Raw genomic sequence first — 72,089 nt, forward strand, 5'->3', positions numbered from 1 at the left:
CATGGCACAGACAGTAACTCACTACTGATCAAATAAAGACACTAGACTAGACACACTGACATACAATTTGTGTTGTTGTTTTTTTCTGCTGTAAAACTCTTTGGTGGACATGACCACATGTAAGTGTGTTCTTCTAAATGCATTATTATGCCCACTACAAAAACATGAATGATAACTAAAAATTGTACAGATATATTTGTTATTACTTTCTTAAGGAAGTGCTAGACCATAATGGTGAACTTGATTTCACTTAGAGATCAACATCTTTGTTGATTCTGGAACAACATTCCAATCGACCAATCAAATTTGAGAGACAAGTTAACAGTTTATATCATGTTTTTCTCCAACGGACCTCAATGCATGGGAACCAGACGGTTCAAGGTCCAAAAGACAGTTTCAGTGCAAACTGTTCAAAGGGTTTTAAATGATTTCAGACGATGAATAAGGGTCTTATCTAGCGAAACGATCGCTCATTTAAAAAAACAAAACAACGTTTAAGTTTTATAAGCTCAAATGCTAGCCTTGCTCTGTTCTGTGATGCAAGTTTGTGACTCCTGTTCGAACACGTTCATCAAAATGAACGGATCTTTTTTCATGTCATTTGGTTCATTCAACGAACAAAATGAACGAGTTGAGTCGGGAAAAGATTCGTTCATTTTGATGAACGAGTTCGAATAGAAGAGTCACGAACCCGCATCACACCCTAACAGTTTAGCAACAGCAACCATCTCTCAACACCCTGGTAACCACCCAAAATACCTTCGCATAATTGCAACGATTTTTGCACTGACAAGCACCAGTCACATTTTCATTAGACAACATAAGCACTTCTTGCCACTCCAAAAGTGCAAAAGAGCCTGTTTAAATGTCATTTTTTTATAAATGAGAATTTGTGCATTGCAGAGTTAATGAGTTTGGTTTGTGCAGTCATATTTTGAATAAGCAGACCCTCCCGGCATCTGAACCCAAAGCGGCATCATTCTTGAAAGAACTTGATAATCCACCAGCACCGGGTGGTGCTGTGACTGACCCACCAAAGGCCACCCTCAGTATCCCACTCCCTCTGCTATCAGCTGTTGTTATTTATGCATCTAATAAAGCTGCACTGCTGGACAAAGAGAGACAGGGAGAGCAGAGACATCTGTATCGGCAAATGTTACAGAACAGCTGTAGCAATAATTTCCTGAGTCCACTTCCCTGCATATTCAAGAAGCACATCATCAAAACACAGTGTTAAAAGTCTAAGAATGAAAAGAGCCCATTCATCAACATAAACTGGTGAATGCACCCATTTTCAAGTGTTGATATTTTGTACAATACTTATCAGAACAATAGCATCCCCCTAGCAACTACCCATATCATGATATGAAGAAAAAAAACCATATATCAACACTTTAAAAACATGTCAGAACAACCTAGCAACCCCTATTAAACGATTAATAACGTTAAAGCAAAAACACAAACGCGTTTTAAGAAGAAAACTCTCCATTGTATAGCAACAAGATAAAAATAACTCTAGCAACCACCTACAAATACAATCAAACCACATCTAACACAGTAAAAACCTCTCAGAACAACCTAGCAACCCCCTAGTAACAATCCATAACGACAAAGCAACAACATGACGATGTCTTAAAAATAACACTCTCAATTGTATAGCAACAGGACAAAAATCACTCAGAAACCCCTAGCAGCCACCTAGAAACATTGTCAACCATATTGCAAAACGTTAAGCTCCTGACAGAACAACCTAGCAACCCCTTAGTAACGATCCACAACAGAAAAACAACAACATGACAATGTCTTAAAAAGAACACTCAATTGTATAGCAACAAAATAAAAATCACTCTAGCAACATCACAGCAACCACCTACAAATACAATCAAACCACATCTAACACTGTAAAAACCTTTTACAACAACCTAGCAACCCCCTAGTAACAATCCATAATGGCAAAACAACATGATGGCGTTTTAAAAATAACACTTTCAATTATTTAGCAACAGGACAAAAATCACTCAGAAACCCCTAGCAGCCACCTAGAAACATTGCCAACCATATAGCAACACTTTAAATACCTGTCAGAAAAACCTAGCAACCCCCTAGTAACAATCCACAACAGAAAAGCAACAACATGACAATGTCTTAAAAAGAACACTCAATTGTATAGTAACAAGATTAAAATCACTCTAGCAACATCACAGCAACCACCTACAAATACAATCAAACCACATCTAACACTGTAAAAACCTTTTAGAACAACCTAGCAACCCCCTAGTAACAATCCATAATGGCAAAGCAACAACATAATGGCATCTTAAAAAGAACACTCTCAATTGTATAGCAACAGGACAAAAATAATCCAGAGACCTCTAGCAGCCACCTAGAAACATTGTCAACCATATTGCAAAACGTTAAGATCCTGTCAGAACAACCTAGCAACCCCTTAGCAACGATCCACAACAGAAAACAACATGACAATGTCTTAAAAAGAACACTCAATTGTATAGCAACAAGATAAAAATCACTCTAGCAACATCACAGCAACCACCTACAAATAGAATCAAACCACATCTAACACTGTAAAAACCTTTTAGAACAACCTAGCAACCCCCTAGTAACAATCCATAATGGCAATTAAAGCAACAACATGATGGCGTCTTAAAAAGAACACACTCAGTTGTATGGTAAAAAGCTAAAAATCACTCAGACCCCCCTTGCAGCCACCCAGAAACATTGTGTCAATATAACAGCACTTTAAAACCTGTCAGAACAATCTAGCAACGCCTTAGCAACTACCCATAACATGCTAAAACCACTCAGACCCCTCTCACAAATGTATAGAAATATGCGAAAACCTCCAAGCAACCATTCTATCAAACACATAGAAACGTCTTAGCAATCTATATAAGAATCCTCAGCAGCAGCATGATAAACATACATTTCCAGAGGTCCAAGAAGTGATTAAAAACATCTGAATGGCTACACACACGGGCTCATCCGATTTCAATTGATCATTATAATGAAATCCATATGATATTTATGGTATTTGCATTATAAATTCATGGTATGTACAAAAAAAAAAATAGACAGCTCCTGAAAATCCTCAAATCAAAATTTGCTTTCAGAATTTACCTCAGTGCAGTCTCATCTAGACTTGTTCTTATCAATCCAACCAATCACATGATATCTAACAGCAGGGAATCTTAAGTATAAAACTGCCTGGGAGGCTGTGCATCTGTCCAGTGCTGCTCGGAGAGAGTGCGTAAAGGTGCTGTCCATTTCCAAATGTGTAAACGTCTACAAAGATACATCAGAAGATATGTTTCTCCTTCTTTATCTGAGCTTTTGGAGTGTGCTGGGTTCACATAGTCAGAGCCTGAGTGCAACAACAACAACAACAACATCGCAAGCATTTGTGACAGCTGGAGACGACAACGGCCAGTGCACGACCTGTCAGTTTAGGCAGCAGAGTAAACTCATGCGCTTGCACTCCATCAAGTCTCAGATTTTGAGCATCCTGCGTCTAGAACAAGCTCCGAACATCAGTAGAGACACGGTCAAGCTACTCTTACCCAAAGCACCTCCACTGCAGGAGCTCCTCGACCAGTATGACCAAAATGGAGGCATTGGTGAGAATGAGGAACAAGGCAGCAGTGAGACCATTATTACCATGGCCACAGAACGTAAGTACCACAGTGTACTGCAATATATAGTGACCCCAAAGATATTCAGACAATGTTAAATGCATGTTACGTTAGTTCTGAGAAAGGGCTAGCATCATTTGCAGATGCTACTTGGTTTGTTTTTTTCTTGTAATTCAATGAAACTCACACTTGGGGCCATTGTACTGTCTGAAAGAGTTGACTATGAACCGACTATGGTTCATTCATTCAGCTGTTGTTGGAAGATGGCCAAAGGCAACAGACCTTACAGAGCGGAGCAAAAGAAACAACATGCAAAGCACATTTGGCCTGTAAAAATAACTCTTACAAAGATGTACAATGGAAACCTTAGTTTCTGCCAAAATACAGCAGTTACCCCATTGATGTTACAATAAAACTGGCAACTGGTATTTTACCACCATCAGAAAAAGTAAGATTAATTAAAGGTTTAAAAATGTTTAGGGTAACTCTGCCCCTGGATTTTAGTTCGACCATAATCAAAAACACTGGTAAGACTTCAATTAGACTGGACAAGTGAGTTTTATTAGTGTTGAAACTAAAATTGCTAGGAAAGTGGTGCCAGGAGCAAAGTTCCCCATCCCTAAACTATAGTTTACCATGGTAAATGTTTTTACACGGTTAGAAAAATGTGCTTTAAAGAGACAATTTATGTACCCTTAAAATTAGAACTTTACAGTAGTAATGTGTATCCTTAAAATGACTACTACCATTTGGTAGTAAGTTTGTAATACGGTACAAAAGTTGTCCCTTTAAAGGTATTGCCTGAGTAACAAGCTGTTGTACCCCTAAAGCTATTTTTTTTATTTTTTTCTGAGAGTGTAAGGTGAAAAGGTGTTCATGGTCTTAGTAAACTTAATACCTTGCAGCGCAAGCCATCGCCCATCTTGAGGGAATGCCGAAGTGTTGCATTTTCTCACTGAGCCCAAAGATTATGCCCGACAGCATCCTGAAGGCCTTGCTCTGGATCTATCTCCGACCAGCTGAAGAGCCAACCACAGTCTTCATCCAGATATCTCACCTGCGGTCATCTTCTGAAGGGAACAGCCACTCAAGAATACGCGCACAAAAAGTTGACGTGAATGCCCGGACAAACTCCTGGCAGCACATTGACATGAAGAAGCTGTTGCAGTTGTGGCTCAAACAGCCCCAGAGTAACTTTGGGATCGAAATCAAGGCCTTTGACACAAATGGAAATGATATGGCTGTGACCTCGCCAGAATCTGGAGAGGAAGGACTGGTAAGTCGGTGCATGGATTGGTACTTGTTTAGAATAGAACAAACTACAATGGGCTTTATGCCCAGCTGCACTACTTCCTGAACTTCAGCCAGCTCCTTGTTTCCTGTCTGCAATTATTGGCCAAATTGATTAATCCAGGTGTGCCTGACCTCAGTTGTCATGGCAACAATAATCAGACACACCTGAATTAATCAATTTGGCCAATAATTGCAGACAGGAAACAAGAAGCTGGCTGAAGTTCAGGAAGTAGTGCAGCTGGGAATAAAGCCAATTGTCAAAGGCTGGATTTTGATTAACAAATCTCCAAAAGCTTTAAGGAAGTGTGGCCCTTTTCCACTACACACACTCTTAGAAGAAAAGGTTCTATATAGAACCTTAAAAGGTTCTATCAGCGCTACATATTTGGAACCCCTAAAAGGTTCTATACACTCTTAAAAAAGGGGTTCCTCTGAGTTCTATATAGAACCCTGGGGTTCCATAGTTGGCCAATAGAACCTTTCACCAAAAAAAATGGTTCTATATAGAACCATTTTGGAGTTCCATTTATGAAGTGGGGGATGGAACCATTACTGGTTCTAAATAGAACCATTTCTTCTAAGAGTGCAGTACCAGCTCGACTCGACTCGGCTTGCCTTTGTTTGGTTTTCCACTGTGTAAAAGTTGTACCAGTTCCTGCTTTCGGATACTTTTTTTAGTACCACCTCCGGCGAGGTTCTGAGTGAGCTAAGGCGATACTAAAATGTGACGTGTAAACAATGCCGACTGCTGATTGGTCAGAGAGAATCGTCACCATTCATTGCGTCATCATTACACGTGCCAGATGGATTATCCAGAATAACATCGCTATTTTGAAATAGTTTGGCCAGAGGTAGTTACTAAATTAACTATTATGGCAACTCAGAAGAATACACCGTGGTCAAGAGATGCAGACTTTCCTTTGTTTGGTGGCCGAAGAGAGGATCCTGCGAAAGATTGACAGGGCAACGAGGAACAAAAGGCTATTCGGGTACTTGTCTGCAATGGAAAATGGAGTGAAAAGCGAGCTGAGTCGAGTCCAGACAAGCCGAGTCGAGCTGGTACTGGTTATGGAAAAGCGCCATTACAGTAGTCTAGTGGATAAAGGGATACTTGACCGAAAATGATTATCATCCAAATCTGGTCGTTATTCATCATCTTCCTCTCAAATGTGCACCTTGTGGAGTTTAGGCGTACCTTTAAGAACCTTGCCCTCTACCATGGCGGTCAAATCTTATTCAAACTTGGCACATCCTGGCAAGTCTGAATGAGATTTAAAAGCAATGGTGGAGGGACACAGTTTGTTTGAACTCAACAAGGGGCTGTAATTCTACTCCTTCACCTTTCACCCTTTTAGGGGTATATTGTAGTAGGCCAGGGGTGCCCAATCATGCTCCTAGCGATCGACTGTCCTGCACAGTTCATCTCCAACCCTAATCAAACACACCTGAATATAATTTTCAAGTGATCCTAAAGACCTTAATTGGTTGCTTCAGGTGTGTTTGATTGGGGTTTGAGATGAACTGTGCAGGACAGTCTATCGGCAGGAGCAGGATTTGGCACCCCTGCTGTAGGCCATCAACCAGAGCTCGCCTCGTATCTCAAGGGCCATTATACCATTGAACAAAGCCATTATACGTTCTCAAACTCGGTCCTGGAGGGCCACTGTCCTGCAGAGTTTAGCTCCAAACCTGATCAAACACACCTATCTGTGAGTTTCTAGTGATCCTGAAGTCCTTGATTAGCTTGCTCAGGTGTGTTTGATCAGGGTTGGAGCTAAACTCTGCAGGACCGAGTTTGAGAACCCCTGGTTTAGTTGGATCAGCTTTGGACAAGTGCATTGCAATTCATGTCAAGTATGTGCTTAATTGCACCTTTGCATACCTAGTATGAATGACCATGACTTGTTCTTATGTCCGCCCTTCCAGCAACCCTTCTTAGAGGTGAAAATATCAGACGCTGGCAAGCGGTCCAGAAGGGACACTGGCCTTGATTGCGATGAGCATTCCACCGAGTCTCGTTGCTGCCGGTATCCACTCACCGTCGACTTTGATGACTTCGGGTGGGACTGGATAATTGCGCCCAAGCGCTACAAGGCCAATTACTGCTCCGGTGAATGCGTGCAGAAGTACCCTCACAGTCACATCGTTAACAAGGCCAACCCTCGGGGCAGCGCAGGTCCCTGCTGCACACCAACCAAGATGTCACCCATAAACATGCTGTATTTCAATGACCGCGAGCAGATCATCTACGGAAAAATCCCTTCAATGGTCGTAGACCTTTGCGGCTGCTCTTGAGCCCAAGGGCTTTCCTAGTCACTACGACAGCAAGCCCTAACTGCTTTGGACCAGAGGGAAGTGAAAACAACCTTTACCTTGTCCCTTACGAAATAGTTCCTGTTAAAACAATTGACCACACCGGGTCCCAACAAGCCAACTTAGCCAAATCTTTTTGTTTGTTCTCATCAACTGTTGTACTCAACGACAGTGGTAAAAGGTGACAAGGGTTTCTTTTTTGAAGGTATAACAAGGCTTCCTCTTTGAAATCATTTAAGCATAGAGATGACCTGATGGGCTTTACCAGTGTGATTTCAGAATGTACAAATTGCAAAAAGTAAATTAATTGTAATTTTTAAGGGGGTTGTAAAGTTTATTATTTATATAAAGCTGCTTATCCCCCAGTGACCCAAAAAGAGGAACACTGACCCAGAAACTTACTCAACATGACGTCCAAACAAAAGACTTTCTGCAGTTGGTTCATAGCATGTGGGTGGTTGACAAATGACATGGATAGGAAACTTTTTAGTGCTGTAACTACGCTGTAAAAAAAATATTTTCAAGATTTGTTATCACAACATTTTTTTCTTTTGTCAAATCAACTTAAATAATTTATTTAGTTGAGATAACTTATTGTTTAGAGTTTCTGATGATTAAATTAATGTATTAACTCACTTTTTCCAGTTCAATCAACTTAAAATTTTAAGGCAACCAGGTTACTTCCTTTTTTAAGTTAAATCAACAATATTTTTTTTACAGTGTAGTCACAATTTCAATGCTTTTTAAATAGTTTTAAACATTGCTGGAACATGTCAACCATCGAAAAGCATGCTTCTTATATGTCAAAAAAAACTGCCAATTAAATAGTTATCCTACAAAATGTCTTAGGTTAGAGATGGTCATACTCATAGTGATCTTTTAAAACATGGAATTGTTTGTATAGATTGTGGTTTCAAAATCATTCTGTAGTTTTGATCTGTTGTACCAAGTAAAATGCCTGTTACTGATGTTTTTGAGGAGTTTTTTTTCACATGTCCTTAAGGGACCTCTTCAATGTTGTCCCTTCGTAACCCTTAACAGAGTGACACCATTGACACCTATCCAAGCATGTGGAGCACATTATGGCGCTCAAAAGCAACAACCCCATATTCCAAGGAAGCTAAAGCCTCTCCTGTGTTATTTTGTTATTTTGAGGACTCCCCAGGGTGATGGAGGCCCTGTGAGGCAACAATAGTAGAAGTCTGTCCACAGGACATTGAGTGCACTTCAAAATGTCCCCATTTGCGTTTAAAAAAAGATTTTGCACACTTTACTGCATGATTCAATAGTTGCACACTTTGAGTAGGCTGAAGTTATCTAGAATTACATATATAATACAGACTGAAAATAAGATATTCCCGAAGTGGGTGTGCTTTTTTACCCCCTGAATCAAACATTGAGCTATCAGAAGGATCAAATTTACATTTATTCATTTAGCTGACGCTTTTATCCAAAGCGACTTACAATTGCTATACATGTTAGAGGTCGCACGTCTCTGGAGCAACTTGGGGTTAAGTGTCTTGCTCAGGGACACATTGGTGTTTCACAGTTGTTCGAACCCAGGTTGCTCACCTGATATCAATACAGATCTTTTAAAGTTTGTACATATTGTTTCATGTTGAAATTGATCTACAGTGACAGTGCTGGTGACCTCATGCAAATGGAGAAACAAAATTCTCTTCTTTTGTAAATGAAGACACAGAAGATGCATCCTGGTTTTGGAACAACCTAACAAGTCAGGAGGATGAAAAGAGGGCAAATTATAGGCTATAAATATATAAATTATATATATATAATGCCATGCATATATAGGCTATGTAGGCCGTGCATATATATATATATATATATATATATATATATATATATATATATATATATATATATATATATATAATCAAGTTTTAAAAGTGAGAAAACACACTAGTCCTGGTTTCTTCTATTTAGAACAAGATTGTACTGCAATTCAGCAAATCCGATGCGAACTTCACCTTTTTTGACCCCACATCCATGTATAGTCCTAAAACACGTTCCTTATAAAACACTCCTTATAAAAAGCATATCCTCCTACAGTTTTTACGTAGGGATGAAGCATCTTTCTCTAGTGTGCAACACTACGCAGTTTCAGTTTCTTATAAATCACGTGGGCTGCCCTACAACGGTGGTCCAAAATTCCAGTTGCGTCAGAGAGGACAGCAGAACACGATGATAGGCTAGTGCATGTGGGACAAACGACACCCTGGCCGCTGATTGGTTGATCTAGCTTTCACTCAAACACACACACGCGTGGTACTCGTGCAGAAAAAGATCTACTGTACAGGCTAAATTCAATAACAAATCGACAATAACAGGGAACTCGCATGTTCTTCCGTATTATTCTGCCTCGATAGAAGACACATCAAACATATATCTGCTGATTCTCTATTTAACCGTATTTGGAGAACATTTGGGGGTGAGTAACAAAACAATAACTAATTTCCGCATTCATATTTTTTTTGCTTGACAAATTAACTTACAGGAAGTTTGATCTCACGTTTGATTACTTCGTGGTATTCCTGTATATGTCTGTAATTCTAAGATTGTAATGTTATTTGAAGATTTTACCTTTAGGAAAGCAATGGAAAAGCACATAATACCTTTATACACTGTACACACAAGACCTTATATAAACGGAGCTATTTATAAAATGTCGTCCGAATGCAGGCAAAACAATATGCTATTATGTGTTCACGCGGTTCTGTTATGCTAAATTTATGATAATATCTTTCAATATAACTATATTATTACTACTATTATTATGGATTGATTCCGATTTATGCCGAAGGATAACATTTTGCTGAGCTGAACACACACACACCCCCTTCATACTTGCACCCACCCACGTTTACCCAAAGCTAGCTTAAAAAAAATAATAAAAAATAATATATTTAAAATTAATATTTTAAATCGTAAATGCAGTCTTTTGCAAAAACAACACTGTTCAGTAAAGACAAGAAAAAACATTCATATCAAACTAATGTTGGCCTGTTGTCATTGTACGCTTTTTAAATTATACCTACTATAGACTAAAACTTTGAAAATATTTTAATAATAATAATAATAATAAATCTTTTCCCATGTTTTTCTGTATTAAAGCTCTACAAACACACAATTACTACATACTAAACCTCATTTTTGGTCTACAAGAAAACATTTAGCAATTTTTACAATAATAATAAGAAATATTATTTACTTAATTTTTACATATCTTTCTTGCAAAATGTTTTGGCAAATATGTTAGTAGCTACTAGGCTAGAAACACACAGCACAAAAACCTCAAAATGACCTGTGCTTAAATTGAAATCTCATCTTGCAAAGAAATGCTTTGTGCAGTTTGCATATCTGCTGTCTTCCGTTTTCTGCAAGTAAAACTTGATAATGCAGTAAGCTATTCACTGTGGCCCATTGTTTACCAAACTCTTATCTTCATTTATTTTTACCTCTCAGCCCACAGAGTCGCAGAAATGAGTCAGTGGTTGGAGCTTCAACAACTTGATTCAAAGTTTTTGGAACAGGTCGACCAACTGTATGATGACAACTTTCCAATGGCCATCCGGCAGTACCTCAGCAGCTGGATAGAAAGCCTCGACTGGTGTGGATGAAAGATTCGATACCTTCATTAGCTTTATCACCATTTCAAACACAAACCTCCTGCAAATATAATAATGCTAAACTAGAGTAGGCATTGACAACCTGATATTTGATTTTATTGTTTTTATTGCGGGAATACATAGACATTTTACAAAATACACATTATCAACGATAATTGATTGAGGACAAAGTCTTCATATTAGCTTGCACTTAAAATAAAATAAAAAATTATTATTTATTAAATATTAATATTAAAATGTGAAATATTTTGTAAATGTGCATACACATTTGTAATTGTAATTAGAAAACTATTAATAAAATTAATTAAAAAAATATTTAAACATGTAACAATGAATTAATACTTTTAAAAGTGCGTATATATATTTTTTAAAAGGTCATTCATTTTATTATTAATTAAAATATCAACATTAAAAAAAGAAAATAAATTAATAAATATATTATAGGTAATTAAAATATGACTATAAATTAGAATACAATAATAAAATATTAAAACTTGAATTCATACTTTTTAATAAATATTTAAAGGTGATACAAATATTCTTAATAAAATATTCATCATATTAATATTTTGAAAGATACATCAAATATTTTTAAATGTATTTTTTGTACACCTCAAATCGATTCCAATTCTGCTTATTGATTCCCAGTTTTGATTCCAATATGGTTCAAATAAAAAATAAAAAAATCAAACATTTAGATATTAAACATTTATTCTGTCATTTTCTGAACACCACGACCAAAAATCAGCAACCTAACCTCACTGAAACGCAACTTAAGTTCAGAAATGTAAAATAATCCTTACTTAAAATTACAAAGGTTATTCAGTCAAGATAGTGAGCGATTTTCTTTCTCTTTTGTTCCTAGATTTACAGTAATGACAGACGGCAGCAGGTTTATTGGGCTGCTGTCACTTTAAGACCTCATTCGAAATGTTAATTTTGACAAGTAACCGATTCCTTACCTTAAAGGTGCAGTAAGCGATTTGAAATCACCAAAACAAACACACCCTTACCCAAAAGGATCACACTCATATCTAAATAGCCCCACCCCCAAATTATCAAAACAGGCACCTCCCCTTTATGAGTGTATACACCCCTTACTGCTGATTGGCTACAAGTGTGTTTTGGTGGTCTTATCCACTTTCAGCAGTGTTTCTTAGAAATGCACCTTTAACCATCCGATTAGAAGTAGAACACATTTTCATTTCCCAACCCTACCGATCAATCTGCGGTAACTTTATATAAAGGAATCATGGGTCTTCCAGAGTTGTAAATGTTGCCGTATCAGTTGTTTAAGAAGACAAATAAGAGTCAGCACAACATTTATAATTACTTACTACAGTTATTATTGCTAAAAAAAGTGTTGCAGTGATAACTACTAACTACTGTATTTTATATGTCCTTCTTATTATACTTGTCATCCCAATAAGAGGGATTATATACCAGAAACCAGTCTCAACTTTAGTTGACGTAAATCCTTTGTTTTTTGTTCCCCAAAGGGAGCATGTCGCTAATGTGGAGAACGAGTCACTGGCTACCGTGAGGTTTCATGATCTTTTGACCCAGTTAGATCACCAACACAGCCGCTTCGCAATGGAGAAAGACTTCCTGAACCAGCACAACATCCGCAAGATCAAGAGGAACTTGCAGGTGACTGACTGCAACTGGCTGCGTGACTATTTCCTTTTAGTGTGGTGTCACCTTTAGTTCATTTGAACCTTGTTTTCCAGAACCTCTTCCAAGACGATCCTGTTTCCATGGCTATGATCATCAGTAGGAACCTTAGCGAAGAAAGGAAGATTCTATCCGCTGCCCAAATGTCAGAGGTCAGTAATTAATAAATGACAGCCACTGATCTCCACCACCTAAACCTTAGATTTAAATATGTTTTAAAGGGATACTCCATTTTTTTTTTTTTTTTGGAAATTGGCTCATTTTAGTTGGGTTTTATCATTTTCAAATCCATTCAGCCGAATTTCTGATATTTAGAAACCAGACAGTAACCAGACAGTTTCTGGTCTCATTGACTTCCATAGTAAAAAAAAAAATATATACTATAGAAGTCAATGAGACCAGAAACGGTCTGGTTGCTGATATTATTCTAAATATCAGAAAATTGGCTGAATGGATTTGAAAACGGCAACTGTTTAACTCTGGGGGAGTGGTAAAATGAATTTCCAAAAAAAAAAAAAAAAAGGAGTATCCCTTTAAGTAAATATGACGTTTAGATCTCTTTTGTAGTTGTGAAGTTACATTAATAGAGGAATAGTTTACCCAAAAACAAAAAATTCATTTACTCACCAAACCTGCATAACTTTTTTTCGTCTGTAAAACAAAAATGGAAGGAAGTTTGTAATTAGTATTCCGTTGCAGAATCGAACCGAGAGCACCCAAAACGACATGATCGTGGAGAAACATCGAGAAATGGACGGAAGGGTGAAAGACATAAAGAACAAAGTACAGGTGATGTATACACACAAAAGAACTTGTCACAACTACAAGATATTTTAGGTGCATTTTATTTCGATGGTCCACTTAACTACAAGTAACCAACTACGTCTTAGAGCCCGACCGATAAAGGATTTTGAAGGCTGATACCGATACAAATATTTGTTGGTTTTAAAATCCGATATTCCGATATATCGGCCGATATTTTTTTTTTCAGAAACTCGCTACAAAACATTAACAGATTTCCCTAACACTAGTTATTTGTAGTTATTTATGAGTTTTAACTAAAATAATATGATAAGTATTTTAAAAAGAAACCTGTTTATTTTATTTTCACAACAGAACGGACTGATGATAGTGGGATTAGCTAGTTTTGTGGTTAGCTAGTCTATGATGAGCCATAATTTAGCAATGGATTACGTCATACTGCGAATTGCAAAACATACATTTTCAATATAACAGGCCAAGGAGAGATGATGCGTCTCATTGCTACAACTGTCACGCGCTATTAAATAAATACTTCAGTCACATTGTCAAAAGTTAAAAGGACAGTCAGTCAACTACACTGAAACAACGTAACGTAACTATTACTAGCTAATTCCGCTTCACTCTCGGCTTATTTAACAGCAGCAAAACTGGACATGATAGTCACGAATTTTGTCATGCTTATTTGAGTTAAGAGAACTGATGGAGATGTTCTTTTAATTGTTATTCAAGCAATGTATGTCTCGTGACCAACTCAACGAGTGTTGCCAACAGGGACGGTGTAGACTGCCCTCTGGTGGACAAACTATACAACTCCAACACTCATGACATGGTTTAAGCGCGTTTTGTCCGTTTTTAATTTTATTTTTGAAATATTAATTTATTGGCCATTATAACTGCCGATACCGATAGTTTGGAAAATGCCTAATATCGGCCTGCCGATAAATCGGTCTGGCTCTACGTCTACATTCAACTAAATTCATTAGAGTGTTTGTAGACTATTAGGGTTTGGGTTAGTGGAATAAGTTGACGTAGTTGCAGAGTTAATTATGGTTAGAAGAATGTCTAAAGTGGACCATCGAATAAAATGTTATACGTGTAATTCTCATTGTCAAGTCGTATGAGAAATCTTTTTTTTTCTTTTTCCGATTAGGACACCGAGCAGATCATCAAAAACCTGGAAGATCTGCAAGACGAATATGACTTCAAGAGCAAAACTCTTCAAAGCAGAGGTAACGGGATTAAAAAATTATTCTTTGTAGTCGAAACGAGCTTGGATTAAACATGTGATTTAAAAAGAAAAAAAGAAGGACAGCAAGACAGCATGTCTCCTCTTTCCATTGTAGAAAAATTAAAGCCAAAATAATTTGAGGTCTTTGCCGATTACATTAAGCTGCGGTATTAAGGTCCCGCCCACAAACTCATTCGCAAGCAAAGGTGTCAATAATGACGTTATACTCCATTTTTATCAGAATAATAACTAAAACCAAACTTATTTGGAAAATGAACATTGCACATACATCTGCGTGATAAGAACTACCTAGAACATGGGTCACCAAACTAAGGCCCGCGGGCCGAATCAGGCCCGCCACACCCCTTTGACTGGCCCCCCAACCCCTCTGCCCCCCACTACTTGAACCGGCAATCCCCAAAAGTCGTCATGGCCTATTTTTTTAAATTGCTTTTTGGAAAATAATAACATGTCTGCATTTGGTATTTTGTTGTTTATTGAGCATGCTCACCTGGATAGGCATAAGAGCTGACTAGTTCTATTACTCATGTTGTTGTTATAATTTCAATGTTTATTTATTTATTTTATAGGCCTATTTATTTGACCTTTATTAAGTGCTGTACACAATTATTATAAATAGTAACAGGCCTACCTATAATTTATAATTTTTCATTCATCCTTACCAGTGCCACTCACCTCAACTAGGCAGATGTTTCTTACCTTGACAGGTTTGATGTTATTTGTATTCGAAAATAAATAAATGGAAAATCTGTGGTATTTCAAATTAAAACAAAGTGTGAAGACTCGATTACTACTTTTGCAAACAACTATTAATGATAAACAAATATGGCTGTGCCAGGCTAGTAATCTCTACTATGAGGCCTGCTGGTGGTCAGTTTGGTCTTGGTCACACAATTCTATTTTATATAGCCCCGGCCCCCCATCACAGTCAGGAACGATAATGTGGCCCCCAGAGAAAAAAGTTTGGTGACCCCTGACCTAGAATAACAGAAACCATCTTTGGGACCATCTTGTGTCATCAAATTTTTTTAGTTTGGCTCGTATCCCATCCGATTACATGGAGAAGGCGGGGTTTAAGACCTATACTGCAGCGTTACATGGAGAGGGCGGGGTTTCAGACCTATACTGCAGCGTTACATAGAGAGGGCGGGGTTTAAGACCTATACTGCAGCGTTACATGGAGAGGGCGGGGTTTAAGACCTATACTGCAGCGTTACATGGAGAGGGCGGGGTTTAAGACCTATAATGCAGCGTTACATGGAGAGGGCGGGGTTTAAGACCTATACTGCAGCGTTACATGGAGAGGGCGGGGTTTAAGACCTATACTGCAGCGTTACATGGAGAGGGCGGGGTTTAAGACCTATACTGCAGCATTACATGGAGAGGGCGGGGTTTAAGACCTATACTGCAGCATTACATGGAGAGGGCGGGGTTTCAGACCTATACTGCAGCGTTACATAGAGAGGGCGGGGTTTAAGACCTATACTGCAGCGTTACATGGAGAGGGCGGGGTTTAAGACCTATACTGCAGCGTTACATGGAGAGGGCGGGGTTTAAGACCTATAATGCAGCGTTACATGGAGAGGGCGGGGTTTAAGACCTATACTGCAGCGTTACATGGAGAGGGCGGGGTTTAAGACCTATACTGCAGCGTTACATGGAGAGGGCGGGGTTTAAGACCTATACTGCAGCATTACATGGAGAGGGCGGGGTTTAAGACCTATACTGCAGCATTACATGGAGAGGGCGGGGTTTAAGACCTATACTGCAGCATTACATGGAGAGGGCGGGGTTTAAGACCTATACTGCAGCATTACATGGAGAGGGCGGGGTTTAAGACCTATACTGCAGCGTTACATGGAGAGGGCGGGGTTTAAGACCTATACTGCAGCATTACATGGAGAGGGCGGGGTTTAAGACCTACACTGCAGCATTACATGGAGAGGGCGGGGTTTAAGACCTATACTGCAGCATTACATGGAGAGGGCGGGGTTTAAGACCTATACTGCAGCATTACATGGAGAGGGCGGGGTTTAAGACCTATAATGCAGCGTTACATGGAGAGGGCGGGGTTTAAGACCTATACTGCAGCATTACATGGAGAGGGCGGGGTTTAAGACCTATACTGCAGCATTACATGGAGAGGGCGGGGTTTAAGACCTATACTGCAGCATTACATGGAGAGGGCGGGGTTTCAGACCTATACTGCAGCATTACATGGAGAGGGCGGGGTTTAAGACCTATACTGCAGCATTACATGGAGAGGGCGGGGTTTAAGACCTATACTGCAGCGTTACATGGAGAGGGCGGGGTTTAAGACCTATAATGCAGCGTTACATGGAGAGGGCGGGGTTTAAGACCTATACTGCAGCATTACATGGAGAGGGCGGGGTTTAAGACCTATACTGCAGCATTACATGGAGAGGGCGGGGTTTAAGACCTATACTGCAGCATTACATGGAGAGGGCGGGGTTTAAGACCTATACTGCAGCGTTACATGGAGAGGGCGGGGTTTAAGACCTATACTGCAGCATTACATGGAGAGGGCGGGGTTTAAGACCTATACTGCAGCGTTACATGGAGAGGGCGGGGTTTAAGACCTATAATGCAGCCAGTCATCGAAAAAAATGCTTTTGAAAAATTTTACAAGCAAAAATTTGTCTATTGTCTATCGTCAGTAATGAAGCGATGTATATTCACAAAAGAAGTTACTTTGAAAGCAAGTTGCTTTCTGTTGGTCAGTGCAGCGAATTCGCTTGACCAAACTTATCAGCCTTTCCGTTTTATGCAAATTTCCCAATCGTTTGGATTTCGCTGAACAAATGGAAATGTGACCACGCCTTAAACCATGAACTAGCTATTTTTTCACGATAGAAAGTATAGAAACTTGCAAAAATTCAACAAACAATAAATGGCATTTTAAGTCAGAACTAGCTGATTTTCCACAAGTACAGACACTCAGTATTGCTTGTACATCTGTTTAACAGAGGAACTCAACGGGACCATTTCGACGGAAGACCTCAATCGGGAGAGACTGACCATCCGCGCCATGTTTATGAAACTCCACAACACAAGAGAGGTGAGAACATTGGAGAGCCATCGGCCTTCACTTTGGTCAGTGAAAAGAAGCCGTTGCGTTCAACTCTGTGTGTGTTTGTGTCCATGTAGAATGTGATTGGTCAGATGTCAGAGGTGTCGAACCTTATGGATCCGCTGATCTTCGAGCTGATCTCAACAGAACTGGCCGAATGGAGGCGCCGACAACAGATGGCTTGCATCGGTGGGCTGAGCAATGTCTGCTTGGACCAGCTGCAAAACTGGTAACAAATGCAAACCACAAATGAATTCATATTTTCTAGGGATATGGTTAAAGGAGTAGTTCACTTTTAAAAAACTTTTGCTGATAATTTACTCAGCCCCGTGTCATCCAAGATGTCCACGTCTTTCTTTCTTCAGTCGAAAAGAAATTAAGGTTTTTGATGAAAACATTCCAGGATTTTCTCCATATAATGGACTTCAATGGGAACCAAACGGTTCAAGGTCCAAAAGACAGTTTCAGTGCAGCTTTAAACGACACCAGACGATGAATAAGGGTCTTATCAAGGGTCATGACTCGATAAAAGATCTGTTAATTTTGATGAACGAGTTTCAATAGGAGAGTCACGAACGTGCATCACAGAACAGAGCAAGGTGATCATTTGAGCTTATAAAACTTTATTTATTTATTAAATGACCGATAGTTTCGCTTGATAAGACACTTATTCATCGTTTGGAATCGTTTAAAGCCCTTTGAACAGTTTGGACTGAAAGTGTCTTTTGGACCTTGAACCGTTTGGTTCCCAATGAAGTCCATTATATGGAGAAAAATCCTGGAATGTTTTCATCAAAAACCTTCATTTCTTTTCGACTGAGGAAAGAAAGACACAGACATCTTGGATGACATGGGGGTGAGTAAATTATCAGCAAAAGTTTTTTTTTTTTAAAGTGAACTACTCCTTTAATTACGAATAGCAATAGCGGTGCGGTTACCTTTACTGTGGACCGCACACAGACACAATCCTAGAATTTCAATAGGATTCTTGCAAATGGGAAATTTGCCTGATATGAAGGCGAAAGATTTCCAGACAGATTTCTTACAAAATCATGGCTTGCACTTTAAGTCATATGTCATTGAGTTGTGTTTGTTTCACCCCCCTCAGGTTTACCTCTATCGGAGAATCTCTGCTTCAGCTCAGGCAGCAGCATAAGAAACTTCTGGAGCTGGAGCAGAAGTTCACATACGAAAACGATCCCATCACCTTCAGCAAAAGCACCCTGAATGACAGGATCACGTCAAACCTCAAAACTTTAATCACAAAGTAAGTTTAATCACTTGGCTTTTTAGGCCCCGATATACTCACGGCGAAGTTCTTTTTCGTTCTTTGCTTAGGGGTGAAGTTCGAAACACCTTAAAGGTCGCCGGACATGGGGTTATTTTATTATTTAATAATGTTTCCTGGCTTGCCCTTATAATGTTACTATGTTTTTTAGATCAAAAAAAGGCATTTTTCCTGGCCCGATTTTAGCCTCTGATTTGAACGCTCTACTACGGGATTCAGTGTCACCGCCCACTGCTGTGATTGGCTGACATGCTTGCATATGATATTATATAGCTAGATATTACATGTGAAACTCTCTCGAATACTTTTCCTACATCTATTATACGTTTTTACTATTACAGATATCGAGATTACCGATTTAAATGGGAATTAGTCTTGAAATGTGCTAAACTACGAATATTACACTTTTTCTATTTAGCTTGAAGTATATCAGGGACCTTTACGCCACTGCTGAAAGTGTGTCACTGACAATGAATCATTTTGGTTTGCGTGTTTTCAGCTCCTTGGTAGTCGAGAGGCAGCCATGCATGCCGACCCAACTGCAAAGACCTTTGGTGCTGAAGACGGGCGTTCTGTTCACTCTCAAATTACGGTAACTTTAAACAAATGCCAGATGATTCACACTTCTCTGGAAGCAGAAGCCAGATAATGATATGTAATTTTTATGTGCCCCAGGCTGCTCATTAAACTTGCAGAATTTAACCACACTGTTCGAGTGAAAGTCCAGTTTGATAAGTAAGTATTTGGCAAACTTTATTAAACTTTAAGTCATAGCTACTTTCTCTTGCCTGTAGATTACTTAATTGATTCGTACATTCATAAAAGACAACATGTTCTTGTGTTAACACATGCCTCGTTTTGTCTTCCAGGGATATCGTTGAGAAACGGAAAGGGTGCGTCTTTCGTAATTTCCTTTGCATACCATATTAAAGGGAGAGTCACACTAAAAATGAAAATCTGACATCATTTACTCACCCTCATGTCATTTCTGTGTGTGTGTGTGTATTTTTTTTTTTTTTTTGTGGAACATGTTATGCAGGTCTTATGCATCTGATGCTCAGAATCTGACTAAAACTCTTATTTTTTTGCTGAGTTGTTCCTTAAATTCAGTTCTTTTTAAATTTGTTGAATCCCACTTAAATTAAAGGGATAGTTCACCCAAAATTCTTCAACATTTGCTCACCTTATGTTGAGTGATTTTCGTCTGCTGAACATAAAAAAAGAGATTTTAAAGAAAGTTGGTTATCAAAAAGTAGACGGTACTATGGAAGTCTGTCATCTGTTTGATTACCAACTTCAGCAGAAGAAAGAAACTCATACAGATTTGGTGAACTATCCCTTTAATATTGTTCTGCTTACTTAGCTATGTTCCTGTTTTAGGTTTCGGATGTTCAACATCTTGGGAACAGCCATGAAGGTCATGAATATGGAGGAATCCAATGGGATGGCTGCAGAATTTCGTCATCTGGTAAAGTGAAAAGAAAAACGAATTATAATGTAGATTCAGTTTAAAAAGTATTTCATTAAACAAGCAATAGTAACAATATTCATTTTACTTCACAGCAACTGAAAGAGAAGAAGGTTACCGGAAACAGAACCAGCGAGGTGAGGGTTAAAAAGCTTGAGCTCGATAAGATTTTTAGTATCTCATGCTCACAAAGGCTGCATTTATTTGATCAAAAATTACTTACTCATTCTGCATGTTCAAAGTTTAACACAAATTTTTGGCTAACCTGTTTTTTAAACATTCGTCAGGGTCCTCTGATCGTCACGGAAGAACTTCACTCCATCACCTTTGAGGCTGAGCTTTGCTGGTCTGGAATGGTCTTGAACTTTGAGGTCAGAAGATCCTTCAGAAGAACAAAGTTCGAAACATAAACGTCACCAAATCATGATCATCATCAACTTTCTTCTCTCTCATCCATCTTCAGGCTACATCTCTGCCCATAGTCGTGATCTCCAACGTCAGTCAGCTACCCAGTGGATGGGCCTCCATCATGTGGTACAACATGCTGACCTCTGAACCAAAGGTTAGTCCTCCTCAACAGTAATGTTATGTACATAACAGATTTAGGACAAACTGAAAATATGAATATGACAAAAAACTGAAACTGGACAAAATGTATCGAAAATTTGCCTTGACAAATAACTGAAAAATGTTTAAGTTGAAGAAATTGAAAAATTGAAATAAATTAAACCTATTAAGAATATTTTTAAAAAGAACAAAAACTAATACAAATGGCAAAAGCACATAACAAAATTATTAAAACTTAAACTAAAATGAAAACTGAAAATATAAATATTAGATGTAAAACCTTTTAAACGAAAAAATTGGAAACGCTGTCTTGGCAAATAATTGAAATAAGTTCAAGTTGAAGCACTAAAATTAGAGTAGTTCACTATTAAAAAAAAAAACTTTTGCTGATAATTTACTCACCCCCATGTCATCCAAGATATCCATGTCTTTCATCAGTCGAAAAGAAAAAACATTCCAGGATTTCTCCATATTATGGACTTCAATGGGAACCAAACGGTTCAAGGTCCAAAAGACAGTTTCAGTGCAAACTGTTGTAAGGGCTTTAAACGATTCCAGACAATGAATAAGGGTTTTATCAGGCAAAACGATCACTCATTTAATAAATAATTGAAAAAGTTTACGTTTTATAAGCTCAAATGCTCGCCTTGCTCTGTTCTGTGATGTGCGTTCGTGACTCTCCTTTTCGAACTCGTTCATCAAAATGAACAAATCTTTTTTCGTGTCATTTGGTTCATTCAACGAACGAAATGAACGGGTTGACTTGGGAAAAGATTCGAAACAGTCTTTTGGACCTTGAACCGTTTGGTTCCCATTGAAGTCCAATACATTGAGAAAAATCCTGGAATGTTTTCATCAAAAACCTTAATTTCTTTTCGACTGAAGAAAGAAAGACACGGACATCTTGGATGACATGGGGGCGAGTAAACTATCAGCAAAAGTTTTTTTTAAAGTAAACTACTCGTTTAATAAAACTGGAAATAAATTAATAAATACTCCTAGGTGGCTTCCATCATTTAGTACAAAATGTAAAACAAGTCTTCACTTATCTCCGCCTTTTATTAACAATACATGAACATGAATACATGGGTGACAGGCAGCGGTAACAAAAATATATAATTAGCAATGACCAATGAGTCACGTTATTGCTTGGATTTGAATCGGTACGTTTTACATACAATAAAAGCAAGAATGTTAACAAAAAAAATATCACTCAATATTCTGGCAAATTAGTAATATTTTCACAGTTATGGTCTTGAAAAAACTAGAGCCCGACCGATAAAGGATTTTGAAGGCCGATACAAATATTTGTTGGTTTTAAAATCCGATATATCGGCCGATATTATTATTATTTTTTTTATTTCAGAAACGCGCAACAAAATATTAACAGATTTCCCTAACATTAGTTATTTGTAGTTAATTATGAGTTTTAACAAAATTAATATGATAATGCATAACTGGTTCTCTCTGCCCGACTCTGGCTGGATCAGCAGGTTGCAGGATGTGTGGCGCGTTATTCACGAGTGTTTCCAACAGGAACGCTGTAGAGTGCCCTCTGGTGGCAGCGTGATTCGTCCGATTTTATTTTATTTTTGAAATATTCATTTATCGGCCATTATAACTGCCGATACCGATATTTTAGAAAATGCCTAATTTTGACCGATATATCGGTCTGGCTCTAGAAAAAACATCCGAAGTCCTCAATGTCCAAGACCGAGACCAAATGCGTCGAGTCCGAGACCATCAAAAAGTGGTCTCGAGACCGCTCTCGAGTACTACAACACTAAGTGGGAGGAGCCAAAAGAGAGCAGGAGACACAAAAGAAAGCAAACCCATACTACAGTACCACACAGTTCTCACAGAAATATGTCTTTGGACGTAACAAAATCTAAAAATAAAAGCAAATTCAAAGATAAGTCCTCTCTTGAAATGAGCTCTACTTACGTGTCAACGCGAAACAGATTGCAGGACGTGTTCGCACAGGTTCTGACTTGCCGTTTCTTCTCCAGAACCTTTCGTTCTTCGTCACTCCGCCTTCAGCCAGTTGGGGTCATCTAGCGGAGGTGCTGAGCTGGCAGTTCTCCTCCATCACCAAAAGAGGTCTTAATCAAGAACAGCTGAGCATGCTGGGAACTAAACTGCTGGGTGAGTCTGATTGCCATTGAGAGGCTGATTCTGTTGGAACAGATGAACTAAATGCACAAGCTTTTGAACTTCGGCCCACAGGTCCTAAAGCGGTGACGGATCCTGAAGCTCAGATTCCTTGGAATAGATTCTGTAAGGTTGGTCTCTATGCTTATTCGTTTAGTCATTAGGTCGAATCTTCTGAATTGAGCACACTAGTTTCGTTACCCATGATTGTTAAAAGTGATTCGAGTCTTGTGTATGATGTAGTCTGGCAGTGAGAAGAACTTCACCTTCTGGTTGTGGATTGAAGCCGTTTTGGATCTTATAAAGAGACACCTGCTGAGTCTGTGGGATGATGGGTAAGATGATTGGATTATAAAAATTATGCTAGAATCACATGATCACACCTTGATCACATGCTGTTGGGGTTAAAGGTTTAGTTCACTTTTGAAAAAACTTTTGCTGATAATTTACTCACCCCCATGTCATCCAAGATGTCCATGTCTTTCTTTCTTCAGTCGAAAAGAAATTAAGGTTTTTGATGAAAACATTCCAGGATTTTTCTCCATATAATGGACTTCAATGGGAACCAAACAATCCAAGGTCCAAAAGACAGTTAATAACAGTTTCAGATGCAGCTTCAAATGTCTTTAAACGACACCAGACGATGAATAAGGGTCTTTTCATGCGAAACGATCGGTTATTTCAAAACTTATTTCAAAAATGTAACTTTTCTAAGGACAAATGCTAGCCTTGTTCTATTCTGTGAGGCGCGTTTGTAACGTCACGTAATACGTAATTACGTTCAAAAGGTCAAGGCGACGTAGCAGGAAGTACAGAGTCAGTGTTTACAAGTTGAACGCATAGGTTGAACGTGCAAACTAACTCAAACGCCGTTTACAAAAAAAGGAATTAAAAGGTAAAACAACGATGTCGGACGATTTTGATTCTGTACTTCCGGCTACGTCGCCCGTGACCTTTTGAACGCAATTACGTAATACGTGACGTTACAAACGCGACTCACAGAATAGAGCAAGGCTAGCTTTTGTCCTTAAAAAAGTTACATTTTTGGAATAAGTTTTGAAATAACCGATCGTTTCGCATGATAAGACCCTTATTCATCGTCTGGTGTCGTTTAAAGACATTTGAAGCTGCATCTGAAACTGTTATTAACTCTCATTTGGACCTTTTTGGTCTGGTTCCCATTGAAGTCCATTATATGGAGAAAAATCCTGGAATGTTTTCATCAAAAACCTTCATTTCTTTTCGACTGAGGAAAGAAAGACATGGACATCTTGGATGACATGGGGGCGAGTAAATTATCAGCAAAAGTTTTTTCAAAAGTAACCTAATCCTTTAAGATAGACAACCAGGTAGACAAACCAACTTACCTGACCATTTTTGGACATCTACGGTACCATATTTCACATACCAAGGCTATTATCGTTAACCGGAACTAAATCTATTCACTTAAAAAAAGCAAATTAAAATAAAGCTGAATTTCAGTTAATGGCAGGGAGCGAGTTAATAAATTCTGGCACATTGGGAGTCTATTAGTCAAGCGGTAACATTGCTTTAACACTGTCCATCTCTCACAGGTGTATAATGGGGTTTGTGACCAAGGACCGTACTAAAGCTCTGCTGTATGACAAAGCTCCCGGGACGTTTCTGTTGCGCTTCAGTGAGAGCAACCGCGACGGAGCAATCACGTTCAGCTGGATCCAACATGACTTAAACGGTGAGACGTTCCTCCTTTCTGACATGTAAACGATTAAATGAAGGCAAATAAAATGAAGGATTTTTGCTTTGGTCTTGATATCAAAACGTCAACATTTAGATTTTGTCTTTTAATCACATTGTTTTTAGTAAATGTATTTTTATTGTTTTTACTTTGTGTTGGTTTAGAAGAGCCGCAGATTCGCTCTGTGGAGCCCTACACGAAGAGGGAACTCTCTGCCGTCTCACTTCCCGACATTATTCGAAACTATCGCGTGATGGCCGCCGACAACGTCCCAGAAAACCCCCTGCGCTTCCTTTATCCCAATTTACCCAAAGACGACGCCTTCAAAAAATACTATTCCAAACCTACCGAGAGTAAGAAACGTAGTTGTGAACTATTTAAAAAAAAAACAATAATTAAATTTATAAAAAAAAAACGTATAAATGAAATTCTTGTTGTTTCTCCAGAGCAAGAACCAATGGATGTCGACAAGAAGTCGGATGAGGGATACATCAGCACCACTCTCATCTCCATCTCTGAAATGTGAGTCAGTGTTAAAGGGACAGTTCACCCAAAAATGAAAATTAGCCCATGTGTATTCAGATGGAAACAATCTGAGTTATATAAAAAAAACGTTTTGGCTCTTCCACTCTTCGAATAAAATAACTAACCTCCGACAGACGGCAGTACGCATCGATTTACGCCAAACTTGACGGATAACGTAATGACGGCAATTGACGCCTCTCGCGGTTCTCAAATACAGAGCCGGGAAACGTCATTACGTTGTGCGTCAAGTTCAAGTGTTACTCTTTTGCTAAAGTCTGCTAAAGTTTTACATATGGATATTTTTCTTACACAAACGCATCACTTCACTTCAGAAGGCCTTTATTAACCCCCGCAGATTTGTGTCGAGCACTTTAATCATGAATAGATGCGCTTTAATGTACTCCTAAAATCAAACAGCCATGCAATTACATTATAAAGTTAGGAAGAGCCAGAAGATTTTTACGCGAGTAAATCATGGGCTAATTGTCATTTTTTCAAGCTTGTTTCCACCACCACAAAAAATAAAAATGAACGCGATTTTACTGTGTATCTTACAGTTCAGTCTACATCTTGCATTTTCAAATTTATAACTCGTAATTCAGACTTTTTTTTTCAAAATTGCAAGTTTATTCCTTGAAAAAATTTTTGAACTCAATTTATTGTAATTATAAATCGCAATTTTGACTTTTTTCTCTGAACTGCATGTTTATCTCACAACTCAGACTTTATAACTCGCAATTCTGAATTTTTTCTTGCGATTGCAAATGTTTAATTCACAAATCTTTATAACTCACAATTTCGAGTTTATCTCGCAATTCAGACTTTATTTCTCGCAACTCAGACTTTAACTCGCAATTCTGATGTTTTTCATTGTTTATATTTCGTAATTCAGATTTTTCTTTCAATTTCGGGTTTATTTCTCGCAATTCAGACTTTACTTCTCGCAACACAGACTTTAACTCGCAATTCTGATGTTTTTCGTTGTTTATATTTCGTAATACAGATTTTTCTTGCAATTTCGGGTTTATTTCTCGCAATTCAGACTTTATTTCTCGCAACTCAGACTTTAACTCGCAATTCTGATGTTTTTCGTTGTTTATATTTCGTAATTCAGATTTTTCTTTCAATTTCGGGTTTATTTCTCGCAATTCAGACTTTATTTCTCGCAACTCAGACTTTAACTCGCAATTCTGATGTTTTTCGTTGTTTATATTTCGTAATTCAGATTTTTCTTTCAATTTCGGGTTTATTTCTCGCAATTCAGACTTTACTTCTCGCAACACAGACTTTAACTCGCAATTCTGATGTTTTTCGTTGTTTATATTTCATAATACAGATTTTTCTTGCAATTTCGAATTTGTAACTTGCAATTCTTAATTTTAACTCACAATTGCGAGTTTACTATACATTTCCCAATTCCGACTTTTTATATCGCACTTCTGACATTCTAACTCCTCAATTCTGACTTTTTACTCACAATTGTGGGTTTATATCTTGCAGTTCTGACTCTATAACTCAAAATTCTGACTTTTTAATTGCAATTGCAAGTTTACATTTTGCGATTCGGACTTCATAATTTGAAATTCTGATATTTTACTTGCAGCTTTGAGTTTTTAACTCGCAATTCTGACTTTTTCTTGCCATTTCGAGTTTGTAATCCACAATTCTTATTTTTTTAATTCAGACTTTGTAATCAGAAAGTTTATTTCACGCAATTGAAGACTTAATAACTTGCGATTTCTGACTAAAACGTAGAAAAACGCAAGTGCGACTTTTTATCTCACAATTCTGAGGAAAAAGTCTGCCTTTTTCTACGTTTTATTCTGAGCTACCAAACAGGATTGCAAAAATAATGACTTATTTTTTAGTGTATTTTTTTTTGTGTGATCTTAAATATGTTCGAATTTTAGGAAACCGCAAGAATATAATGACACGCTCATGCCAATGTCGCCTGAGGTATTCGACCAGCTGAAGCTGGAAGTGGTATGTAAAATGATAATCTAGATAATTACAAAATCTTTTAAAGCAATAGTTCAATATCAACTGCAGTTATTCTCTCCATTTTTCTTTATTATAGAACCGATACGATATCCAACTGGAGGTAAAGTACTACGACTCCTTTTTATAATCTATAAAATGCATATCATCGATTTGACTTAATCATCAATTTCTTTGCATAGAGTTAGATGCTGATCTTGTTTTTTTGTGTGTGTGTTTTATAGCCGTCAGACTTCAGCCTTTCTTAAGTCACCTGAAAGATGACAGATGACTCAGGAAAAAGTAAAAATGTTTCCATTATTCTGTTTGAAATGGAAGCAATTCATGTAGCCATTGGGTTTGGTATTCCTCTCTCTTTCATTCTAACATTGAGGAAATTATTCAAAAAACACTGTATATCCTGTCGACTATCGGAAAAAGTGGAAAATGGAGCGAATTGAACCCCATAGTAATGCTACTGTTACCTCAGCACTTAATCTAAAAACTAAAGCAACTTTTAAGGCAGGGAAGTTGTGTACTAATAGCTCTTCACTTAGTGTAGCACCAAGTAGTAAACGAGAAAGTAAATGCCGAGTGAACGAGAAAGCTAGACGGATGAATTTCACAAAAAAATGTTTAATATATATTTTCCATGAAGAAAATTAAACCTATTTAAAGGACTACTAAGATTTGTTTTAACAGTTAAGCACATTTTAATCCACAATTTTCTTTATAAGAATGCAAACAAATCATTTATTCAATTGCTCTGATGTGAAAAACATTTACATATCAGGGTTGCCCTGCCTTTAATTATTAAGTTTAAGTTTTTACTGTAATACTGAATACTAGTGCATCACAGTAATAAATCCATTATGAGAATAACGTAAATGGGTGGGGAAATGTGCTGAACTGTCCATAATGCAATAAATAATATAAGAATGCAACAAATTGTCCTAAAATAGGCTTCCTTTTCTTTAAAAAGTTTATTCTGTTAGATTTTGGGTTTAAATTCACCCAGAAAGAACTAAGAAATGCAGGGATTCGGGTTTCCTTAACACTGTTTCTATATATGTGAAATTCCTGAACTTGCAGGTGCTTTATTTGCATCATGTCCACTTTATGTACTTTATGTTGTTGTTTCTACTTTTTACACTTTTGTGTTTAATTGCAGAGCAATATTTGTCTGTCTAATTTGTTTCGGGCTTCATAGAAAATTTTGTTGGAAATCCCTTTAGTTTTGAATGCCTTAAAAATGTGCACATAGAAACTGCTAGTACAGACCAACAATATGGGAAAACACCCACATATATTGGCGTGAGCATACCTGGAAAACGTACAGATGTCTGAAAATCAAAATATATCATCTTCCGAATAAAACCGCCAGAAACGTTGAGTAAATAACAAACATTTATAATCTGTGTTCAATGTCTTTATTCTTTTGTGTGAAATATAGCTATCAGCTTCTACGTTAAATTCGAACAAATCTAAAACATCTACAGCATTTTATTTTTAATTAAATATTAAAGTAACACAATGGAATACATTCACAACAGTAAGTAACAAAACATAAGAAATTACACAAAGCAACTAAAGTGCGACACATTGAAATACGATCAATGACCTAATTTTGTTTGTACTGTTGTTTTGGTCGTATTGCTTTTTTTTTTATACAATAAATAACATTTCCCAGTTAAGCATGTACACACACACACACACATACACGCTACAAAACACATTTACAATACTTCTATAATAGTGTCCCACTAGAAAATATTCACATATTGAGACAGACTGAGCTTTGGAGGACCCAAGTATACGCACGTCTCTTCGCCGTCCGAAAATGTACATTAAAACAATCGGTGTGCTTATGTGACCTACTGTTTTTAAATAGATTCTCAAAGTTACACAACATGTTTAGACTGCATTTTGTAAAATTGCAGTTAGTGTTAATACCAGTGCAATTTTTGTTTATTTTCAACTTTCAACCTTGCTTGTCATTTCACCATGTACTAATAAAACCGAAAATATCAAAATTTTGCTTGGTTCTTTTATTCCTACGATAGCTAAACAACATCACATGAGAACGACTTATTAAACGTGTAAATTGCTGATTGCGGAGATGAAATCCATTTGGAGGATTTAAAACATTGCAAGTCATTTGTAAAATCTTTCCAAATAATGATCCATTAGGCAACTGTCGTAATATTTACAGTACACATAAGTATTGAAATTTTTGTTGTTGATGATGTAGTTTTAAAACATACAGGTGAACAAACGGGTCCTCTAGCGCTTTAAAGTAATTTTGGTAACATTTTACAAGTTTTCATTTGTTAGCATTAGTTATATATTACACTCACCTAAAGGATTATTAGGATATACTAATACTGTGTTTGACCCCCTTTTGCCTTCAGAACTGCTTTAATTCTATGTGGCATTGATTCAACAAGGTGCTGAAAGCATTCTTTAGAAATGTTGGCCCATATTGATAGGATGGCACCTGGCACCAACAACCATGCCACGCTCAAATTTGCTTAAATCACCTTTCTTTCCCATTCTGACATTCAGTTTGGAGTTCAGGAGATTGTCTTGACCAGGACCACACCCCTAAATGCATTGAAGCAACTGCCATGTGATTGGTTGAATAGATAATTGCATTAATGAGAAATTGTACAGGTGTTCCTAATAATCCTTTAGTTACAGCATTTATTAATCCTGGTTATTGTCAATTTACTACATTTATTAAAACATGTTAAATTATATAACAAATAAATACATTTTTATGATGCCTAATGTTAACAAATTGTAAAACTGATAAAACGTACTTGGAAAGAGAGAGAAAAAAACGTACCTTTAGTGTTACTATAATTGCATTTGTAAAAATATTTGAAAAGACAAATAAATAATAAATATAATAAAAAATTAATTAAAAAAGTGCAATTATTTTTGACATTCAAAGAACAGTGTCATATTTGGAACATGTTCACAAGATGATACACAATCAAAAAGGCATAAATAACTACTACTGTTGATTTATAACCAAGTTAAGACTAAAGTAGAGGATAAAGAAAAAATAAAAATATAAAAATAAATCCAAATGACATCACACCCAATGCTTCCCTCTGCCGTTTCTGACATCATCTATCAAGATTCTCAAACTGTAAATGAATGTTCACATACACTTTTTATATATGCTTGTTTTGAGTATATGAAATTATATTGTTTGTTTACATGGATATACATCTAAATAAGACCTTTATGACGCTACATTCCTACATTTACCGTACGAGTGTACGATAAAACAAAATTACCATGGTAACAGAGGTTACACACACACACACACACACACCACAAAACAGAGTAAAGGGACTCTTTTTCCCCCCTCATTTGTAAGTTTTCTTCTTAAATAAATGCATATAAATGCGTACCTCAGACAGGCAGACTCAATGGGAAAAATAAGTGTTTTAACTCTACAGCATGCCATCCAGGTTCTTCTCGGCGGTCTCTTTTTCGCTGTCGGCGGTGCTCTCCTTGGGGCTGTAGGTGGTGTGATAGTCCTTTAGGATTGTCACGACATCATGATGGCCAAAATGAATGGCCTCGTCCATGGGAGTGTTGCCCCACCTGTACAGAGATCAAACCCCAAGTTTGGTTACCGTCAAGTCATTTTCATTGAAACAAAACCGCCAATATGGAAGTCGAACGGGCGAATGTACAGCACACACATTAAAAATTAAAGCTGCAAGCAGCGATGGGCGGGCCCTCGCACTTGTAGCGCGTCGGGTGTGAGGCGGCCGCGTTGCATATTCTGCAGCTCAGCCGGTGCGGCTGTGAATTTGCTATGCTGCTTCGTTAAAGGTCACTTCCTGTTGACAGCAGGTGGCGCTATGACTGTGGGTGAATGTCGGCATGTAGATTTGTTCAGGGCGGGACTCTTGTCAAATGTGTAAAATTTCGTGCAGATCTGGGCATTTACAGCCAAGTTACTACAACTTCCTGTTTCATGGCGAATCATCGAAGCCAAGGACACGCCCATTGACGAAAACGCGCAGATAGCACAACTTCGTCAATGCCTTTAGAAGGCATAGCAGAAATTTGAAGTCGATCCGACTAAATACCTAGGAGTTTGTTAAAGTACGGAGTGTGTAAATCGTCCCAAAACGGCCGCCAAATTCAAAATGGCGGACTTCCTGTCGAAATTAGGGTATGGGTTCTTGAGGCTTTTTTGTGCGTCTTGATATGATACACGTCACCACTAAATTTCGTGCATGTAGGTTGAACGTTGACGAGGGGCTAATTTTTTTCCAATTTTCTAGGTGGCGCTAGCGAGCCATTTTGCCACGCCCGTCCGTGAAACCCACAAAATACGAAACTTTTCACCAGTCCTGACATACGTGCCAAATTTGGTGAGTTTTTGAGCATGTTGCGGCCGCGAAAATGCCGCTTAAAAAAAGAAAAAAAAAAATAATCGTAACAGTTTCAATAAGGTCCTCGCACCGTTAGTGCACAGGCCCTAATAAACAGTTCATGACATTAAATTAAACTTCATAGATCAACAAATAAAACATTTTACCAGATTTATGTCATTTAAAAACAAGATTTCATATAATAGTAAATTAGTGGTTAGTTGTTAAGCATAATAAACTGACTTATAAATGCATTGAAATACAACCTTGAGAGCATACTATTAAATTACGTTGAATTTGTTTTGCAACCTTTTGTGACATATCTTTCACATTTTGGCGGTTTAAGTGGTAACGTTAAAGTTACGTAGGTTATGTAAAAAAACTTTAAGATCTACGCTAGTAGTTTTTGAAATTCTTTCGTACCTGTCCTTGGGCTCCGGGTTCACCTTACAGGCTTCTAGAAGAAAACGCACAACCTCAGCGTGACCTGAAAGCCACAGATTACACATTAGCATGATTTCCACACAGCGCGGAGAGAAAATAAGGTCAGGTACAGGAAACAGACAGCAAAAACATGACATCAATACATTCAATAGATGAGTTGACTCTACCTTCAGCGGCAGCTACATGAAGAGCCGTCCTCGAGTCGTAATCTCTCTGCTCCATATCCATCGACGAGAGAGCAAACCTACGCAAAAAAAACAAAACAAAACACAAACATTAAAGGGATAGTTCACTTTGAAACAAATTTTGCTATGTTTTAGCTTACCTCATGGGCATCCAAGATGTAGGTGTCTTTGTTTCCGCAGTAGTTTCAATTTTGATATTTTTAGGTCAAACCGTTCGTGTCTGTCAGTCATATAATGGAGGTCTATGGTCACCACCTCAAAGAGCATGCACAGAGAAGTCCAAATTAAACATGATTTAATGACTCGTAAATGTAAGCACACATTGATGGCCTAAGACACGAAACGAGCGGTTTGTGTGAGAAAACGAACAGTATTTATATCGTTTTTCTCTCTTGTTACCAAAGCCACAAACCGCCCGCGCCCTCAGATCACTTGTAGTTACAAGAGGTAAAAACGATATAAATACTGTTCGTTTTCTCACACAAACTTCTCGTTTCGCGTCTTAGGCCATCAATGTGTACTTACATTTACGAGTCATTAAATTATGTTTAATTTGGACTCCTTTGTGCATGCTCTTTGAGGTGGTGACCATAGACCTCCATTATATGACTGACAGACAAGAACGGTTTGACCTAAAAATATCAAAATTTAAACCTCTGCGGAAACAAAGACACCTACATCTTGGATGCCCTTGAGGTACGCTAAAACATACCAAAAATTAACTTCAAAGTGAACTATCCCTTTAAGTTGGCATAAAGAATCTAGTTAAATTAATTCCGAAAAATCTGTAGAGTAAATGCAAAAAAAAAAAAAACGATGACGGTGCGGTAACGTTACCTCCTCAGAGCGGACACGTCCCCTGTGTAGGCTGCGAACAGCAGGTTGATAACGGACTTGACCTGGAAGAAAACAGACGAGTCGTTTTTGGTAAATTGACGAAATCAGGGTGACAAATCGGCAAAGCTGGGAAGGGTCGAATTTGCAAAAAATAAAAAATAAATAAAAAAACAGTGTAACGAAACTAACATGTGCATTGTTTTTTGTTTTTTTTTTAAAAAGCAATAAAGAAAAACTACACACTAAGTAAAACAAAATTTGTTTTGATCACTCATTTATTAAAACAGTAAACCACAATGACAAAATAAATAAAAATTAAATAAGAAGATATTATTGGCACAAACAAATGGTTTTTAAATAGTTGTGCATATCAGTTCACATTCATATCGCAGAACCTTTCCATAATCTCAATGTTAATACTTTTTTGTTTTAAAAACTGAAACAAATCATGTGACAGACATCAAAATCCCTTCCAACTGTTCTATAACTGAGCAAATTAAATTCAGCAATACATTCTTAAAAATAAAATATTAAAACAAAACATCAGTTTCTCAAATGATTTCCTAAACTGACAAAGTAATGATAAACTTTTCTGGTATCAATAAACCGATACACTAAATATTTAATTCAAGTGAGAACTGGGTTACAGATAAATTGAATACAAGATGACATCAAGATAAACTTGCATTGTGCCAATCTTTCCTGCCTGATCATAGTCGACTAGTTCCGCTCTGGTTAGCGTTGATCACTTGTTTGGTTTGAAACACAGTTTGGTTTGTACTTCAACAATGCTTTCCATTTATAAGTTACAAATAACACAAATTTGTGTATGTGTGTGCAAACAAAAAAAAATTAAACATTGTAGCTGTTGGATTGAACCCAAAGAACAGGAGGATTAAAGTAACACTTTAACAGTCTCAGATTTTACCAACACGTTCACCAAACTTTTAGACATCACATAAAAAAAAACAGATGAATGAAAAAGAATAATGTAATAAATGTACAGATAAAAAAATGTAAATGTAAAGAACAATTCTTTTTGAAGGTGTTTGTGGTTTCATATCAGAAATAATTTAATGTAAAAAAAAATTCAAACTTTAGTAATTTTGTGCCTCTAGCAGCAACAAACAGAATTGCACAACCGCTTGCTTTCAAACCGGTTTCCTGAACACTCAAGAAGTCAATGCTGCCGTTTAGGGCAGGTTCAGGAAGTCGATGTACAAATGGTTTACTTCTAAATTAAGATCTCTCTTCATATTAAACTAGGAGAAAGTATTTTAGCTAGCAGTGGGGGGAAACAGTAAATATATGAATCAAGATACAATCAACAAGTGCATCAAAATATTATTGTATAGTTACGCAGATACTGATATTGTATTGTTTGGTCCTTGCTGATAACCCAAAATGTAACAAAATAATTGCACATTGGGTTTAAGGTATTTAGCATATTCAATAGTGTGCATTTCACCAACAAATTCTTCTCGGCAAAACTAAAAACAAAAAAAAAATAAAATCAAACAGAACAAAACAAAAATTACCCAAACAAAACAAAACAAAATTGAACCAAACAAAACCAAAAAAAAAAAAAAAAAAAAACAGAACAAAACAAAAATTAACCAAACAAAACAAAATTAAATCAAACAGAACAAAATAAAAATGATCCAAACAAAACAAAAATGAACCAAGCAAAACAAAATCAAACAGAACAAAACAAAACAAAAATGAACCAAACAAAACAAAATCAAACAGAACAAAACAAAAATGAACCAAACAAAACAAAATTAAATCAAAAACAGAACAAAAAAAATGATCCAAACAAAACAAAAATGAACCAAACAAAACAAAATCAAACAGAACAAAACTAAAATGAATCAAAAAAAAAAAAAACTCAAACAGAGCAAAACAAAAATGAACCAAACAAAACAAAATAAAAATCAAACAGAGCAAAACAAAAATGATCCAAACAAAACAAAATAAAAATCAAACAGAACAAAACAAAAATGAACCAAACAAAACAAAATAAAATCAAACAGAAAAAAACAAAAATGAACCAAACAAAACAAAAATAAATAGAATAAAAATAAAAACAAAAACAAGACAAACAACCCCTCTAATCCTAAAGATGTATAAACTCAAGAAAATGATGGGTGACAAAACGAGGAAGAGTGGCCGCTGTTGTCTCTTCTAGTTTCTTTCCGCCAAGCTTTCCATCCTATAGACTACAGAGGTGGAAGTGTCCTCGTCCGTCTCGGAAGGACAGACTTTTTTCCACACTTTGTCAGTGAGCGCTAGTTCCTTCTGAAGGCTCGTATAGTCCAGTGGTTCGAGATTCTGCTGCTGCTGCGGTTCAACCAATGGACATGCATAGATTATCAGATTAGATTATTTCATCATGGAATTTTCTGCTTGGATTAGTATGAATGGGAGAGAAAGAAGAAAACACGGAAACGGTGGAAACTTAAGCAAGCCAGTCGATCAGAACGGCACTGAGGCGTTATTGTCTAGTATAGAAATGTATCATTATTATATTATATTTTATATTAGCAGGTGTATGCAAATTCATGCAGTCAAATAAATATTTAGCTTCCTCAATCGAGTCACATGGATGTTAGTGGTGGTTAAAAGCAGAGAGTGCGCTGGTCTTCCAGAAGAGGAAAAGAAATACGCAATTGCCAAGAGAAAGAAATGTTTGATAATACAGATTAAGATTGCAGGACAGTTTGTCAGCACGCAGTTGTAATGTATGCATGTAATCATTATCAATTGCACACACACTCACAACGTTATCATAATCACAATCATTATCATAAGCACACACTCACAACGTTACAGGATCATTTGCTTTAGTTGCATATAGAGGTGGGATATATACAGTGGATGTGTATATACAAATATATATGTATATATATATATATATATATATATATATATAAATATATACACACACACACACACACACACACATATATATATACATATATATACACTTATGTATATATATATATATATATATATATATATATATATATATATATATGTATATATATATATTAGGGCTGTGCAAAGATTAATTGCAATTAATCACATCCAGAATAAATGTTTGCGTTTACATAATATATGTGTGTGCTGTGTATAATCATTTTGTATATATAAATACATACACATGCATGTATATATTTAAGAAAAATGTTATTCATACATAAAATATTTATATATAATATAAATATATGTATTTATATATATACAGTATTTACGTGCAAATAATTCTGAAATAATACACATGCATGCATATGTATTTATATATACAAAATAATTATACACAGCACACACATATATTATGCAAACACAAACTTTTATTCTGGATGTGATTAATTGCAATTAATCTTTGTATATATATATATATATATATATATATATATATATATGTGTGTGTGTGTGTGTGTGTATGTATGTGTGTATATATATATATATATACACACACACACACACACACACACACAATATAGTTAATCCAAATAATACTTATTACATCAAATTAATGAACTCAATCTGATGATTGGTAGCAGTAAAGCAAGCACTAGTAAGAAAGCTTAATACAAGGTTCATATACCTAATTTTATCTAATAAACTCTTTCTCATTGTCGTTATGAATTTAATTCAATATTTGTTTTACTGGCAACTAATAAAGCCAGGTTATTGCCCACCCCTAGTTGCATGTTGTTTGTGGTTGAAAGGTTGAATCGGTCACTCACCCGTTGTTCTCCGCCCTCTCTGCGTGGATCCAGTTTCTTGGCAAAGTGGCGTAAATTATCATAATTGTGGAAATTGAAGAGCTGGACCAGATCCTACCAAAAGAAAGAACCATAGATTTAAATGAGCAAGAAATCGACCAATTCTTCTCAGTTAGCCGAGACGGTGCAGATTTAGTACCGTGCAAAACTGGATTCCCCGCACACTGTTGCCCAATTTGTCAAGAGGAGGAGACCAACACATGATGCCCATCACATTGGGCACTACCAGCAGGATGCCTCCCGCAACACCTGATTTAGCCGGGAGACCAACCTACAGCACAACACGCAACTTTAATTTGACGTAGATTGTGATTGGGTTTGTTTCGTTGAAACTACAACCGTTAGAAATTTCCCAGGTGCGTTTACGTGCGAAACTCACATGGAAAGCGAACTGTCCGGAGAAGTCGTACATGCCGCAAGAGTGCATGAGACTCAGAGTGTCTCGTACGGCCTCGGGGTTCAGCACACGCTCGCCCGTGATTGGACAGAAACCGCCATTCGCCAGGGTAGCTGCCATCACACTGGCACTTTCACAGGTTACCTCAATGGAGCACAGCTAAATATACAAAACAAAATCATGATTAATTATAGGTTTTTCTGATATTAAAATTTTTAAAGGGGTCATATTACGCTTTTTTACATTTTCAACATTCTTTAGTTAAACTGTGAGTGAAAATGGTTGTTTAACTTATACTAACCTGGAAGTAAAGGTCCAGGATGGAAATCATGTCTGTACCCTCCGGGAAACACTGCAAGTATGGAAAACAAAAATTACAAAAATGATGTTTTTAGACAATTTTCAGTGTTCTCGAAATACTGTAAAATGTTTAAACGACGTGTACCTTCTTCTCCTTCAAGTAGTAACCAATGGCAAAATTTCTGTCACCTGACAATCGCTCTGACTGAAACCTGCCAAGAAACAGAAAGAATGTTTAGGAATTGTGTTTTAAGTAGGAAAGTCCAAAGAAAAGGTAGTATAGTAGTAAGTTTATACTAAAATAATAACTTTACATTTAATATCAATGTTGTGTTAAAAAGTGTTTGTGTCACTACTGTATATCAATAATTGATTGCAGTGTGGTAGTAACATTTGATTAGTTCTGAATTTTAAATTGAATTTATGCTGATGTTTACAAATTTAAAAATTTATTCATCTATTGTCTATTTATTACTGACTGTCTACTTGATCGTTTAACTATGTCTATTTAACTGAGAACGTACTGTATTTTAAAGGGATTGTTGACTTTGAAATTAATTTTTGATATGTTTTAGCATACCTCAAGGGGCATCCAAGATGTAGGTGTCTTTGTTTCCGCAGTAGTTTCAATTTTGATATTTTTAGGTCAAACCGTTATTGCCTGTCAGTCATATAATGGAGGTCTATGGTCACCACCTCAAAGAGCATGCACAGAGAAGTCCAAATTAAACATGATTTAATGACTCGTAAATGTAAGCACACATTGATGGCCTAAGACGCGAAACGAGCGGTTTGAGTGAGAAAACGAACAGTATTTATATCGTTTTAAGCGCCCATGCCCTTAGATCACTTGAACATACAGTAGCTGTGGTTACAAGAGTTAAAAACAATATAAATACAGTTCGTTTTCTCATACTAACCGCTCGTTTCGTGTCTTAGGCCATCAATGTGTACTTACATTTACGAGTCATTAAATCATGTTTAATTTGGACTTCTCTGTGCATGCTCTTTGAGGTGGTGACCATAGACCTCCATTATATGACTGACAGACAACAACGGTTTGACCTAAAAATATCAAAATTGAAAAACTGTGGAAACAAAGAAACACATCTTGGATGCCCTTGAGGTAAGATAAAACATACCAAAAATTAATTTCAAAGTGAACTATCCCTTTAAGTAGAATCAACATTTGTGTTGAGCATAGTGAAATTTCATTATTATTAGTATCTTGAACACTTACGTAGCATTGCTAAAACCAACATACTCATTTCCAGCCAACTTCTTCATAAAGTTCAGCACCTACAACAAAACAATGCATTGAACACCACAGCTCTCATCATGATTAACAATAAAAATCAACCAAAATTATATTGTATTATACTCACATAATCAAACTTCTCAGCATTGCCTCCACCTTGCTGTAAATTTAAAATAAACTGATGAATGTGTTGTATAATTTAAGTATTTTGTATAGTTACAAACTTTTGAAAGCATAGGCATTCAATTAAAGGAAACATTATTAAACTACCACATTATTTAGACATACACATTGACAGATATTCTATAAATTAGATTGACAATTGTAGTAAATTAATTTTTCTACAGCATTTCAAGTGAAGGTTGGAAAAAATTATGAGGATTCTGGCTCACTAGATTCAAGTAACATCACTCAAAGAAATGAAGGAAAACTGTTCAAGTAAGTATTATTGTTGTGGAATCACAAATGTAAGTTGTTAAAGGGGGTTTGGGAAAATCTGAGAAAACTAAAAGATTAAAAGGACAATTTCAACACTAAATTGTTTAGAATTTTTTTTATTAGAGTTCTTAAAAAAATTGTAGTGAGACATTGTACGTCTCATGCAATGCATTTATTTGAGGCTCAAAAATAAAGTAAACTAGTTTTTTTCCACATTGAAGAAATGTTTATTTACAAAGAAAAAAGTACTGTGTTAAACACTTGAATTTGTACATTGGGAAGTAACTAAAAATGAAAAAATAAAACAAAAATAAAGCTTGATTCCTTTTCCCACCTTAATTAAACAGAATCACATGTGATTTTCATTCAATTCAAAGCAATGAATTTGTCAGACTTGTGCTAATGTAGCTTAGCATTAGCTTAGTTTGCGATTTGTTCAATGAGGAAAAACAAATAAATGAAAGGGAAATTACCAACGTCATTGACCTGTTGGAGGGTCAATATTTCCCACAGTTCCTAATGCTGTAAAATACGCAACAACAATAAAACCACAAAAAAGCCTTCACACAGACATCACACATTACCACCCCGACAGGCCTGAGATAGATGCGCATCATGCAGTGTATTTACCCTAAACACCACAAATCTTCATCACAAATTTGTAAATTACAAAAAAAAGTTATGTTTTTATAAATATCTGCTTAAACATTTTAGTTTGTAGCATTGTTAATCATCGTTTTAATGTATATACATAAAGTTGTAATCAAAATTATTCTAACAAGCAGTCAAATGACGCTTTTATTTCTATAAAAAGATATTTCATGTGCTCTAGCTCAAGCACCTGATTCAACTCAAGTTGAAACAACGCCTGTTTTGCAGATTTGTGCTGTTGTGATGCACTCTATTTAGGGGGTTGAATCATTTCGAGACTGCAGAAGTCAATAAAAGTGGCATTTTCATTTAAATTTGGAGAAACCACCTGAAAGATTTGTGTTAAAGGAGTAGTTCACTTTTGAAAAAACTTTTGCTGATAATTTACTCACCCCCATGTCATCTAAGATGTCCACGTCTTTCTTTCTTCAGTCGAAAAGAAATGAAGGTTTTTGATGAAAACATTACAGGATTTTTCTCCATATAATGGACTTCAATGGGAACCAAACAGTTCAAGGTCCAAAAGTCTCTTTCAGTACAAATTGCAAACTGTTCAAAGGGTTTTAAACGTTTCCAGATGATGAATAAGGGTCTTATCAAGCAAAACGATCTTACATTTAAAAAAACAAAAACAACAAAGTTTAAATTTTATAAGCTCAAATGCTCGCCTTGCTCTGTTCTGTGACGCACGTTTGTGACTTTCCTGTTCGAACTCGTTCATCAACGAGTCATTTGGTTCACTCCATAAACGAAACAAACAAATTGTCTCAGAAAAAGATTCATCACTTATGCTCATCACAAAACAGAGCAAGGCGAGCATTTGAGCTTATAAAACCTAAACTTTGTTATTTATTTATTTAATGAGTGATCGTTTCACTTGATAAGACCCTTATTCATCGTCTGGAATCGTTTAAAGCCCTTTGAACAGTTTGCACTGAAACGGTCTTTTAGACCTTGAACTGTTTGGTTCCCATTGAAGTCCATTATATGGAGAAAAATCCTGGAATGTTTTCATCAAAAACCTTCATTTCTTTTCGACTGAAGAAAGAAAGACGTGGACATCTTGGATGACATGGGGGTGAGTGAATTATCAGCAAAAGTTTTTTGAAAAGTGAACTACTCCTTTATGCTATATCAATTACTCCTGTTTGATTTGTTCATTGCAAATCGCGGAAAGTCTGTACATTTTGCCCATAAACCTGATTTGCAATGAGGGTTGAATAATTTTGATTACAACTAGTGTTTGAAACTAGAAACCTGGTGGGGGAGGGGGGGGGGGGGGTAAATTTATAGTTAAAAAAATTAAAACTATTATTCTCTAGCATCTGTTTGCTCTTTCCCCATCCCACTTCCGCTTCCCTCCCTTCAATATAATCCTTTCAGCATGATTATTCATAACCTTAATCTGATGAGAGAGGGAAAGTAATCAGATTAAATCCATTCGTTCCTCTGATTCGTTCTCACGTCAAACATCCACGAATGCATCAAGCTAAATATTTGGCAAGGCAAATTTAGGCTATCAATAAAAAAAAAAAAGGAATTCTGCTGAGCTTAACACATTGTGCAGGAACTACAGCTAATGGCAGTTTTGGGTCCCCATTTTTATCAAAATAGAAGAAGGATGTGGAGAAAGAATGACATTTACCTTGAGAAGGGAAGTGCAAACTATAGCGCCAGCGTTTACCATGGGATTGTGAGGTTTATCTGGAAAAAAAAAGATGAATGAATCAATAAATAAAGCATATTTTTACTACAATTCTCAAAGTATATAATTGTTTTATGTAGATGATTTATAAATGCAATACATTACAACAAATAATAAATATATATATTTTTTTCAGTAATGAGAATTTTTTGCTTATAGGGAACAATGTGCTTAACTGTCTTGAAAATAGTGTGATAACACACAAAAATGTAATTTAAGTGTTTAATTTCTTTCTTTTGATTTTGAAATTAAATAGAAGAAGAGCATTCATTTAATTCTATCCATTTCCTCATGCAAAATAAGTTTCGGAAATATTTATCCTTACCTTCTTCGTCAAGGAAGAGCTTGTTGAAACGAAGGCCGCTGGGTTCCTTCCCTATAAAGCGGTGCACGTATTCGGTGCCGTGATCGTGAACCGCAATTGCGTATTTTAACGGTTTCACACACGACTGCAGACAAAATGGAACTTTCGTGTCACCCGCAGTGTATCTGTAACACACAAAACGTCCGGTTAGGAATTACGACAGGCCATAAATGTTTGATCAATCTACACCAGAAAATATTAACACAAATACAGCAAAATCGAAACAATGTGGCTATTTTACTTAAGACAGAAAACTCACCGTTGGCCATCTACAGTGCAGAGGGAAACGGCCCAGAGATTAGGACTGAATTTCGCTAGCTGAGGAATGTAATCTGCCACCTACAAAAAAAAGTGGCAAATAAAAATATTTGTAAACAAACAACATCAGAAATTCACACTGTGTGTGTGTGTTATCTTCTAAGCGTACCTGGCCACCAGACATTGATTTAGCGCTCTCGTAAATTTGATCGATATGAGAGGTGAACGACTGAAAGTCGGGAATGACAAACTTTTTCCGGAAAGCCTGTGTTAGCAACACAATGTTGCTTTGCACACACCTGTAGGAAGAGAAAAGTGAAGATTGTGACTTAAGCGTTCATATAAATCAGGGTTATTATCATTTAACTAGGCCTAACTATTAGAAACTTGAAATAAAGCTGAAAAAAAATACATTAGTCGATTTTTCAACTAATGTTCTTTAAATTTAAACCTAAAAAATGAGAAATGTTTCCTTAGCAATTAAAAATATAAATAATTAATTGGAAATGAATACTAAAATGACTAAAGTTTTAGCTACACTGTAAAAAAAATATTGTTGGTTTAACTTAAAAAAGTAAGTAACCTGGTCGCCTTAAAATTTTAAGTTGATTGAATTGGAAAATGTGAGTTAATACAATGAAGGAGATTGATTTAATCATCAGAAACTCAAAATAATAAGTTATCTCAACTAAATAAATTGTTTAAGTTGATTTGACAAAAGAAAAAATGTTGTGATAACAATCTTGAAAATAATTTTTTACAGTGTAATGCTAAAGCTTTTGTGGAAATTAGTAATTGTTCAGCAAACAGTTCTGGAAACTGAATTATTTGGAAAAAATTGAAATATTTGAAACTACTTTATTATTTCTATTTCTAATTATTCTTTAATAGAAATTTCTAATAGAAATATAATAATATATTATTATATTCTAAATATATTTTATATATAAAAATATATTATTATATTCTAATATATTTCTAAATATTTCCCATGCAATATAAAAGGCCCAAACTTGTATGATGTTATGTTCAAATCTTAGTTTTTTGGGTTTTTTTTTTTTTAGCTATACTGAATAATTCATATACTGCAGGACTATCAAAAGGACCTTTAAAAAATGTCCTAGGAAAATTGCCGACCTATGAAAAGAGTGACAGTAGCAACTGGACTTCAACAGACTGAAGAAACTCTCTGAGAACTGGGATAAACACAACAGCACTGCAATATATTCTTATTTTCTAACTAAAACTTTTAAATATATTCTTATTTTCTAACTAAAACTTTTAACTTTTAAAATTTTAACCTGTAAACAAATACGGGTTTCGTATAATTACTTTTTGAAGAGATGTCGATCCAGAGCACCATCTGTAGTGGTCTTGAGGGTGACCTTTAACATCTCCATACACTCCCTAAGACGAGGGTCTCCAGTACGCAGACCTGTGGCCTTCAGTGCCTGAAAAACCACAACATTCACCCTAAACTTACAACAAATCTTCAGTGTCATTTAACCCACAATTTTATTGCAGAACACGTCGAAGGATTAGTCATTCTGACTATTTGGAAACCAAGATATGTGCTGCTAATGTTAGCAACGGCTGTGCTTTGCTCGGCCAGGTGTGTGTTTTTACCGTGGTAAATTTGTGAGCTGGAATTTTCTCCTGGCCTTCTGCAATGGTGTAAAACAGCAGATCTTCCAGGCTGGGCAAAATGCCTGCCTTCCTTCTCCTGTGACGTGAATGGATACACAAAGAATCCAGTAAGAAAATAGGCAACACAAATATAATAAATATATTCACCAAAAAGGGTTTCAGCAGCAGGAGAGGTCGTACTGAGATTTCATATTTTTAGTTTCAGAATTACTCTCAAAATGACAGGAAGTAGGTATTTTCAATAAAATAAAACCAATTGCATCAGTCAAATACCCAAATCTTTGTAAAATGGAAAAAGGGCCGTGCTAACAAGTCTCATTCTCAGAGTCTGCCACTAGGGGCACTGTAGCGGGTTATAGCATAAACGGTCTTCTAATGCAATTTTTTTAGGAGCAGTTTTAGGAGAATCTTCCATAAACTAGTCTCATTTATTGATAGTTAGCTGTAACACAAACACGTATTTGCGTAAAGCATTTGTATCAGCGATTTCAGGCCCAAACAAAAATGATAACATTCATCTAATCTTTCCTAACGATCCGCTAGCTGCCCGCCCCATAAGCAGGCTGTCAAAAAAACGCGTCTCTGAGCCTAGGCTCTTAGATCTGCACACAATAACGAATGGGTACAACCATAGATATCTATATAAAGGCTAGATATCTTGTGGCCAATGGAGGTCGACGTCAGCACCTGGCGGCCATCTTGTCACAGGCAGCTCGCTCACTGGTAACATTGTTTTAATGGTGCATGTAATTTTTAAATCACCGTAACTTGCTCAATTATCTACCGATTTTTTTAAACGGAAAGAGATGTAGTTATGATACTGAATACTTATGAATAATAAGTGTATAAATAAATAATCATCCAGAATTATAGCTACGTTAATAACGTTTGTAAGAAACCAAACCGTTTCAACGAGATAAGAGTATTTCTTACATCAGATACCACAGAGCCCACCAGAAAGCCTGTCTGTGACAAGATGGCCGCCGGTGATGACGATAAATACTCCGCCGTGAGACATATAGCCTTTATATAGATATCAAATACTTTTATTTTATCAAATAAAAAAATTAATTTTTATACTCAAAATCAAAATAAACAGTGTTCTAACCAATCACCGACAGAGGCGGGTGTTGTTTGTTTTTGTGCTCGTGCACAGCGCCACTATTTCTAATTGTTTTGTTTAAAAGTAGACATATTTTGACTGTCTAGGCCTATTTCTCATGTCTATGAGGCAAGTATCCTATATGTTGAGTGTTCCAGTTCTTGCGGTCGAAGACGGATGACGTTGACGAGATTAACCATTTAGGTACCGAAATTTGGTACCAAAAAACAAGACGTGTTTCGATACTCGGTAGTACCGAGGCAATTCGTTCGGTACCTAAAAAGTACCGAACTCGGTCCCCAGCCCTAGTCTTTTCTGATCGGAAAGGTAATTTATTATACCGTTTCTTAATTTAAACGACTATAGTGTTATTATAAGAGTAAATAAAGTGCGTGGTGGAATCATCTGGCGCTACATTTAAATGTTTAACCGTTTGCGAATCCATCTCGCCGGTGATTTGCGATGCATTCCGTGAACTTTCTCGTAGGCCTCCGTTTGAAGTTTCCCTGTCCGTTTCGATGGCTATGTAGCCCTACCCCTTCACCCTACCCCTCGATCTCAACAAGAATCGGGACTCCCTACCCCTAGACGTGAACGCGCAAAACGGAGGGGCAAGGGGTGAATTGGGATTGAGCCTAAGTGTGTGAGTTTTTCATGATGCGCGAATGGGAGGGAGGGGCGAGCTAACTCGGTTTGTTTGGCATCTCGCTTCAAACACAAACAGAAGTGACGTCACCCACAATCGCTGATACAACCTTTAAGAAGGATTTTTTTATACCACTGACTGACATTTTGAGGTCATCTGAAAAAGGTTAGTCTGTTAGAAAAGGTAGTTGTGTAACATCATATGGATTTGCAGAGGTTAAGCAGAAGCTTAGTAAAGCATTTGGGAATAAAACTTCCAAGGACCTCCAACCATAAATTTAGAAGTTTCTGGGAAAGGTACAGGATCCCATATACAGTAAGGCCTTGAAAAAGAAGCACTTTGGTTTATAAACCAACAACAAACCATCCCGAAATGAACTTAAGACACTAACTTCAGTAACGGTAAGTTGGTGGAAAAAATATTGTTCTTAAACCCAGTTGAAAAATTGTTTGTAGGTTGAAACAATAGTGACCAATAGCGACTTAAGGCCTTTTTGATGTCATTTCGGGATGGTAGAACACTGAACGGGAATGGGAAATGCAAGCATAACATTTTGCAGGAGTGAGAAACAATTGGAAGAGAAAAATAAATGGCATCAAATAAAATGAACTTTAAAATGATACTTACACAAAAAAATGCAAAGTTCGCAGACCAACCAAAAGAGAGAGAAATAAAACAGAAATGAATGACACATTCAGACATATAAAACACTGACTTAATAAATAAATATACACCCACTAAATGTATAAAAAATAACATTTTAAATAAAAAAATAAAAAACATTTTACATAATGTTTACCATAAATAACTATTTTAACCCTAAAACCATATTCACTTTATAGCCCTTAATCTTAATTTTGGACAAATGTGGTCAAAGAGGACTCAGGTGTGATCCTAATTTTTATGTTATATCACTGTCTTCGATAAAGTTGTCTATCCATTTAGGGTGTTTTTTTTTATTTTGGGGGTATTTTTGAATTTATTTACTTCAAAAAGTACCATATTTTCTATGTAAATTATGCTTATTTTTATGTTTTCTTTTTTTTAACTACATTAAAATATCATTCCAATAAGTTCTTAGAGCTAAAACCTAAAGATGAAGTGACTTTGCTGTCACCTGGTGTCTTATTTTCACTTATTTTAGAATTTCAGTTTTTCCCATTCATTTCTATGGGTGCCCATTTTTGACCCAAATACAAGATTAAGGAATTTTTTTTTTCACCCACTTAACATTGTAGAATTGAGTCAAAAAAAAAAATGTGTGTGTGTTCAGGAGGCACACTTAGGAAAAGTAGCCAAGTCTTGTACCGCTCAGATCAAGGGAAGTATTTTTTAAAAATAAATCAAAACTATTTTGTCCACATTTGTCCAGAATACGGTTTCAGGGTTAAAAAATATTATCCAATGTTGAGGCTGTCAATAGATTTTTAAAACTGACACAGGACACAAAACAGACAAACATTGGTTGATTAATCAGCCTTGTCAATATTGGCCTTTAGTACAGCCTAAAGTCAAAACAATATCAGATGTGCCAAACACAACTTGGCTCTGATGCGGCATTAAACTAGGACACGTAACCTGACAAGAGCAGCCACTCCTCCCGTCCCGTACACTGATGCCGAGTTAAGCCTTCACTTCCTAGCAAGTTCTCAGATCTGATCCTCACTAATGCACCGGCACCGTGCCAAACGGACTCTCTGGCGTCGCTATTTTTACACACAACCGCACCGGAAATAATCCACTTGATGACGCAGCTCAATAAAACATTGTTTGTTTGTTTTTATGATGGTTATTTAACATGTAACAGTTATATGAGATGAGAACAGTTGGTAACAAAACAGGCTTAGCATGATTAGCATCCAAATTGGATTACTTCTGAAATGTATAAACTCTTTTCCAGTAAATTTTATACTTTAATATAAACCACTATTTTTCAAAACATAACTCTGACTTCTTGTAAAAGCTTTTAAAAGACTTTCCAGAAAACTAGCTAAAGTTATCATTTTCGTCAGTCTTGAAGCAATAGGGATGGATGATATATCGGCAACCATATCGGTATCGGCCGATATATGTTCATTTTTAATGTTATCGTTATTTGTCCAATACATTAAAGCCGATAAATAATGGATTACATAACGGCACTTAAGATGCGAACTGTTTGCCATGATAGTTTTGAATGGCTTGAAATATGATTGGAAACACTTCAAAAAGGAAAATACAGTTATAGCGCAAATGTGTCATATAGACGACATAAAATTATTACATTAGAATTGTTTTCTTAGGACATGGCGTTGATTGGTGAGACTTTTGTTTTTGTGATCAGGCACTCAAAAATTGTATAAAAATTTGGATTTAAATTAGGGCCGTGCAAAAGTTAATTGCGATTAATCGCATCCAAAATAAAAGTCTGTGTTTACATATATATTTGTGTGTGTTGTATATAATTATTTTGTATATATACACACACATACATTTATATGTTTAAGAAAATGTGTTATTCCTATATAAAATATTTATATTTATATAATATAGATTATGTATTTATTTATATATATATATACAGAATTTAAGAGCAAATAATTCTTAAATGCATGGGTATTTATATCTACAAAATAATTATATACAGCACACTCAAATAATCTTATGTAAAACAGACTTTTATTTTGGATGCGATTAATCGCAATTAACTTTTGCACAGCCCTAATTTAAATTTATCGGCCAAAATATCGGTTATCGGCTTTCAAATATAAATTTTTGGTATCCGGCTAAAATTTTCATATTTCGTTGTGGTGACACCATAGTATTGAATGAATACGATTCTCATGTACCATGGTATTTACATTATTTATAAATTATATTATGAATATTTGAATAATAATGTGTGTTTGTGTGGATGCAAAATGTAAAAAAGAGATTCAAGGAGTAGTTCAATTTAAAAAAAACTTTTGCTTATAATTTACTCACCCCCATGTCATCCAATGTCCATGTCTTTCTTTCTGAGTCGATGAAAACATTCCAGGATTTTTCTCCATATAATGGACTTCAATGGGAACCAAATGGTTCAAGGTCCAAAAGACAGTTTCAGTGCAAGCTGCAAACTGTTCAAAGGGCTTTAAACGATTCCAGACGATGAATAAGGGTCTTATCAAGCGAAACGATCGCTCATTTAATAAATAATTAACATAGTTTACGTTTTATAAGCTCAAATGCTCGCCTTGCTCTGTTCTGTGATGAGCGTTCGTGACTCTCCTGTTTGAACTCGTTCATCAAAATGACCGAATCTTTTTCCGAGTCAATTCGTTCATTTCGTTTGTTGAATCAACCAAATGACACAAAAAAAGATTCGTTCATTTTGATGAACAAGTTCGAACAGGAGAATCACGAATGCGCATCACAGAACAGAGCAAGGCGACCATTTGAGCTTCTAAAAACTTTTTTTAAATGAGCCCTTTGAACAGTTTGCGGTTTGCACTGAAACTGTCTTTTGGACCTTGAACTGTTTGGTTCCCATTGAAGTCCATTATATGGAGAAAAATCCTGGAATGTTTTCTTCAAAAACCTTAATTTCTTTTCGACTGAAGAAAGAAAGACATGGACATCTTGGATGACATGGGAGTGATTAAATTATCAGCAAACGTTTTTTTTTAAAGTGAACTACTCCTTTAAAAAGACAAAGATAGTGTGTGTGTGTGAAGGTTTTGCTGTCCTTGAAATACATTTCTGAAAATGCCTCAGGAAGAATTACAAACCCTGCCCAAAAAATTTTGTGAGGACGGCTGTGTGTGTTTGAGAACACCTGGAAGTGGGATGACTCTGTAACAATATCTTCATTATCTTCTTACACCTCAACGAGAATCAGTCAAACAACCAGTAAAACAGCTGACACTCCCCACAGAATCGCATGCTTAGAGATTCACTGCAATATGTTTTGGCCTGCAGTGAATAAACACACCAGGAAATGAACCAGCTGCCACTAACTGAAAAATACAATAGCATTACCATGATTTTCTAATGGGATATTCCACTGCATAAAAAGAAGAGGGTTTATATCATTTGCTTGAGGATGCTCAGGCATAACCTGGCATGATTTCAATGCATACAGAGATGCCACCAATTCCAGTGTCACACACACACAGAGTCAGCTGGTGCCTTCATGTCAGATTAATCTCAAAGACTAGCGAGTCTGCTGTAAGGTGATTCATTTGATACTACCGTTAGTGTTCGCACTTCAGGATTCGCTTTAAATCCAACAGAAACAACTAAAAGTACAATTAGCCATAATTTTAGTATTAACAATCTTTGTTGACTATGAAAATTACATATACAAAATATATTGGTCACTATCATCTAATATCGGCAATTCGGCATATTTTAAAATTATCGGTCGGAAACTGATATTAAGGCCCATTCACATCTAACAGACTGAGAACATTCTGTTGATTATAAGCGCGCTGCAGTTTTGCCATCTGCCACTTTAAATGCTCTTTGAAATCAGGTGGATTCTGATTGGCTGTCAAGGTTTTTATCGTTTATCCGCTGGAAAAATCATTTTGAAAATGATTGTGTTGATACCACTGTGTTGTTATCGGTATAGTTGTGGTGTGGACCTCCATATTCTCATAGAATTAAAATGATGATTAGAAATGTATAGTTACAGTAACTGTTTCAGAAGCCAATAGTAACTGTTGCCTTTAGAAGCCAATATTTGTTTTTACTTTTTATGTAAAGGCCTGTTCACACCGAACGAATTTCGTGCGCTTTATTCGCCAACTTTTAACGCCTTGTGACAAAACAAAAGGGCGCCAATGTGAGTGTGCACACCTACGCGTAAAACGCCGTGTGTAAAAGCATCATTTTTTTTAAAAAACGCCTCGGGTTCGTTTTTTTAGCTTGACGCGCTGCGTCAAAAATTATCCGACCAATGAGATTGGCACGTTTGCTCACGGGTTTGTAGCATTAAATCACAACTTGGGGGCGCTCAAACATAAAACGGTCTTTTTTGGCGTATAAAGAAGATATACGCCAAGTAGCGTCGCCGTCTACACAGCCAAATAAGACGAGGAAGATGCGAGGCAAGATGAATGTAGAGCTGCTGTTCTCGTTGGTGCTAGAACAAAAAAAACTATATGACAAACGTGACAGCGGCTACAAACATCTTGATAAAAGAAAACTGATATGGAGTGGTATTGCAGAGCAAAGTGGCGCCATCTAATGTCAGGGAATGAATTTGCATGTTCACTCGGCCCATCGTCTGTTTATGTCACCACGAACGCCGTTCGTGGTTCGACTGCTCGAAACTGTTTTCCAAAGATGGCTCCTGCCTGTTTTCGCGAAGTGGACTGCCTTTGTAAAATATCTTCTTATTAAACGGTCTATACACTTACAACATTCTCAATGCTTCGGTTTGCATGTAGGGACCCTGATTATGCTACAGTGTTAGTGTTGGGCTATTTTGAGCCTGGTTAGTGCCGTGGTATAAACTAGCGATTTTTATTTTCATTACTCTATGCCCCATATACTAGCGTTATAAGCGAAACAGTTTTTAGAGATAAAACTCTTTACATTCGATAATCATGAAAACAAATGTCAGAGAACGGTCGACTAGGTACCGATGTGTAAGTAGACCAAAAGTTAATTTTGCGCCGGAGTTGTCCTTTAACAGCATGCTAACAACAAACTCTACTCAAATCAATTATGATTCATGTCTCCTGTATACTATTTACTTATTATACTGTTAGCTTAGCAAAATGCTAACAACTCTGAAAAGTATTTTTTAATAGCAAATTGTATTTCCTGTGTGCTACTTGACAATTTGTTGCTGCCCATGTAGAGCTTTCAAAATTAATCACTAAAGGCAGCAACCTATGAAGGTAACGGATAGGGCTCACAACATTTTGGAACACGCACTGCATACTGGCAAAAACTTCAACAATGACAACATTTCCTCAAACAGAAGCTTACAGATGTTACAATAAGCTGAGACCTGACCTTCACAACTCCAGATGGAGAGAAAGGTCAATCTGTCTCTCCAAGGACAAACACTCCCTCATACCGAAAGAATGAAAGCAGTGCATACTAAGATTTAAGCATAAGCTACTCGGACACATCCAGTGCATACTGACATGTCAGTAGATTTAGAGAATATGTTTTTTTTTTTTTTAGGAAACACCTGAATCGACACTTCCGAGCTTTGAATGCCAGCGTTACGGGAAGAGGAAGTGGCTGATCTGGCCGTACAGGAACTAACATTTAACTATTTAAAAAAATAATTAAAATAAATAAAAATAAGTCTGAAAAATTCCTGGAAGTAAACAGAGATTTCACCCTTCTTTTTTTTTACCCTTTCAAAGCTGTCAGTGGGTTTAAGAGTTGGACAAGGATCCTCGTGACAACAAAATATCAGTGATTAATCAGTCTACCATTAATTTTACTTATATTAAAATAGTAAAGACAATCAAATTGCACATTTAATCGAATTTCTAACCTAGTCAGTACAGGCCTACTTATTTTTTACATTTAGGGCCCAAATATCTTAAATCACAATGAAAGAATCTATAACCTTCTACACAACCGAATCATCCTAATTTGTACCAAAAAAATCATTTTTTTTTTTTTTGGGGGCTTAAAATGTATCAAAACCCTCCCTTAAAGCCCAACATTTACGTTTATTCACAAAGGCCCCTGGGAATTTGCCCCTCATCATTTATACTAGGCTAACTATCTTGTCCACCTAAAAAATATAAAGCTGTAAATATAGTACAACAATCTTTCACATCCATCATCGTGATCATGTCTGGGATTCATTTGTCAGGATGCTGGACCTCCAATGACCTCCTGAATGAATGGATGGACGGATGGGTCAAATCCATTTAAAAAAGTGAAACCAAAGCTGATATATGACCCTGTAAAACCCCCGCATGGATGATTAAGGGTTTGAGCTAGTTTGTATTTCAGCACTACTCACTTCTCGTTGCTCGCATCTGTCTGCGTGCACAAGGACCGTCCATATGAAGATGCGCATCCTCCGGCGGTTACTGTATGATCCGAATTATTTTTCCAAATGAGCCTTAGATTGGGTTTGCAAAACTCCTTTAACGCCCACGAGAACCTAAACGATAACATTTCAAAATCGACAGGCCAAACAGAGTAATTTCCGACAATAGTACTAGAAATTTTACAGTATTGTTTATGGGAATATTCGTTATTTTAGATAGTCGTGCCGGTTTCTTCCCTCGTCTCCCCTGCTCGGTGTTTTCACGCGAGTGACGACGACAGAATCGAAATGCTGCTCGGACTCCATTGGTCGCTGTCACGTCATGGCGAACGCTGATTGGCTCGAACTTCCGTCAATCATCATTATGACGCCCATCACTTTCCTGCGCCTGGTAAGAGGCTGGTTGTGTGCGTCCTGCGTAGTGCGTAGTGTGTGCAGTACACACTACATACTGTGTGTGAAAAAAATAGTATGCCTATATCAGTAGGCTATGTATGTAACCTCACGTCACCTCATCACTACTACAGCTATGAGCTCGGAAACACACACACACACACACACACACACACACAAATATGTATGTGTGAATGACCTTCAAATGCTGGGAATTTTAACCATCATTTGTTTAATAGTTGGTCAGAGTGCCATTCTTACATATGTGAGACAATATAATGCAAAATTGCAGCGGTACTGCCCTATGTGTTCAGAGCTTCTCAACGGGTGACTGGCCTGCTATTATAAGCGCCAATGCAAACACAGTGAAAGTCTCAGCGAGGTCTTCTACTGTAGGTTTAGACGTGAGACTGAGGAATTTGGCGCTACAATACGGGCTATTGTTCTGGATATCCTCAAATCCAACCTGCATAGTTCAATGTGGATTTGAAAGCCTGCTTGGATCCAAAACGTCTGCTTTAATGTAGGCTACACCAGTCTAATCAATAAGCTATCAAACTGATTCCTAACTAAAGTGTGTTTGTTTGCAAAAGTGCATTAATGATCAATACTTGTATTTTTTTCTCACAGCAAAGACAATAATATGTATATAATTATGTATAATGGAACATTTAACAAATGCAATTAGATTAAATAACTGTGCATATTACGCACTCTTTTCATTTTACAAAAGCGTGCCAATACATTAGGCTTTTTTGCCACCTTGTGGGCAATTTAAAAAATACCAGTCTTTTGTTTATACAGTCAAATGGAGTACATAACAATTATATATATACACACACGCACAAATTAAAATATATAATAATATTTAAACAGACAAAAATGTAGTCATTTTTTATTAAGGTAGACATTTTGATTTATATATAAACATATATTTATGTTTATATTTAAACATACTATTCGCATATATACATACATATGTGTATATTTATTTTGTATTATTTAAATATTTAATAATTTATTGTATATATAAATTATTAAATATATGAACTCATTATTATTTAGAACCATAATCTATATAAAATTATATTTTGTTATATTTGAAATTTTATTTAATAAAAAAATCCATATATATATATATATATATATATATATATAGAGAGAGAGAGAGAGAGAGAATCATTCTAATTAATAATAAAATATATTTTATATATATATATATATTACAATATATATTATAATTTTTATTTGCTGTTTTTATTTATATATTATATTACCTTTTATTTTAATGCACAATAAGTAGATTTTAAAAGTAGTATATTTAGAATAAGCCATGTTATGACTATCCCATTGAGGCAAAATGATCTACATGGCCTTTAACAGAGTGAGATATCAGGAAACACACATTGGTTAAACCCAATCATGTAGGAGATGCGTCATGGGAAATCCTGCACTGCCGAGCCAAAATAAAGGTTTCAGACAGAAATCTTTATTTTTTTTTTTTTGTTTTTTTGAAAAGATGATGTTTTGCATTGTTTCCTGCTAATCCCGACCAGTGGATCTTTAATAATAATACAAAAGCCAGGTGCACCTCACCCTATCTATCCGTATCTATCCCACGACTGCATCATCAAGACAAAAGCCTTTGCTGTTAGAAATGTTTCCACCCACATTCAGGCCCCGCCCACACATCTCGGTCACGAGCACAGGGTCACCACAGGCGCGCACGCAGAGATTCATTTGCTGCTCACTGACGTGTCTCCCCGAGGAACACCCGAGTCAGGCTTCTGTAGATCTAAGCGACTGGTGAACACACAGTGTGTGTGTGTGTGTATAGAGCGTGGGCGCATTTCAGCATTAACGTATTTGTGTGACATAAACAGAACAGGAGGCTGCTTGGATCAACTCAATTTAAACTGCTTCCAGATTGAGCCGCGTTTTTAGACCGCCTCTAATAATAAACCGTTTTTATGTTGTTAGCTTGCTTATATAAAGTTTAATGGCAATCATAAATTAAAATGGGTACTAATATATTTAAGTCACCATACTAGGGAAGTCTTTCAGTGCCGACTTTATATATATATATACATCTTAATAATATTTTATCTAAAATTCAAAGTATTAAATTTATTGATATTGTATACTTACATTTAACATGGTGATGGAAAAAGATTAGATGGAGGGAACATTTTTTTTAAAATGCTTTTGCTTCATAGGCTTTGTGTTACATGAAGAAAATTAGCATTAGTTTCTTTCGCAAAAGAAAATGAAAATTTCTCTCGCAGAAGAAAATTAGCATTAGTTTCTCTCGCACATTTCTCTCGCAAAAGTAATACAGTTTCCTCCCAAAATTGTGTGAGCAAATGCAAATTTTCAAGAAAACGTGAAAGCACTGTATTATAACTCACCCTTTTCCCCTCTTCTCCGCATTAACATGTTTATGTTATTATTAACATGTATATTTTTTAGAACGCTTGAAGTGAAGAGAAAAATTTGTGAATATATTTTTCCAGTTTGGTTTTTATTTGTAGAACGATTTCACAAAGACAAGACACGGAAGAGTGAAACATGACAAATGTGCATAGAAAAAGACACAACAGACTAGCATAGCGAACTAACAAAACACCGACGTTTGAAGAAAAAAATTTTGCGAAATTTTTTTGCGGAAAAAAAATCAGTTACAATGTAACGGTTAACGTTTACTGACAGCGAAATACACAATATTGTATGCTGAGAATTAAGGCCTGTTCACCCCAAGGTCGATATAGTTCTAAAAATCGTTCACACCATAGCTATTACGATAACATCACAGAGAAACGATATCGCTGCAATCACTTTCAGAACTATTTTCTTCCCCAGCTGAAGAACAATAAAAACAATGACAGCCAATCAGAATCCACCACATTTAAAGAACTCTAGAATTTAAAGTGGCAGACGACAAAACTGCAGCATGCGCTTAGAATAAACATAACGATATCGTCCACTGGTGTGGATGCTAATATTGTTAACGATATCGTTTTTGGTGTGAATGGGCCTTGCTGGTTTCTGGTAACAAATACAGAACACAATTTTTTCAAGTACTAACATCTAAAGTGACGCAATCACAAAAACGCGCAAAGCTAATTCTACATATTCAGTATTCTTTTACGAAGTAACACGTTAAGTTCATCCTCACCGACAAACCGTTACGAACAGATGAATGTCATCATTTAACTTTAAAATGATCAACTAATCTAAGGACTACACAACCGTTTCCTATGAAACTTCAGTTGGGGAGTGCTTCGGTTGAATAACGAATAGTTTAAATAAAAATAGTTTACGAATAAGACATGCAATCAAATAAACGAACAGAGACTATGTACAAAAAGATGCACAGTCACAAATACGCTCTTAGACAATTTCTTGGTGTACACCGACTGCAAGATGTTCATGTTTTTTTTTGTTATATTATTAGAAATAAAAAATATTTTTTAAAAACTAAAAATCAAAATAAATTGATCTCTGGGCATTTACAGTTCTTAAGGCCACACAGTTTCAGTATGAGCAAACAAAAACGCAGGTTTCATTCAGAGGCTGAAGACGTTATCTGGAGTCCTCTGGTTCTGATTTGATGATCTTCTTGTCCAGAAGCCTGAGCTCTTTTTGAGACCCGTTTTCTGAAACAAAAAGTTAATGGATTACAATCAATGACTTTAGATGTACGAAGATGGTGCACAACTTGATCCAGAGCAGACGCTTATCTCGGTTGAGATGTGGCTTAGGAAAGGGTAAAAAAAAAAATACACACCGTCGCCCAGCCTCTCGGGAAACTAGTGTCGGAGCTGCATGTACCCCATGCACACCGTTTGACCATTTTAAACTTAAAATGACAAGAAAAAACGAATGAAAACTGACTAGCTACAATGCATTTCAATCGACGTGGAAGCAGAAAATGTCCGAGCGTATTGGGTTAGCTGCGAACTGTGATGATTTGCCTCATCGCATTTGAGGGCGTGGCTTAGACATAGGCCCCGTCCACACTACTGCGTTTTCGTTTAAAAACGGAGACCTTTAGCTACGTTTGCACCTCCCGTCCAGACTAAAACGGGAAAAACGAAGACCTAAAACGTAGAAGTTTAGAAACGCTGCAGCTCCATATTGCATTTTAAATCTCCGGAGGGCGTTTTAATGTGGACGAGACAAAACGTAAGACTTCAAAAACGCTGACGCAGGGGCTGACGCTTGGCTCTATGATTGGGTGTTATCAGTCATGACTTATCCTTCCCTGATTCGTCAATCACTGTTTACACCGGCACGTGCATGCCCAGTGTTGGTGAATGGTCACGTGATCCGTGTTTTCAGTCGTTTTAATGTGGACGGAGATCATTTCTAATACGCAGATAAAACGCTGGTGTGTGGACAGAGATCGTATTCGTTTTAATTCTCCGTTTTTTAACGTAAACGCAGTAGTGTGGACTGGGCCATAGGTCAAATGGTAAAGTCATTGCGTCACTCCAGTTGCCTTAAAAGATGGTCTAACCTGAAAATTTCATTTTTTTGTTATGATTTGAGCATTTAGAAACCAAATTTATGTGACAATTGTCAGATTTAATTGGTGATTTCAAATCGTTTCGAATATGGCCGATGAGTGAAATTCCAAACTTGTGACAGTCACAATTAATTTGTTTTATGCATCAATTGGTTAGCTTGCTTGCATAAAGTTAAATGGCTATGAAGAAATGTGTGGAATCGAGATTCAAGATGATTGTGGAATTTAAAAAAAACAACTTCAAAATTTCAAAGTTCTAGAATGAGGCATTAGTCAAATCAAGCATAAATAATAATTTATTATAATTTAAATAACTGAAATAATAAATATTTAGCTAATAATATTTCTCAAAATTAATGATAAAACTTTTATATTATTTTTATATTAGGGCTGTCAAACGATTAATCGCGATTAATCGCATCCAAAATAAAAAGTTTGTGTTTACATAATATATGTGGGTGCACTGTGTATAATTATTTTATATATATAATACACACACATGCTTGTATATATTTAAGAAATATTTTCATGTATATAGATTTATACATAATGAATATTATATATAAATATTATATATATAAATAATAATTTTTTTCTTAAATATACATACATGTGTGTGTGTGTGTGTTTAAAAATATATAAATAATTATACACAGTGCACCCACATATATTATGTAAACACAAACTTTTATTTTGGATGCGATTAATCGTTTAACAGCCCTAGTATATATACATGCATACAACTTTTGATTTTAATGTCGAAATAACAGATTAAATAAATCATTTAGTATTTTTCATTGCTAGTTCATGACAACATACATTGAACTAATGACAACAAACTTTTGCACTATGAAACCCTGTATTTATTTAGATTTAATTTGTTGGATGTATTGGCTCTACTTAATATATTTCGAAATAATTTGTCATTTCTATAATTTCTGTAATTTTAAAAACACCTTAAACGTCACTGCCTCAATTCTCGCATCAGATCAGTTTCAATATGTTGGGATTTTCAATACATTTTAGCCATTTCCAGTAAACAAAAGCATATCGTAAGTGTTTACGCCAAAATAAAGGGTGGTACTTTTTACTGTTTCAAATCTATATAACCGAATAGACAGTTGAAAATGTATTTTTCAATTATTCAAAACAGTTCAAACGACCAGTGTGCTCAGTAAATGACACTGATTGACATCAGGTTCTGCCCACATTGGGGCGGAAGAAAAACCCGAAACGTCAAAAAGACGCGTAAATCCTCACCCCCTTCCTCACCTACTCGCGGCGCGCTAACGCAGCTCGCACAGGCAGGTAGGAGTTTCAGAGAGAAAGTGCTACCTTCAGCGAGGACATTTGCATGCGAGAGATTGCATACATTACAAAAAGTTCTCTGAAGCCCTGCTGATACGTTGACACATCAGGGTTTAATGGAGCGGTGTAGGTGTCAGTGTGACAGGATGATATTGAGATAAACCAGAGCCAATTCAGGCTACAACATGCATGCAAATACATGGTCCAACAAGACCCGTTTTATTATGCACAGCACTTTTGAGTCGGTTCTTTGAAGATTACAGCTCTACCTAGACAGCATTTGAAGGCTGTTCCAAAAGGTAGGCGGAAACGTTACGCTGCCTTCTGAAATCCCACATTATGGCCAAATTATAAGGCAGAACCACATACATCTTTTGTGAATAGTCTAGGAATCCCAGAATGCATTGCGACAAGAGAGAAGCTGCACACGGTGTGTTGCAGGTCTTAGAATTTCTGCTTATTTATATGATTTTATTGAGCTGAATCAGGACATATTATTGCCTGAAACTATTGCAATATTTACTGATTATATATGCATATGCATATCATTTTTTTCCAGATTAGTCACTTAGGAGGTTACATTTTAAATAAGATGTTGCTGCTTATGTACACTCTGTCAAATGTTTAAAATGTTTTGGAAAGAACTAATTTATGCTTACCAATGCTGCATTTATTTGATCAAATTGACACTTTTTTATGATTTAAAGTAACTGTTTTCTATTTGAATATATATATATATATATATATATATATATATATATATGAAGAGTTCAGATGCAAAAGCCTCTAAATGCCATTTGAAATTTTCTTCTTTAATTATGATTTTTTATCAAACTTGCACATTTAAGTTCAGTAATTTCCCTTAAATATCAATTAATAGGTAATTATCATTGCCATTTAAGTGAAATCACTGAACTTAAATATACAAGCTTGATAAAAATCATCATTCTAGAAGAAAATTTCAAATGGCACTTAGAGGCTTTTGCATCTGAACTCTTCATATATATATATATATATATATATATATATGCGCGTTCATTTCTCAAAGTAAAGTTAGACTACACAACAGGACAGATACATTTATTATGGGGTATTTTTCTGGCTCAAAGTTGTGAAGAATCTGTCACTAACCTGTGACTGCCGTCATTCTCTCTTCAGAGTTCTGCTGGTTATGATGTCGTTCCTCTGCGTTCTGTTTATGATGTCGCTTCAGCTCATTGGCCAATTGCCTGCCCAGTGGAACATCAGTCAGACGCAAGTTTAGCGGTCTCTCGCCTGCATTTGAGCACAAAAAGGTACGTATACTCAAACCACTGATAAATCACTCGAACCACTGTTGTAAAATTGCAACAGTTTCAAAATAATAGTACGCATATAAGGAGAAACGTACCAGAGAGATGTGAGAGACTGCTGTTGCAGTTCTGAGCGGTGGGTGCGAGGTATTTCAGTGCCGCTGTGGGAATCCGCCAGTCCAACGATTTCAATCTCTCCTGGATGGCAGCATCACGCAAGAGCTCCACTTGCTTGGTCAGCAGAGAGTCTAGCTGTCCCTACACACACATAAACACTAAATGTGAACTGAACAGGAAAACGTTCACAAAAAGGTTTCAAAAAGGCAGTGTATTCAAACAACATTTCAAACAGGTATATATTCAACATAGGGCTGTCAAACGATTAATCGCGATTAATCGCATCCAAAATAAAAGTTTGTGTTTACATAATATATGTGGGGGCACTGTGTATAATTATTTTGTATATATAAATACACACACATGCATGTATATTTAAGAAAAAAATATTTATATATAAAATATGTATATTTATATATAATATAAATCTATATACATGAAAATATTTCTTAAATATATACAAGCATGTGTGTGTATTTATATATATAAAATAATTCTACACAGTGCACCCACATATATTATGTAAACACAAACTTTTATTTTGGATGCGATTAATCGCGATTAATCGTTTGACAGCCCTAATTCAAAATAATGTTTCGAACAAAGTAAAAAACAAAAACCTTTCAAAACATTCAAACAAAAATTGTTTCCAAACATACTGAGGTTCAAGCAACTTTAAAACAAACATTTACTAAAAAAACAACTAAGTTCAAACAAAAAAATAAACATTCAAAGCGCTTTTTAAATAATGATTCTGTTGAAAAAAAGCTTTCAAAAAATATTTCTAAAAACAAATTTCAAACATTAAAGGTGCAGTATGTAATATTGACAGCTACAGTAGTAGTTGAAATGCCCCCTCCTTCTCAGACTCGACGGTTGCCAGATTGAGGACACGCAACAAATGAGCGCAATTAAGGGGACTTACACACTGCAAGTTGATGAGTTGATTTATCCACATTTTAATATGCCTCTGGATATACAGCTTTTTAGATGGATGCTGATGCTTTTTAGGTCGGGTAGAATCTGTGATTTCTGACGCAGTTTGTTTGCTGGCTTCCACCGCTATACGCAGCGTTTTCCGCCAACTGGCAACCTGGGATGTCGAAATACTATTGGGTAAATTGGCAGTGGGCGGGATCACACAGACCAAAACTCAAACAGATAGGAACTCACATTTCAAAGTAGATCAACAAGTGTGTGAACTTTCTAAAATATCTACAATTATTTTTGCGCTTTAGTAAAAAAAAAAAATATAAAATTGTAATAAAAAATTACATACAGCACCTTTGAAACAACGTTAAAATATCAAAAATTTAAAAACAAACTTACAAAAAAACCCTTTAAAAACATTCAAACATTGTTTCCAAACAGAGTTAAAGCAACTTTGAAACAAAAGACGTTCAAATGAAAACATTTTCATGACTTTTTCAAACAATGTAAAAAAATAATAATATTTGAAACAGAGTTCAAAGTCAAACAATATTGAAACTAACTTTAGTTTAGACAAATATTTAAACACCGAAACGAAAGTTTCAAACAAATCATGCAAACGACAGACACCATGTTTTGCGATACATCAACTTAACACAAACTCAAACTACCTGCAGACTAAGTCTGATCGTCTCGTCTCCTTTAGATTTGGCGATTGCGAGCTGCTCTCTCACAGCGTCCTGGCGCGTATGAAGAACGTGAAGGGCCTCCTGTAGATCGTAGACACCGTCCTAAGAGAAAGTTTGAAAGAGGGATGAGCTCTTGGGAGGCTTTCATTAAAACTAGCAGACAGGAGTGAGAGAATTTTATATCTCCATGATGGCTTGATTTATTTGCATCTCTGATGCAAACATGACATTTACACGAATGAAGAAAGCTGTTCGCACAAACTGACTCATCACATCTGTAGTCCAGTGACAGGGAAGGTAAGTCATGCTGCTGGAGAGATGAACCATCCAAATAATCATATTTTACACTTTTGTAGCATCTATTATATATAATTTTATTTTAAATTGAAATTTGGTGATTAAAGGGTTAGTTCACCCAAAAATGAAAATTAAGTCATTAATTACTCACCCCCATGCTGTACCAACCCCGTAAGACCTTCGTTCATCTTCGGAACACAAATAAAGATATTTTTGATTGAATCTGAGAGCTAGATCAGTCCTACATAGAATGCCTAAGGGACTGGCTCTTGACGGCCCATAAAGTCATTAAAGAAAAGGTTTAAATATTCCATGTGCCTACAGCGGCTCAATTATAAGTTTATCAAGCGACGAGACTACTTTTTGTGCGGAAAAAACATAAATAACGACTTTATTCCACTATTCCATTACTTCCTTATGGGCGCATGCGCGAGAACTGAGACGAGGACGTTCTCATTCGTCTACTTCTTGTTACCGTTTGCTCACCGCTTACGCTTTTCAATTAGCGTATTTTCCGCACTATAAGGTGCACTTAAAAGCCTTTAATCTTCTCAAAAAACGACAGTGTTCCTTATAATCCGGAGCGCCTTATATATGGATCATCATTTTATACGGTAGGTGGCGGTAAAACTCCTAAACGGAGCAGCCGGTAACAAGAAGTAAACGAATGAGAACGTCCTCGTCTCAGTTCTCGCTCATGCGCCCATAAGGAAGTAATGGAATAGTGGAATAAAGTCGTTATTTATGTTTTTTTCGCACAAAAAGTAGTCTCGTCGCTTGATAAACGTATAATTGAGCCGCTGTAGGCACATGGAATATTTAAACCTTTTCTTTAATGACTTTATGGGCCGTCAAGAGCCAGTCCCTTAGGCAGTCTATGTAGGACTGATCTAGCTCTCAGATTCAATCAAAAATATCTTTATTTGTGTTCCGAAGATGAACGAAGGTCTTACGGGGTTGGAACAGCATGGGGGTGAGTAATTCATGACTTAATTTTCATTTTTGGGTGAACTAACCCTTTAAACTTACTTTTTGGATATTGGATAGATAAAAGAAGATTGATACATTTGTGTAAATTGTTCATAAAACCTTTAAAAAAAATTAAACTAGTCATCAAATATAGTGTAATATACTGTTTTACATTTGGTTTTAGTATTAGTATTATTATAATTTTTTTTTTCTTTTTGAGTGTTTAGATGCTAATTATGAAATTAATTTCTAAAGTTTTTAGATGCTAATTATGAAAAACAATCCATTGGTCCTTTTTTTGAATGTTTTAATCTTGGTGAAAACTTCAAATACACTTAAAAATACTAACACATAATAAACAAAAATTCTGCCATGGCAACGTTCCGGTTTGTTTCACACCATTATTTACAGATTGTCACCTTTGAACAAATTTTCACTTCGTGTCGCCCCTTGACAACCTCCGCATTTTCCTCTGAGGTCATCACACGTGTGTGTGTGTGTGTGTGTGTCCACGTATGACGTTAGACTCAGGCAGAGACAGCCACAGCGATGCGTGGGTAATTCAGTAAGCACCCACAGGATGATGTCAATTATGTGTTTCAGTCCACTGTGTACTTCTCCGCCTGTGTGTATGAATGATTGTGCGTCTGTGTATTAAGCTTTTCTTTATCCAGAAAACCCAACAAAACAACTTCCGCCAAAAACAAGCAATTAAAAGTGGGCTAAAATTAATCACATAGAGTTTTTAATTTGACGTCTTGAGAGTTTTGTTTGCTACCATTTTGTTGACTTAGAGGCCTCAAAGAGATACGAAAACAGCGATATCATTTACTTTTAGATGTTCACCCAGAGGCGCAGAACGTCGCTCATGGGAAAAAGCTGTGAACGCGACATTTCGGAGTGAATCATGACAGTAATTACCCTCCTGAGATTATTAACAGAGAGAGTGCACACACAAACACAGCATTAATTCAAACACAATGGAAAGGCGGCTGGCAATTAATATCATGACAAGAATGCAAAACTAATAAAGAAGTCCCGAGAAACCACCTGGAGCTCGAAATGATTACAAAGCTCAGGCGTCGCATGCAAATAAAGCAATTTGTCGCAGCTGGGTTTATGAATATGAACTGAATCAACAGAACTTGTTTAAACTTACCTCAGATTTGATTCTCTTGGGAGATGGTTCATCTTCATCACCGCAGTGGGACCTAAAATAATGATTTATTTTCAGTTTCCCAACTATTTTTACACCATCAACAATCCTTGTCTCTTTTAAAATAGATGGTGCTTATATGACTAAATGAAGACCATAAAAATATATAAAACTAAAAAGCAAAAAATGGGCAAAATCAAATGTGCTCTAAACAGTTGTCTCAAAGGCCCTGTTTACGAGATGGTTCTAATTGCAGAACATGAAATCAAAGGGGAGGAGTTGGATCCAGATCCAACTCCTCCCACCTCCCATATACCTGATCCTACCCATCTCCGCCCCTGATCACTAACCCCACCCCTAAATCTACCCATCTCCACCCCTGATCCCTAACCCCACCCCTAAATCTACCCATCTCCACCTCTGATCCCTAACCCCACCCCTAAATCTACCCATCTCCACCCCTGATCCTTAACCCCACCCCTAATCCTACCTATCTCCACCCCTGATCCCTAACCCCACCACTAATCCTACCCATCTCCACCCCTGATCCCTAACCCCACCCCTAAATCTACCCATCTCCACCCCTGATCCTTAACCCCACCCCTAATCCTACCTATCTCCACCCCTGATCCCTAACCCCACCACTAATCCTACCCATCTCCACCCCTGATCCCTAACCCCACCCATAAATCTACCCATCTCCACCCCTGATCCTTAACCCCACCCCTAATCCTACCTATCTCCACCCCTGATCCCTAACCCCACCACTAATCCTACCCATCTCCACCCTGATCCCTAACCCCACCCCTAAATCTACCCATCTCCACCCCTGATCCTTAACCCCACCCCTAATCCTACCTATCTCCACCCCTGATCCCTAACCCCACCACTAATCCTACCCATCTCCACCCCTGATCCCTAACCCCACCCCTAAATCTACCCATCTCCACCCCTGATCCTTAACCCCACCCCTAATCCTACCTATCTCCACCCCTGATCCCTAACCCCACCACTAATCCTACCCATCTCCACCCCTGATCCCTAACCCCACCCATAAATCTACCCATCTCCACCCCTGATCCCTAACCCCACCCCTAAATCTACCTACCTCCACACCTGATCCCTAACCCCACCACTAATCCTATCCATCTCCACCCCTGATCCCTAACCCCACCACTAATCCTACCCATCTCCACCCCTGATCCCTAACCCCACCCATAAATCTACCCATCTCCACTCCTTAAATCTGGATCCAACTCCGCCCCCTGGATCTCGTGTACTGCAGTGAGGTGCAACTGCTGTTTACACCTGGTATTAATATGCGTTTTGGTCGATGGATTGGATCGGAAGTTGGCGACGCTAAATACAGATGTAATTTAAAACGTTTTGAGCTTGTCCACTTTCGACAACTTCAGAGGTAGTCAAAAATTCATTAGACCGGATTGTTTTCTTAGTGTAAACGCTCATGTTTTAAATGTGTTCCCCCTATTGACCTGATTTTTAAACAATATGGGAAGCACGCTAGCCAGACAGGATTTAAACTTTTTCGGCTGAAGATGAATAAACGTATCAAGCACAATGTTCTTTCACCATTCCTGATTTCTAACACACAGTAGAAACTAAAAATGCTGTTGTCCGTATGTGTTTTGGTCGTATCCGGGCACGTTCGTATAAATTTCGTATGTTTGTTTTGTCCGTTGGATCAAAAGAAAAAGCCCATACAAACCCATAAGATCTGAAAAAGCCCACGCATTTACCTGCCCATATACCCTCCCCTTGAGGAAATCATGATGAAAGTGGACAAAAGAGACAGATTAAAACCAGTTGTAAACGGGTTTGTTTACTTGTGATCCGATCGACTTTAACGCATCTTAATATCAGGTGTAGACAGGGCCAAAAAGCATTTATAAAATGAATACGGGACAATAGGCAAGGTTACAAGGTCGTATGCAAATTTTTGTCCAATAAAATGCTCTTTAGCATGACAACGTCCCTCCCACAATATTCCGGACTACTATATAAACAAAAGCAAGTCCTTCGATAATGTCAACAAAGGGTTAATACACTATTTAAAAAATGTTTTTTTCTATAGAATCAAATGAATTGAAGAAATTGTGCCTTACCTGCTGGTCCTGCGGGTGTATTTGTATGTAACTTCGCGTGAAATCTGCCTGGCCAACGAGAAAAGCTCGTCTCTTCGGGTGAGCAGCGATAGATCTTTCATGCACAGCTGAGCAGAAGCTTCATTTACCGTTAGCTACACAATAAATGAAACAACAAAGAAAACATTAACCGTTTAGAATCTTACGGAAAAACAATTTCTGCACAATCATTGTCCGATGCGGCAATCCAAATATCTTAGCATTCACCCCAACCAGAGGAATCAATCCAACCTCGTGCATCGTTAGCTGCCGGCCATCCCGCCTCTTGGAATCAAACCGCCCATAGATGGCGCTGTATTTCCGAATCTCCACCTCCTTCTGCGGATCGTCTTCGTTCATCTCGCAGATGTGGCCGATCATCTTGCTGAGCTTCTTATTGGCACGCACGTGTTCTTTGACTTCCGTGAGGTCGCTCTTGGGCAACGTTTGGGATAGTCGCTCTACACACTCCATCACGCACTGGACGGCGGTGGAATCGAGAGTTTCGAGGGCGTCATGTGGAGAACACGGGGAACAGGCTCCAGACGGAGATAGGCTGTGCTCGCTCTCGCTTCCCCAGAAACGACTCTCGCTGGCCCCTTGCAGTGGGGAGCAGCCTGGCGTCCCGTCCCTGCTGAGATCCAGCCTTCCAGGACTGGGGCTTGTGGGTAATAACGCCCTGGGAACCGCAAGCTGGTTCTGTTGCCCATTGCTGTGGATGCCCGGGGAACTTTCGGGTAGCTTGTACACCGGTATACTGCAAACGGGAAGAGATGTCAATGGTTGGTTGAAGAGGGAAGGGTTGGTGACCCAATCCCGTAGGGACTTCTGGAGCCTCCGAACATGGAGGGGTTTGGTCGCCATTCCAACAAGGGCCATGATCTCGAGGAACTCTTCCTCGCCAGCCTCGCAGAGCTGCTGCACATCGTCGCCGCCCTGCTGGATGAAGGCTTCGTAGTAGCAGAGCAAGTTTGCCTTCTGCAGGATACGGTACAGTTGTAGCTCACCCAAGGAGCGTGGCAGGACCACTGACATGGCTACACATGCAAACACAGAGCAAAAGATAGCACTGTCATTCCAAGACTACCAACATGCCAATTATTTTAAAAAACTTACAATAGACAAAAGCTCCGTTAAACCATTTTGAAAGTTGTGGATTTTGAAAATTGAAAAGCAAGGTAGGTGATTTGCTACAGAAACATTTTTTTTTGTTGTGCTGGTTGAAAGTCTTTTCACATCCTGATTCCTGATAGCAATCACTTAAGTCAAGTGGTCTAAATATTTTTATATTTGCATCATCTGTGGAAGGCGTAGGACCATAACATATTCATCCAATCACTGCATTCGGACCAAGTGCAATGATTGGACTTGTCCATCCTGCCTGTTAATGTACGTATTTTTGCTCACACGTAAGTCTATCCCTCACAGCCTCGTTTTTATCCACGTAAAATTCTATACGTTAAGGTCTGTACATCCAGTGTTTACTCACAAAAGTTGCAAACTTTCAATGCATTTGAGGCTCAAATTGGATCTAAAAATCCTGCATCCGTAGAGAGCTAGAAGTCAATGCAACCTGTCCTACTCTCGAATGAAATGAATGACTTCAAATGGAAATGAATGACCAATGTAGGGTACCTTCTTGTTTGTAGTAAGTGGTGAAAAGATGGGTTATTGTTGCTTTTTAACGTTAAATTAACATATTAACATTGAGAAACATATACTTTACCTTTAAGTAGTTATTTAGCACTTTTCATTAAAAATGAGTTATTATATGCTTATTACAGGTACAATCCACTAACAGGTGCTTTCAAAACGGGTACAAACACAGCCTGGACCAGATGACATCACATTAAAAATGTTGCAAGTAGGCTGTCAAATAAGTGCATGCTGATGCAAACACAAAGGTGCATTACATTATTCAAAGCATGGACAGGTTCCTGCAAACTCTCTTGAGAAGATCTCAAACTATTGCTTCACATGCACTTGGGAATCTCTAAGAGATCAATGCATGCAAATCACTCGGATACTGAGTTCCCATCTGAATGTTAATAATGTATGAAAATGTTTATATTAGTCGGTCCTCAGGTTTACGTACCTCTCTTTCGGAGCTGGTGCGCGCGACTGCTCCCGGTGCTCGCCGCTGTCTCGAGGCAGTGCTCCGCCTCTCGCGCAGGAGAGAAAGTGCGTTGAAGACTCATCGGTGCTGTCTCCCTCTCGCGCTGTCTTTCTCTCTCTTGTGCGGGGATATTCCGATGTAAGCTGCATTGCTCTCTCACTCCCACGCGCCGGCTTGACGCAAATCCTCGCGTGGGCGGTGCTGTGCGCGTGGGACGGAATACCGAGAGAGAGAGAGAGAGAGAGAGAGAGAGAGAGAGAGAGAGAGAGAGAGAGAGAGAGAGAGAGAGAGAGAGAGAGAGAGAGAGGACCTGAACGGTCACACACACGGTGAAATATCCACATTCATGATGACATATTGAGGAATATTAAGCGGTAATACAGTGTGTTTTTTTTTTCGACACGAACCCACACAGCCTTCAGTAGGCATACACCATGAAGGATTTTTTGTGGTGTCCATGTTCGTACATGTAAATAAGGGAAACCTGGGCAGATTGTCGCACGTTTTACCACAATACATGCTTATCATGACGTTTAGCCTACTTTTGAAAGTCAGTTAACGTTACGTTATCTCTGAAAATAAATGGTTTAACGTTTTATGACATTTTTTTTTTTTTTTGTAAATACATTATCAAGTTTGGGCCGCACAAAAAAAACTAATTAAAATGAGTTTTCCAGCGAATAGTGATCCAACGATTTTAACGAATAGCGATTTAAATGTTGACATTTAAACTCATAAATAGCACCAACACAACATATTTATTTTAAAAAACTTAACTAGTTCACTTAAAAAAAACAACTTTTGCTGATAATTTACTCACCCCCATGTTATCCAAGATGTCAATGTCTTTCTTTCTTCAGTTGAAAAGAAATTAAGGTTTTTGATGAAAACATTCCAGGATTTTCTTCATATAATGGACTTCATTGGGAACCAAACGGTTCAAAAAGACAGTTTCAGTGCAGCTTCAAAGGGCTTTAAATGACACCAGACGATGAATAAGGGTCTTATCTAGTGAAACGATCGATCATTTGAAAAATAAATAAAAAAGTTTAAGTTTTATAAGCACAAATGATCGCCTTGCTCTGTTCTGTAATGAGCGTTTGTGACTCTCCTGTTTAAACTCGTTCATCAAAATGAACAAATCTTTTTTCGAGTAATGACTCGAAGGGTCCTTGATAAGACCCTTATTCATCGTCTGGTGTCGTTTAAAGCCCTTTGAAGCTGCACTGCAACTCTAATTTGGACCGTTTGGTTACCAGTAAAGTCCATTATATCAAGAAAAATCCTGGAATGTTTTCATCAAAAACATGGGGATGAGTAAATTATCAGCAAAAGTTTTTTTTAAAAGTGAACTACTCCTTTATTAAATATTATGACTGCTAGTGCAATGACATTATGTCATGTAATGTCTGACTTATTTTTCATAAACGAATGCTGTGTAATGTAAAAACCTTGCAACATTTTTGCAACTTACAATGCGGTCGGATTTCTGCATTAACGCGTTGTGTGACAATTCTTCTTGTCCCCAGACAGTAAACCCCACAGGAAATTCACACACACTCTTGTGTGCAAAATCCCCCTGAAACCCACCTCAGTAAACTGCTATAGAAATGTAAAATGGTCAGAAAGTTTTCTCTCTCTTGCATCTCGGTAAAATTACAGCTTTAAATAAACACCTAAAATAACAACACAGCAGAATCTACCTATAAAGTTAAATGATGCTTTTTCTTTCTTCCCCCACACTGCCCTGGGAGAAGAAGAAAAAAAAACGCACAAGCTGCATATTAAAATGAAATGTAATCATATATCTAAAAGGCTGGATCAGAGGGGTGCATGTTCAGCCTCCCATCTGCCAGAGCATCTTGAGCTATTTTTGGAAGGAGGTTGGGCACAGCGAACAGCCCCTGGGAGGAAGTGCGTGGTGGTTGCTGTCATCCCCCAGTTTTGTGTTAGTCTATTCCTCAAAACAAAAGCTTTTCCAAGTCATTTTCCATCTTGTGTGACAAGAAAATGACAAGCGACAGCACCTTGACTGCAATCATGGATCCTTTTACTAGAGTTTTGTAAAGTGTATCTGCTCTCAAGGGAATGTGTTGTGATATATATATACACACACACACACTAGCAAATGAGTTAACATTTTTTCAATGTGGGGAAAAAAGTGTATTTGACAAAATGTAAAATTGCCTTTGTTTTATATATATATATATATATATATACACACACGTGCCTATACTTATTGTGTGTGTGTGTATTTATCTACATATACACCATACATGATCTCGTTCCTTTTTATATTGGAAATAGCTGACCACTAACATAAGCCTGAGAAACATAAGGAAAGAAGGAGAGAGAGAGAGGGAGAGAGAGAGAGAGAAAGGGGGGTGGCGATAAAAAAAAACGAAGATTCCTTTAATTTGCTGAGCCTATCCGAGTCAAGCGTGTCTTCCTACTCAAACACGCCCACACACACTTGGCCGCCTACGCATATATGCACACACACATATACATAGGCACTCTGTGACGTGCAAACACATCTCGGTTTGTGTGTGTGTATAGGGGCCCCCTGCTCAGAGTGGGTGTTGTCATTGCAGGGTAGGGCTGTTGACAGGGTACGCGTGGGTTTGCGGTTTTTAATGGTTAAGCTGACAGTTACTCAGAAAATCCTCTTTCTTCCTCCTTTGGCATGCAACTTCACGCTCACTTTCAGATTTAATTAATTGACTCTAGTTTTAACACGCTGAAGACAGTTCTGTCTATAATGCTTTGGTAAACTTGTCTGAGAGAGTAAAACAATAATGAAGTGATGGAGTTGATCACCGCAATAAACAAATAAAGGTTGTTTATGAGTCTAAAGCTGCGATATATAGGCCTAATATACATAACTATAAATATATACATATATATATACAAATCACTAGTTTATACCACTAAAAAGGTTCAAAATAGCCCCACACTAACACAGTAACATAATGAGGGTCCCTATATAATATGCAAAACGAAGCATTCAGAACTTTGGAAGTGTATAGACCGTTTAATAAGAAGATACGTTAAGAAGAAGACAGTCCACTTCGTGTATACAGACAGGAGCCATCTTGGAAAACAGTCACGACAAGTCGAACCACGAACGTCGTGCTGAGTGAGCTAAACTGTATGAAGTTTAGCGAACTTCTTAACTGCATGATCGGCGTTCGGGGATCGACTTATCGAGACTATTTTTTAAGATGGCTGCTGTCTGTGTACACGAAGTGAACTGTCTTTATAAAGTATCTTCTTATTAAACGGTCTGTACACTTACAAAGTTCTCAATGCTTCGTTTTGCATGTATGGACCCTCATTATGTTACTGACTGTGTTATTGTGGG

General features: G+C 37.0%; 5 protein-coding genes across 8 annotated transcripts in view; 3 read left to right on the forward strand and 2 right to left on the reverse strand.

The window, feature by feature from the left end:
• The window catches only part of ftcd (formimidoyltransferase cyclodeaminase), a 6,514-nt gene extending 6,448 nt beyond the window's left edge, over positions 1-66 (forward strand). The window contains exon 14 of the mRNA XM_039682888.2: positions 1-66. This exon is cut by the window's left edge and continues 105 nt beyond it. The gene's annotated coding sequence lies outside the window, so the exon portion shown is untranslated.
• Positions 67-3,137: 3,071 nt separating this feature from the next.
• On the forward strand, positions 3,138-8,221 carry mstna (myostatin a). Its single transcript, XM_039682209.2, has 3 exons — positions 3,138-3,686; positions 4,553-4,923; positions 6,867-8,221. Exons 1-3 carry the CDS (start codon positions 3,323-3,325, stop codon positions 7,233-7,235), a joined length of 1,104 nt encoding a protein of 367 aa, XP_039538143.2. The 5' UTR covers positions 3,138-3,322; the 3' UTR covers positions 7,236-8,221.
• Positions 8,222-9,515: 1,294 nt separating this feature from the next.
• On the forward strand, positions 9,516-29,402 carry stat1a (signal transducer and activator of transcription 1a). The gene is made up of 25 exons (XM_039682208.2): positions 9,516-9,702; positions 10,737-10,881; positions 12,400-12,550; positions 12,631-12,726; positions 13,274-13,363; positions 14,487-14,565; positions 17,573-17,664; positions 17,754-17,905; positions 18,785-18,943; positions 19,464-19,556; positions 19,640-19,699; positions 19,834-19,857; positions 20,345-20,432; positions 20,528-20,569; positions 20,720-20,803; positions 20,896-20,994; positions 23,009-23,144; positions 23,226-23,281; positions 23,394-23,485; positions 24,725-24,864; positions 25,032-25,220; positions 25,314-25,389; positions 27,303-27,375; positions 27,470-27,493; positions 27,615-29,402. The coding sequence occupies exons 2-25, from the start codon at positions 10,754-10,756 to the stop codon at positions 27,636-27,638; spliced, it is 2,247 nt and encodes a 748-aa protein (XP_039538142.2). The 5' UTR covers positions 9,516-9,702; positions 10,737-10,753; the 3' UTR covers positions 27,639-29,402.
• On the reverse strand, positions 28,784-53,071 carry glsa (glutaminase a). 3 transcript variants are annotated; one of them, XM_039682627.2, is made up of 18 exons: positions 52,760-53,070; positions 44,027-44,117; positions 43,733-43,851; positions 42,570-42,699; positions 42,402-42,481; positions 42,104-42,267; positions 41,719-41,777; positions 39,112-39,144; positions 38,967-39,025; positions 37,872-37,938; positions 37,728-37,778; positions 37,409-37,585; positions 37,169-37,300; positions 36,991-37,083; positions 33,239-33,300; positions 32,384-32,460; positions 32,196-32,259; positions 28,784-30,990 (listed from the first exon to the last, which is right to left on the reverse strand). In XM_039682627.2, exons 1-18 carry the CDS (start codon positions 52,915-52,917, stop codon positions 30,837-30,839), a joined length of 1,770 nt encoding a protein of 589 aa, XP_039538561.1. In that variant the 5' UTR covers positions 52,918-53,070; the 3' UTR covers positions 28,784-30,836. The 3 variants fall into 3 exon arrangements, with proteins under 3 accessions (XP_039538561.1, XP_039538560.1, XP_039538562.2); XM_039682626.2 differs by having other exon boundaries at positions 44,027-44,123; XM_039682628.2 differs by lacking the exons at positions 28,784-30,990; positions 32,196-32,259; positions 32,384-32,460; positions 33,239-33,300 and adding an exon at positions 33,496-35,578 and having other exon boundaries at positions 44,027-44,123; positions 52,760-53,071.
• Positions 53,072-55,684: 2,613 nt separating this feature from the next.
• On the reverse strand, positions 55,685-68,920 carry nab1a (NGFI-A binding protein 1a (EGR1 binding protein 1)). Of its 2 annotated transcripts, XM_039682983.2 has the most exons (9): positions 68,705-68,920; positions 66,862-67,646; positions 66,592-66,725; positions 64,472-64,523; positions 62,029-62,148; positions 61,353-61,520; positions 60,409-60,568; positions 60,150-60,293; positions 55,685-56,838 (listed from the first exon to the last, which is right to left on the reverse strand). In XM_039682983.2, the coding sequence occupies exons 1-9, from the start codon at positions 68,805-68,807 to the stop codon at positions 56,765-56,767; spliced, it is 1,740 nt and encodes a 579-aa protein (XP_039538917.1). In that variant the 5' UTR covers positions 68,808-68,920; the 3' UTR covers positions 55,685-56,764. The 2 variants fall into 2 exon arrangements, with proteins under 2 accessions (XP_039538917.1, XP_039538919.1); XM_039682985.2 differs by lacking the exon at positions 61,353-61,520 and having other exon boundaries at positions 68,705-68,915.
• Positions 68,921-72,089: the final 3,169 nt, after the last annotated feature.

This window comes from Pimephales promelas, chromosome 2 (assembly GCF_988280905.1).
Source record: "Pimephales promelas chromosome 2, fPimPro1.hap1.1, whole genome shotgun sequence".
In the NCBI taxonomy this organism is placed as follows: Eukaryota; Metazoa; Chordata; class Actinopteri; order Cypriniformes; family Leuciscidae; genus Pimephales; species Pimephales promelas.

Excerpts from the sequence above, each read along its gene's own strand:
- mstna (XM_039682209.2), top strand. The coding sequence starts at position 3,323 with ATGTTTCTCCTTCTTTATCTGAGCTTTTGGAGTGTGCTGGGTTCACAT. Across the intron at positions 3,687-4,552 it reads TATTACCATGGCCACAGAAC|CGCAAGCCATCGCCCATCTT; the intron begins GTAAGTACCACA and ends AATACCTTGCAG. Across the intron at positions 4,924-6,866 it reads AATCTGGAGAGGAAGGACTG|CAACCCTTCTTAGAGGTGAA; the intron begins GTAAGTCGGTGC and ends CCGCCCTTCCAG.
- stat1a (XM_039682208.2), top strand. The coding sequence starts at position 10,754 with ATGAGTCAGTGGTTGGAGCTTCAACAACTTGATTCAAAGTTTTTGGAA. Across the intron at positions 17,665-17,753 it reads AACTCCACAACACAAGAGAG|AATGTGATTGGTCAGATGTC; the intron begins GTGAGAACATTG and ends GTGTCCATGTAG. Across the intron at positions 20,995-23,008 it reads TGCTGACCTCTGAACCAAAG|AACCTTTCGTTCTTCGTCAC; the intron begins GTTAGTCCTCCT and ends TTTCTTCTCCAG.
- glsa (XM_039682626.2), bottom strand. The coding sequence starts at position 52,917 with ATGTTATCGTTTAGGTTCTCGTGGGCGTTAAAGGAGTTTTGCAAACCC. Across the intron at positions 42,700-43,732 it reads GATCGACATCTCTTCAAAAA|GTGTGTGCAAAGCAACATTG; the intron begins GTAATTATACGA and ends CTCTTCCTACAG. Across the intron at positions 37,939-38,966 it reads GTTGGTTTTAGCAATGCTAC|GTTTCAGTCAGAGCGATTGT; the intron begins GTAAGTGTTCAA and ends GTTTCTTGGCAG.
- nab1a (XM_039682983.2), bottom strand. The coding sequence starts at position 68,807 with ATGAGTCTTCAACGCACTTTCTCTCCTGCGCGAGAGGCGGAGCACTGC. Across the intron at positions 67,647-68,704 it reads GCACCAGCTCCGAAAGAGAG|CCATGTCAGTGGTCCTGCCA; the intron begins GTACGTAAACCT and ends TTGCATGTGTAG. Across the intron at positions 61,521-62,028 it reads CGATCAGACTTAGTCTGCAG|GTTGCCAGTTGGCGGAAAAC; the intron begins GTAGTTTGAGTT and ends TCGACATCCCAG.